We start from the raw sequence: 72,089 nt of genomic DNA, 5'->3' as shown, positions 1-72,089 counted from the left end.
CATCGTCTCATCCTAGTCATTTAACATTTTTCAGGTGAACCAGTTAGGCGAGCAGATCAGGCTCGCAGATAGAGAAATCTTTTGGTTTGCCTTGCTTATAGGGTAAGTGTATTAAGGGGATTATGTTTTTGAGAAAATGGTATTGGGGTGATGTGTAAATATGTATATATATGGTTTTGAAACATTAAATTCTAGTATTGTAAATATGGGTGTGTGACTTTATGTTTTTCGCTGCATAGGTGTGTCCATTTGTATACAGGGATACCTCAGTGCTCATTCGAGGTCTGAGATGTTATAGCAGGTATAACAGGGGTATTAGAGTAATTTATATTTTATGTGAAAAAAAAAAATGGTGCAATTTTTGGGTCATTACACTTACTCTCTTGAACATATTTCATATCATTAAAGAGTGCATTTTAAGAGCTTTCATTATGTACATCTCTTCTTGTATTAGAAGCATTCATTTATACAAAAACCGTTTTATGTACTGGTTGGGTTTAGCCCATATTTAAACTGGAGAGTCTATGCCTCGTAAAAGAGACCGATTTGGTTAAGCTTGGAAAATTGAACTGGAGAGTCTCTGACCCATAAGGGAGACCAGTTGTGCTTAGCCTGGCAATTGAGTTGGGGTATTCCTCACCCCATAAGGAGAGGCTATATGGTTGTGGCTCAGCCCTGGAATTGAGCTGGGGTTTACCTTGCCCCATGAGAAGAGGCTGTAAACAACTTCTGCTCCGCCCATTTAAGTGAGCAAGGATAATAGAATCCTTGGGCTATTGGCTCAAGGAGGGGACATTGGTTGGTTTGACCGAACCTCGATGACAATTCCTCTCTCTCTCTCTCTCTCTCTCTCTCTCTTTCTCTCTCTCTTATTTAATTTATGCACTTTAAATTCAGTTTGTGTATGCTTGTTCATTTATAGTTATAATTATTTGCATGCACACATTTAAATTTAAATGAGATATGTCACATGTGTATGTTCACATTCTTTGCCTAACAATTTTACATACACGCTTTTAATTCTAAATGGGATATGATGTGGTGTTCGTATACAAATATTTAGTTTGTTGAGAATTCCATATTTGTTCTTAAATATTTGTATACTTGATTTATTGGGGAAATTGAGACAACTTAGAATGACCCTAGGTTATGCTATATTGGTTATGATTTGAATTGAACCTAGGAAGTATTTTTAAATACTGTTTACTTTTTGAGTTCGGTCCCTGTTTTGATTATGACAAACCACAGTATTTCATCTATGTGCTAAGTGTATGAACATGTTCATTTTTATAAACAAAGATGACAGATGAGAAATGGAAGCTGAGAAACCATTCTGCACAATCCATGAAATTGCAAAGGAGCAGATCATGAAGATTTTTGTTTATTCTTTTAAGATGTATTGTAATAGTATTAAGATTTATGGTCTATAATAATTGCATCTCATGCATAATAAGGATTGAATGCCCGAACCAAAACCATATATTAACCATAGGACCCATAACCCTTCAAATTAAAATATCACATCCTTTCTAAGAGGGTTGAAAATTGTTTAAGGTCAATATTAGGGCATACCTTGGCTTTTCAAGGTGCTCGGTCAACCAACCTCTTAGCGTTATAAACACCCCAGTCGACTAACCTGGCCAGAAGTCAAAAGTTTAACTTGGATCGACTGACTGACCTATTATTGAACATATTGCCCACGATCTCCTGACTTTTAAAACTGACCTTTTCTACCATTCCCCGCCGACCAATATTTTAGTTCAAAATCACCTTAGCCGACCAGCCTTCAAAGACTGGTAGCGTGAATAATTGGGCAGGCGACTGAACCAACAAAAGTTTGGAAAATCGCCTTGGCTCCGTCGACCGACCCTTATTTTAGTCGACCGAGCCTGATTTATTTTTGAAAATGCTAGAGGGCTCAATTGACTGGCCTTGTGCTCGGTCAACCAAACCCCGAAGCTTCACATTGTTTTGTTCATCGGTCAGTTGACCGACCCTTAGGACAGTCGATCAAACCTCTCGGGTCGTCGAGTTTTTGCCACGATTAACTAGGGGTACTTTATAATTAAACTTTTCCAAAAATTTTGGTCATGTCCCTAACAGTTATATTTTTTGGAAACTTATTTATGCCCCTTCATTTTTCTTGATTAAAAAAGGAGATTAGAGATTTGATTAGCAAAAATTCTCTCTCAAATTTCTGTGCGTCCATTGTTCATACACATCATTTTCCCAGTATATTTTGTACTCTTTCTTTATTTACTTCTTCCTAAGATCATTTACAAAAAGAGAGTTGCATCTTTATACTCCTCATTTGCAAATCCATTGAAACTTTGAGAGAGCTTGATTTCTAGTGATGTGTGCTTATGTATATATTATTGTTAAAGCTTAAACTCTGACCTTGCATAATCTTTTGAAAATATTTCTTGAAAGTTAGCTTAGAGAGTTTTCACATATCATTTCATATTGATAAATATTATTGGGAAAATCTCATTCTTACTTGTGAGTCTTTTACATCTTCATTGCTAGACTCAAGAGCTACACTTTGTGCTTATTGCTAAACAATTTCTTTTGAGCTGTATCAAATATCCCCTACACTTAATATTGAAAATAATTTTTGGAAATTTTTTTTTTCAAAGCACTAGATCTTTGAAGTGTTCTTGATATACATATGTTGTTAACTCAAAGATCAATATCTTTCACATATTTCATAAACTATCTTTGGAGAGATATTTGCACATATTCTTAACTGAGCATAAATATTTATTGTTGATTTTACTGTAATCCCAAGAGGGGGGTGAATTGGATTTAAAGTTTTTCTCACCTAGGTCAAATAGCCAGCAGCAGTATTTCACAAGCCTAGGGTCAATCTAGAGCATATGTAAAATAAACTAGTAAATACAACTGGATTAAATTTGCACAAGTAAATCAACCAAGCATGCATAGTATAGTAAAGCGAGTAAAGTAAAGATAACACCAGATATGTTATTGAGGTTCGACAAATGTGCCTACATCTCCGCCTCGGCTCGCAAGCTGGAGGATTTCACTATGGCTCACTTCATGGGTGGAGCGGCACCGATTACAACTAGGTAAAATTACCAGGGCTGACCTCAACCTTTACATACAATCCTTTTGTGCTAGATTTTCACCCCTTCAGGCCATGCCTGGAATGCAGCAAACAATCAATACAAATTTCGTGTACAAAAATACGTGCTTATCTAATAAGCATATTTGTACTAGTATAACCAATATAAACTCGGTGAAGACAATATTACAACTCTCAAGATAATGATAGTGTGACAATCAAAGTATGAGAGTGTGCTGTGATAATATCTTTGAAATAGTATATATAAATGTATCAACCATAAATAGGGTTTCAAAGATTTCAAAAGTATAATCAAATATCTCAAAAAAATTTCTAGAAACTCAAGCACAAGAGATATTTAGAACACAAGCTTGTTAAAAATATTTTCTTCAAAGAAAACACAAGACAAGCTCAAGGGTCTTGCAATAAAAAAGCAAAGACTCACAAGCTTATAAAAGTTTCCCCGCAAAATAAATTTATGGATTAAATCAATGGGGAAAAACTTTTAGGCTTAACTCTTTTTAAAATCAACAATCAATCACAAACATGAGAGTATAAGCTTGCAACGGAAGTGTAGGCAATCTCAAAATACTCTCACTCAATCTGATTTTTCAATGGAATGAGTAAAAGGTGAGGTATATAGGCTTGTATGAGAATGTATAGCTTAAAGAATTTTAGAGAGAAATTTTCTTAATCAAGGCACTAATTGAATCTTAATCTTTGCAAATGAGGGTATATATAAATAGCCTCTACAAAAAAATTGATCGTTGGGACATAGAGGTAAATATTAAAATTGTTTAATAAGCTTTTAATCCAATTTACCTTTAATTAACCTCAATTACCGTGGTTAAAAAATATGGCAACCCGAGAGTTTCGATCGACTATATTTTAAGTTTGGTCGGCTATGTTGATAAGTACGGTCGACTGAGGCACTTTTGAACTATAGATATAGTCGACTAAATTAAGGCAATTTTGAAAACGTTTGAGGTTCGCTCGACTATATTTGAAATTGAGTCTACTATTTATATGGTTTGATCGATTCAATCATAAATGAACTGAACATTCAGTCGGCTAAACCGTTGGGGGTTAGACACATGCCAGTTTGGTCGACTGTGGAAGATATGTTCAACAACATTCGGTTGACTGAACCTTGGTCAAATTGTTGACCCCTGAATGGTTCAGTCGATTGAGTTGAATATACACAATTGAGTTCAGTCGATTGAGTGACTTTAGATTATTATTTTTAGGTCCTGATTTTGAGTATAGTTTATCCCTGTTTGCATGATTATAATTTGTAAGATAGAGGGGATTTGTGCAAGTGATGTGTAGGGACCTAGGGTTGATCTAAGGTCATTGAGTTTATAGTCCTACCATGCATGCAGTGCATTAATTATTATAGCCCTTTGATTATTATAGATTTGAATTAACTTAAACATAAAATAAAAATGTAAACAATTTGGTATTCATTTCCTCAGAGTCACCATATGGCACCAAGTGATATGATTCTTTTCCATTTCATGCGTAGAGCGATCCTGCACACAAACTCATGGCATAGGTTAAATATGGAGATATTTGTCATTATCAAAACATGATATGACCAATAAGGTAAACATTCTTCCCCTTTTTGATGATGACAAATACTTCATGAAAAAAGTGGGTATAGCCATGAAAGGCTCCCTCTGAGAATATGCATAAAGGAATTTTAAAGCTCAAGCATATAAGGAAAGGAAGACATGCAACATGCAATCACAATGTTTACCCAATTTTTCCTACTTCTCCCCCTTTTGGCATCACCAAAAGGGCGAAGATAGAAATGATAAAATCTTATAGGCAAGCAATGGATAGTAGTCATTCAAATGCAAGATATGGTTTTGGGAAAAATAATTTTTAGAAATTTTGGCAGCATGCCTTTTGAAAGGGGAGCATTTCCCAAAAAATTATCAGAATATCAAGGACCTGATTGATTTCATGTTTATAATAATCCACAACAATCAACTCAAATAGTCTGGTATGGATCAAAACACTTAATATAAGTATAACTGTCAACATCCAAGAGATAGAATAATCATGTAGTGCAAAATGAATAACACAAATAATCTCAGGAAGCATGAAATATAGCAAAGATGGACTTAAATTTTCAAAGCAATAGTTTTACTAAGTGAAATAGCTCCCCCTTTGTTTATGCACTCTGTCATTTTTCTAGGTGGCATCTCTACTATACAGCAGACCAAATTCACGTCTAATCTGTATAAATCTATCCTTCTAAAGATGTTTTGTGAATATGTTAGCCCATTGTTTAGTTGTGCCCACTAACTCAAGTACCACATCCCCTTTTTGCACATAATCACGAATGAAATGATGTCTAATTTCAATGTGTTTGGTTCGTTAATGTGAGATGGGATTCTTTGATATATTGATTGCACTAGTGTTATCACATTTAGTTGAAACCATGTCATAGTGCAACCCAAAGTCCATAAGTTGTTGCTTCACATAAAGCGCTTGAGCACAACAACTTCCAGCCGCAATATATTTAGCTTCAACTGTGGATATGGCAACAGAGTTCTGTTTCTTGGAGAACCAGGAAACTAGAGATTGTCCTAAGTAATGACAAGTGCCATTAAAGCTTTTTTGATCTATTTTGCTACTGACAAAGTCAGTATTCGTGTAACTAACAATCTCAAATGAGGTGTGCTTAGGGTACCACAAACCTAACTCAATAGTCCCACCAAGGTACCTAAGTCTCCTCTTAACTGCTAATAAGTGAGACTCCTTAGGTGTAGCCTGAAATCTAGCACACATACAAACAATAAACATAATGTTAGTCCTACTAGAAATAAGATTCAAGAGACTACCAATCATGCCACAATAAATTTTGACGTCAATAGGGATGCCTTGCTAATCTTTGTCAAGTTTAGTGGAAGATCTCATAGGAGTTCCTAGAATTTTACCATTTTCCATATTAAATTTCTTGAGCAAGTCCCCAATATATTTTCATTGGCATATGAAAGTCTCATGTTTGGCTTGTTTAATTTGTAGTACTAGGAAGAAACTTAGTTCACCCATCATGCTCATTTCTAATTCGTTTTGCATGCATTTGGCAAGCTCATTACATAATTCATCATTTGTGGCTCCAAAGATAATATCATCAACATATATTTGTACAAGGAGCATATGATCATTTTTAGATTTAATGAAAAGTGTAGTATTAATTTTGCCTCTGGTAAATTCATTTTCTAGAAGAAAACCATTAAGCCTTTCATACTTAGCTCTATGAGCTTGTTTCAATCCATATAAGGCTTTAGTCAATTGATATACATGATTAGGATATTTATGGTTTTCAAAACCTAGTGGTTGTTCTACATAGACTTCCTTATTTATATAACCATTCAAGAAGGCAATTTTAACATCCATTTGATACAATTTAAAGTTCTTAAAAGCAGCATATGTAAGTAATATGCGAATGGCTTCCATCCTAGCCACAGGAGCATATGTTTCCTTAAAGTCTATGTCTTTCTCCTGATTATACCCCTGGGCCACTAGCCTAGCTTTATTTCTAATCACTACACCATTTTCATCCTTTTTGTTTTTATAAACCCATTTGGCTCCAATAATAGTGTGATCGTCAGGTTTAAGAACTAGGGTCCTAACTTTACTTCTTTCAAATTGATTTAGTTCTTCCTACATAGACATTACCCAAGATTCATCCTCTATGGCTTCCTTAATATTTTTAGGTTCTTCCTAAGATAAGAATGCAAAATGACTAATCAGGTTCCTTAAGGAAGCATGCATGGCAACACCATGTGAGGGTTCACCTATGATTTGATCTAAGGGATGTTTCCTAATAAATTTCCAGTCTCTAGGAAGTTCCTGAACCTCATTTTCAATTTTATTATCTTTAGTTGATTTATCATTAATCTCTGAATCTTTATCTACATTATTTTCAATGGAGAGTTTTTCTAATCCTTTTCTAATTTCAATATCATCTTCATCATCTCTTTTTGAAAAAGGATTAGACTCATCAAAGACAACATGGATGGATTCAATAACAATTAATGTTCTTTTATTAAATACTCTGTAAGCCTTACTGTTAAGAGAATATCCTAGAAAAATTCTTTCATCAAATTTTGAGTCAAAGCATTTACAACCAAAGACATGAAAATAAGATATGTTTGGTCTATGGCCATTCCATAATTTGTAGGGAGTCTTATTAAGAGAGGGCCTGGTTAATACTCTATTCATTACAAAACAAGCAGTGCTCACTACTTCAGCCCATAAATATTTGGGTAATTTATGTTCATTAAATATTGTTCTACCCATTTCTTGCAAGGACCTATTCTTTCTTTCTACAACACCTTTTGCTGTGGGGTCCTAGGTGCATAGAAATTATGAGATATACCATCTAGGTCACAGTAGTTCTCTATGCCATCATTTTTTAATTCAGTTCCCCTATCACTTCTAATGTGCATTATTTTGTAGCCCTTTTCATTTTGAATTCTTCTACAAAGTCTAGTAAATTGATCACATGATTCATCTTTATGTGTAAGAAATAGTATCCATGTGAAACTAGAAAAATCATCTACAATTACAAATGCATACAATTTTCCTCCTAGACTCCAAACTTGATTAGGACCAAACAAGTCTAAGTGCAGCATTTCAAGTGGTCTAGTGGTGGATATGATTTTCTTTTTCTTAAAACTTGATCTCATTTGCTTACCCATTTGACATGCATCAAAAATTTTATTTTTCACAAAAGGTGTTTTTGGTAAGCCTTTAACTAAGTCCTTTTTCACAAGTTTTGACAAACGATCCATGTTAGCATGCCCTAGACATCTATGCCACAACCAACTTGCTTCATTTATAGCAAGAAAGCATGTTATATGTTGAGAAGTTAAGTTATCAAAACTGGTGGTGTAAACATTTTCATGATGATCAACAAAAAAAAGATTTTGTTATTAGACTTATTTTCAACAAAGCATATAGTACTTTCAAAGGATACCCTATAACCTTTACTGCACAATTGACTTATACTCAGAAGATTATGCTTTAAACCATCAACTAATAAAACATTATCAATAATGAGGGAAGGTTCCTTACCAAACTTACCTACTCCGATGATTCTACGCTTTGCATTGTGCTCGAATGTCATGAACACTCCTTCTTTGGGAGCAATGGAAGGGAACTTGGCCTGCCTTATCGCCAATCATATGACGTGAGCACCCGCTATCCATATACCACTTGTTCTTGGATGAGGACAACCTTAAGAATACCAGAAAAAAATTTAAGTAACTGATGCTGGTCCCCAAATTCTATTGGGTCCAAAGGGGTTAGTGTCTGGTTCACCTTTGACACTCCACACTTTCTTAATTTTCACATGTTTATTTCTAAAAGGAGAGTCAAAACGAATATGACCTATCTGTTTGCATTTGTAACATGTCATTTTCCTGACTGATTCTTTAGGTGGAATGTAGGATTTTGATTTTCGAGTAAAATATCCCAAGTAAAGATCATTTCGCCTTACATTTCAAATTCAATTAAATCCAAGACCTTCTTTACTAAGCGAATTTCTTTGGGCCACGAGAAGTTTTTCAAAATTATTTTGGCCCCTTGTAAATTTGTAGGTAATTTTGGAGCTATCCTCGAATTTTCTTTCAAGTTTAGCCATTTTTGAATTCTTTTCTTCTTGCCAAGTAGAGTGAACATATTTTCCCATTTCAAAAAGTTTTGACCAATTTTCATATTTCTTTTTTAAAATATCATTTTCCTTGGTCATCTTATTTAGCAATTTTGAGACACAAATGTATTCATACTACAATTCTTTATATGTAGGCATGCTATTAGAATCACAATCACCATCATCATCATCAGAATAATAAGAGGATAAGGAGCAGGATGATAATACCTCATCATCATGTGCCATCAAGCATAGATTAGCAACCTCAGAGTCACTACCGTTAGTGTCTGAATCACTGCTATTTTGTTTGTCCCACAATATGCCAGCTTTCATCGCTTTCTTTTTTTTCTTTGATTCTTTTTTCAGCAACGGGCAGTTTGGTTTGATATGCCTGACTTTATTAGAGTTGTAGCATATGGGTGACTTTAATTTTTCTTTTCTTTTGCTTGATTCTCCCTTTTCAGATACTGCATCTCTGAACCTTCTATATCGCCTGCTATTCTTTGTGAAGAACATACTGAATTTTCTGGTAAGCATAGCCATGTCATCTCCTGATTTTGGTTCACTACAATCATTGGACATGTTAGTAGATGTTTTCAAAGCAGTCACCTTCTTTATTCTATTTTTCTCATTTACTCTCTCATTAATTGCCAACTCGTATGTGATGAGTTGCCCTATTAGTTCATCTAGGGACATTGCTTTTATGTTTCTATCCTTAGCTATAACAGTTGCCTTTGCTTCCCACACAAGTGGCAAACTCCTAAGAATTTTCCTAATCATCTTATATGTGGGATATGTCTTGCCTAATGCATGTTGTGAGTTAATGATATAAGTGAAATGAGTGTACATGCTCTGAATAGATTCACTAGTGTTCATCCTAAATGCTTCATATTCACTAGTCAACATATCAATTCTACTATCCTTGACATCTCTAGTGCCTTCATAAGCAGCCTCTAGCTTATCCCAAATTTCCTTGACAATAAAGCATGCCATAACCCTGTTGAATTCATTTACATCAAGTCCACAATATAAAATATTCATTGCAGTTGCATTTATACTTACAACTTTCATATCATCATCAATGTATTCTTCCTCAGTCTTAGGTATTCTAACCTCATCTTCAATTTTCATGGGAACATAATTTCCTTTGGAGACAACCCTCCACACCTTCAAATCAACAGCTTGAAGGTAAATATGCATCCTTTCTTTACATAAGGAGTAATTCACACCGCTGAAAACATGAGGACGTGTGGATGAGGGTCCCTCAAGAAAAGGGGTTACAGTGTTATGAGTCATTTTGATATTTTTTGTAGAAAAATGATTAAGTCTAAGCAACTAAGTTCTAATACCAATTGTTGAATTTACTGTAATCCCAATAGGGGGGTAAATTGGATTTTTAAAGTTTTTCTTACCTAGGTCAAATAGCCAACAGCAGTATTTCACAAGCCTAGGGTCAATCTAGAGCATATATAAAATAAACTAGTAAATACAATGGAATTAAATTTGTATAAGTAAATCAACAAAGCATGCATAGCATAGTAAAGTGAGTAAAGTAAAGATAACTCCAAATATGTTATCGAGGTTTGGAAAATGTGCCTACATCCCCACCTCGGCTCGCAAGCCCGAGGATTCCATTACGACTCACTTAACAGGTGGAGCGGTAGCGCTTACAATCAGGTCAAATTAACAGGGCTGACCTCAACCTTTACATACAATCCTTTCAAGCTAGATTATCACCCCTTCAAGCCACGCCTAGAATACGACAAACAATCAATACAAATTTCATGTACAAAAAGATGTGTTTCTCCAATAAGTAGATTTGTACTAGTATAACCAATGCACTTCAAAATGATAAGATATATAATCTCAGTGAAGAAAATATTACAACTCTCAAGATAATATTAGTGTGGCAATCAAAGTGTAAGAGTGTGCTATGATAATATTTTTGAAACAATATATATAAATATATCAACCACAAATAGGGTTTCAAAGATTTCAAAAGTATATCTCAAAAATATTTCTAGAAACTCAAGCACAGGAGATATTTAGAACACAAGCTTGTCAAAAATATTTTCTTCAAAGAAAACACAACACAAGCTCAAGAGTCTTACAATAAAAATGCAAACACTCACAAGCTTACAAAAGTTTCCCCACAAAAATAAATTTATGGATTAAATGAAAGGGGAAAAACTTTTGGGCATAATTCTCTTTAAAATCAACAATCAATCACAAAAATGAGAGTATAAGCTTGCAATGGAAGTGTAAGTAATCTCAAAATACTCTCACTCAATATGATTTTGCTATGAAATGAGTAAAATGTGAGGTGTATAGGCTTGTATGAGAATGTGTAGCTCAAAGAATTTCAGAGAGAAATTTTCTTAATCAAGGCACTAATTGAATCTTTATCTTTGCAAATGAGGGTATATATATAGCCTCTACCAAAAAATTGACCGTTGGGACATAGAAGGAAATATTAAAATTGTTTAATAAGCTTTTAAACCAACACACCCGTAATTAACCTGAGTTACCACGGTTAAAAAATATGGCAATCCGAGAGTTTTGGTCGATTTTATTTTTAGTTCGGTCGGCTAAGTTGATAAGTACGGTAAACCGAGGCACTTTTGAACTACAGATATAGTCGACTAAATTAAGGAGATTTTGAAAATGTTTAAGGTTTAGTCGACTATATTTGAAATTTAGTCTGCTATTTATATGGTTTGGTCGACTCAATCATAAAAAAACTGAACATTCAGTCGGCTAAACCATTGGGGGTCAAGACACGTGCCAGTTTGGTCGACTGTGGAAGATACGTTCAAAAACGTTCGATCGACTGAACCTTGGTCAAACTGTTAACCCCTGAATGGTTTGGTCGACAAAGCTAAATATACACAGCTGGGGTCAATCGACTGAGTGAATTTAGATTATTATTTTTAGGTCCTGATTTTGAGTATAGTTTACCCCTATTTGCATGGTTATGATTTGTTAGATAAAGGGGATTTGTGCAAGTGATGTGTAGGGACCTAGGGTTGATCTAAGGTCATTGAGCTTATAGTCCTACCATGCATGAGGTGCATTTATTATTATAGCCCTTTGATTATTACAGACCCGAATTAACTTAAACATAAAATTAAAATACAAATGTAAACAATTTGGTTTTTATTTCCTCGGAGTCACCATACGCCACCAAGTGATATGATTTTTTTCTTCCATTTCATGTGTAAAGTGATCTTGCACACAAAATCAGGGCATATGTTAAATATAAAGATATTTGTTATTGTCAAATCAGGATATGACCAATAAGGCCAACATTTATCATACTAGAGTGCATTTGAGCTTCACTGTTGTACACATCTGCTTAGCTTAAAAGCATTTATTTGTACACAAATTTTTATTATCATTGTTGTATTCCCAGTGTGTGATCACCAGAAGAGGATTACACTGGCCTATAACGTGCACCGGATCACCTAGACCCAGTTAAGAAAGCGCCAGTTGGTTTAGAACCAGTTAGGAAAACTAGAACAACCTTTTGAAGGTGTGGTTGTAAAGGTTGGGGCCAGCCTTGTGAATCTGACCTGGGGTATTCCCTTGTCCAGTAAGAAAAGGGTATTGTAATCAGTGACGTTCCACCTGTAAGTGAGCAAAGTTACTAGAATCCTCTTACTTTTTTGCTTGAGGCAGGGACATAGGAAAGTTTGGCCGAACCCTGATAACATTTCTTGTGTCTGAATTTAGTTTCCAGAATTTAATTTTTGCACTTGAATGTTTATGGTTTTATTGTTGTGAATGATTGAGAAATACTGAGCCTGTTGTATCTGTTTTATTTATTAGCTCAGTTTTATATTGTTAGGTAATTTGTATTTGCTTAGACAGACCCTAGGTTGAGTTATACTAATTGTGGATTTGAATTAAACCTAAAAATAAATTTTTAGATACCCAATTCACCACCCCTCTTGGGAATGCACCAATTATAACAATTAGTATCAAAGCCTTATTGCACTAGACTTAAACGTTTTTCCAAAAGATCGTAATGACTCATATTGGTGCATCCCTATTCGGTGAAGGAAAGTCACTTACTAGGCCTCCTATATTTTGTGGTATCAATTACACCCATTGGAAAATAAGAATGAGCATATTTATAAAATGTATGGACTGGAGGGCCTGGCAGGTGATTGTTAAGGGAATTCGTATGCCTTTAAATGAAAATGATATTAACTTAATGCATGGGAATTCAATTGCCATGGATATGCTATATCGTGCTCTAAGTTCTAATATTTTTCTTGAGATCATGGCACGTAAATGTGTGAGGAAAATCTGGGAAGAGCTAGAGAGGAGATATGGAGAAACCAAAAAGAAGGTAAATCATTGATTATTAATATAAATCAATGAAGAGGTATATGATTCACCTTCTACTTCCGTTTATGATGCTCTTGATGATTCTTGTGTTGAATGTTGTGATATATCATGTGATGAATTATCTACCGCCTTTAATGACAGTGTTGATATTCATTGATTCATGTGATAATTTTTGTAATAAATCCTATAGCGAATCAATGTGCATCTGATATTGAATGCATGGCATCTTATGAGAAATTGCAAAAGAAAGTCATTAATGCTCATAAGTTTCTGGGTAGGATATCTAAGAAGAGAATTTGTTTGAAAAATGAAAGTAAAAAGATGGCTAAACAATTAGAGGTTTTGAAAGAATATCCTGCCACCTTAAAATGGAAAAAGATTGAAAAGGTCTTAAAAATTATCTGCTTAGAGAAAGAAATAGATGATTTTTCAAGAGTTACATTCAAAGTTAAAAACAAAAAGAATAATCATAACAAACCCTTAAGAGTTAAAAGAAATAAATTTTTGAAAAAGGGTTGAAAATCTTTTCGTAAGTCCCATCGCCATGCTTCGCCAAGCAGAAATAGAATATATAAGCAAAATCCTTTGTCTACACATAAAGCCTACTTATATTATAAAAGAAAAGGGCACATCTGGTTTGCATATCCATGTAAAAGTGCCAGAGGCATGGATAAAAGGATGGCATGGGTTGTCATGAAGGCCAACTTCTCAGGAACACAAAAAGAATGGATTCAAATCTAAATCACATAATTATTTAATCCATCCTTAGCTCTTAAATATAGGGGTTATGATGACTGAATGCTAGGGGAGTGGTGTGTGATTTAAAATATTTGAAATCTTAGTACATGCCTTCACTATACACTATCTGTATAACTAAGAACTTCAGAGAAATCATGCCAATACAAAAATTCAAGGAATTTATCCAATTTGAACCTAATGCAAATACATTACAATGATTGGGTAAAATATGAAATTATTGGCTATAGGATGCTTGAAGTTAAATCCACTTCCAAATGGACAAAAGCATCCTTGCTTGGTGAATAATTCTTATTGCTTAACTCATTCTTGAGTATGAAAATCTAAAGTTAAGCATACTTTGTCCACCACACAGAATTGAGTTTTAGGAAACCAATCTTACTGCATATCTCATGTTCCTAAACTCATTTTTGAACCTAAAATTCTTGATCATACTTAGTCATCACTCAGATCATAAGCACTGGTTATCATAAAATCCATATCTACAAGTGCTTATTTAAAAGGACATCCTACTACAATCAAACTAGGAGGCATCCATTAAGGGATTCATTTTTCTTCATCTAGTAAAAATATAATAATCTCTATGTGCTTAATTTATAAAAGTCAAAATTTTGGTTCATCATCTCTTCCATAGGAAATCCTTACCAAATTTATGATCATATTCGATAAGATTTCGTCTACCACTTGGTTCGTATCCTTGTTCCATATTGTGATCATATTTGAAGGATACCCTTCCGTAAGGGAAAATATGAGGTCACCAAAGAGCGATGTTCTAATAAGTTCACATTATCCTAAATGCTCTTTGTCTAAAATGAGTTGGACATATTCACTAGCACGAAAATATTTTATATTTTGTCCTACTTCAATAAAAACTCTTCGTAACTTTGTAGAGATTTAACTTTTAAGAGTATTTATCCAAACTCTCTTCACAAGCTCTTAAACTTTAAAATCAAAGCATTTAGAGCTTAGCATACAAAAAGCAGTATTCAATGGCTAAGAAGATAGCACTAGGTTTCAAACTATGTGAAAATGCAATTGTCTAAGAAACCTATGCACGATCAGTAAATCCCCAAAGCCATTTGAACTTGTGCCTCTCATGCATTGAAATTCATAAAAGAAAAGAGGCATGTATTGGCTTATACCCTGAGGAAGTATTGTTTATGACTTTTTGGTCCGTTAAGCCTAAGAACTCAAAGCCAAGCTAAAATCATTAAAAATATTATAAATTTTTCTTATTGAACTTGTTGGCCTTACAAGGCTTAACATTCTGTTTTGATGCTAACAAATAAGTGGAACTTAACATATTTGGTTAAGTAATGTCATTTTAGGACTCAACTATGAGAACGCAAGGTCAAGTGCTCACAAAGCTTGTATTCCAAAGAAATAAAATCAAATGAAGCTTAGCGCATGGATTACTTAAAGCATGAATTCAAAGATAAAGCTTGAAGATCATGAGAGCATTGATATTAAAGCTCAAAGGATCATTGAAGCTCAGCAACAAAGAGAAATCAAAGAAATGAAGAGAGTCAATAGGAGATATATTGTAAGTACTTCGAGTATTTTCAAATTATGAAATTTCATTTTGAAGCTCATTAGGAATGAAGAGACCTAGAGATTCTAATTTTTAAAATCTTGGAACATATTTTTCAAAGAAAAAAAATTAACATTCCAAGAATAGATCAGAAAAAGAGAGAAAATAACAATATTTTAAAAGCCAGAATTTTTACTTGTCGGGTGCCTGATTGCACATGGTCAGTAGGCTGCCACTTTAAAAGATTTTAAAATATACAGACAGGAGGTCGTCAAGCTATTGTCTAGGTCTTGACAGGCGCCTGACGGTGCAAAATGAGAAGCCTGACGAGGTTTCATCAGGTTAACCCTTCTGCCTCTTTTATAAAATAGGGAATTTCAGTGATAGGCACCTCACTACAAGGTGACAGCCGACTGCCACCCTATTGCCTGTGTAAATTAACTGTGTAATTCATTGACATATGGCTAACTAAAACCCCTCAGGCTACTACCACACGGCAGAATTTAAATTTTATATCGGACATATTTTTGAAAAATAGATTGCTTGGGGCTCAAACCTGTTCAAAACTTGGACACTACTCCAAGTAAACTTGGGGATCAAGTTAGACACTTTTCAAAATCTATAAATACCTTCAAGATATATTAATTCAACGACAAGAATCAAATTCAGCATTCAAACTCTCTCAGTTGTTCTCAAACTCTCAAAGGCTCTCTCACTCTCAACTTGCACGAAAACTATTAAGGCTTTGCTGATTCTCAATCTCTAGTATTGTGCTACAATTTTAAATTCTTTCATCCATTGAAAGAATCATTCGGTGATATAATCTTGGGGCTTCAATTTGAATTTCATATTTTGAATTACTTTGAAATATGTAGTTTTGAATTTGTACTAATCTATTCTTTAAGAGATTGTTCTTGTACGCAATTATCATTTTGTATTCTTGTAGTGTTTTTGACGATTACAAGATTGTTGGATCATTGGCTAAGCATGGGGGATTGCTTAGAGAGGTGCTGTTATAGCCTAATTAAAGGAGTGACCGAGTGAGGGGATATCACTTGGAGAGGCGGGCTCTAGCCTATTGAAGAAGTGTGTAACGGTATTGTTTCGCCTGGCAAAGGAACCGATTTTGTAGAATCCTTTGGCGGTTTTCCAAAGGCGAGGATGTAGGCTGGGGATAAGCCGAACCTCGTAAAAAATGTGGTCTCACTCTCTTTGTCTCTTACTCTATATTTTCAACACATATATTAACTGCGTGGATGTTTTAAATTCCTAAATCATACACACTACATGGATTAGATATTAAATAAACTTAAGCTTAATTTGTTTTTGGGATTGTGTAAACCGAAAGGGTACTCATTCGTTGATCAATACTTTGCGGAAACCTCAAAAGGAGTACGTTGATTGGTTAACACCCAAAGATAAATTAACTAAGAGTTTATTTGAATTCTGAATTTTGTGAAGAGCATGGATGTTTTGTTGAATATCAAATTGAGAAAAAAAACTTCATAAAACAGGGCTTGATTCAAACTACAAGGCTGTAAACAAACTAAACATCTTGATTGAATATTTTGTGGATTTGATTGATTGGTTTTAAAGTTTTGTATGGTTGACTGATTGTTTAATTGTGTTGTGGATTGTATTAAAAGAACTAAGTTCTTCTGTGATTGTTAAATCAAACAAAGAAGTCAAGAATAAATTAAAAAGATTTAAAAGAAATTTTAAAACCCAATTCACCCCCCTCTTTGGACTACACCTTAGTTTTCAATTGGTATTAGATAGGGGTTATAGCAAATCTTAATTAGTAGCTATATAAAGATCTTAATGGCACACTTAGGCATAGCTCCCTTTGGAGAAGGACAATCCTCAACCTAACCACCCATCTTTTGTGATTTAAATTATACATTTTGGAAGCAAAGGATGAGAATTTACCTTCAAACTGTGAATTGGAAAGCTTGGGAGGTGTTCACGGATGGTGACCTAACTCCATTCAAACTAGTAGATGGAAAATAAGTCCCTAAGGAGAAAAAGGACATGACTAACTTAGATCACAAAATGCTGCAAGTTAATTCAAGTGCTATCAATGCTTTGTATTGTGCTCTAGATATTAATGAATTCAATAGAGTCATGGCCCACAAAACAGCCAAAGAAATTTGTGTTAAGTTAGAGGTAACCTATGAAGGAACGGTAGATGTTAGAGACAATAGAATTGACATGCTAACTAGTGAATATGAAGCTTTCAAAATAAATCCGAATGAATCAATCACTAGTATGTATATTAGGTTCACCCATGTTATAAACACCCTAAATGCCTTAAGAAAAACATATTCAACATATGAAATGATTTGAAAAATTCTTAGAGGGCTACCACCTATATGGGAACCAAAAGTCACTGCAATAACCGAAGGAAGAAATTTGACAAACACTTTCCTAGATGAACTCATCGGTTTTCTCCTCACATATGAAATGTCAATGAATGAAAGGAATGGTAAAACCAAAGCCCAAGAATCTATAGCTTTCAAAGCTTCAAAATAAAACTCTAGTATTGAAGAATAGATGGATGAAGATGAACTAACCTTTATATCTAATAAACTTGCAAGAATGCTAAGAAGGAAGAATAAATTCAAAAGAAGAAATACACGAAAATCTAAATCTAAATCTAAATGAGATGAAGAAGAAGAAAAAATTAGCAAGAAAAAATCAAGAAATAAAAGTCCTACATGTTATAATTGTAACAAAGCTGGACATATAAAACTGGAATGTCCACTACTTAAGAAGGATTCCAAAAAGAAAAAGGCAATAAAAACCACTACTTGGGATAGTTTGAGTACAAGTAGTTCGGAATGTGAATCAAGTGACCAAGAGGTTGCTTATACTTGCTTTATGGCTTGGGAAGATGAGGGAAGCTCCTCATTCAAATTGGTCAATGGTTATAGTAGTGATTCATCTAATGAATCCAATGATGAGAACATGTCATCTTATGAAGAACTTCAAATTGATTTATTCAAAGTGCATAAAATGTTAGTCAAAGTAACTAAACGATATACTTCATTGAAAAATAAGAATGAAGGAGTTATGAAAGAGTTAGAATCTCTTAAACTTGCTGCAAATGAAAAAGATTCAAAAATAAAGAAAATAGAAAATAAGAATGAAGTTGTGATAAAAGAGTTAGAAGCTATAAATCTTGCTGAAAAGGAAAAAGATTTGAAAATCAAGAAATTAGAAAGCAAGAATGAAAAGATGATGAAAGAAATAGAAGATCTTCGATCCCAATCCTCTATGGAAAATGAGAAAGACAAATATATTTCTGAATTAGAGAATAAAATCAGAAAAATGTCTCAAGAATTAGAGAAATCCCAAGAGAATATTGATAGCAAGAAAGATATTGAGATAAATGATCTCAAAAGTCAAATCAAAGATAAAGAAAATATCATTTATAATGTCACAAAAGGAAAAGAAAATTTTGAGAAAATGATAGGATCACAAAGAATGATCTTAAACAGAGAAGGCATAGGATTTAATGGAATTGAAAATACAAGGAAGAAGAACCTCTATATGGGGTACTTTACAAAAGCCTCCAAGGACTATGCAAGCACTTCTTTAAAAGCTTACTCTCACACCACATGCTACCTATGTATAAAGAAGGGACATATAAAGTTTGAATGTCCATTAAAAAGAAAAGGTGTGAAAACAAAACAAGTTTGGAGAATTAAAAAAACATCACTTTCTAAACAAACCAGACCCAAGAAAGTATGGGTACCAAGATAAAATACTACAAAATTCTTCAATTTCAAATGATATCAAGTATATGGAAAATCATACAAGAATATTTAATAAAATTGATATAGAAGATAAGGATAAAATTTTTCAAGCTTATCAACGCTTATCTTAAAAAAATAAAAATAAAAATGAAAATTGTTGGCCTCAATTAATGAATGATTCATACAAGGTTTAAATTAGAAAGTATTAAATCTTGAAAAAAAAAGATAAATTTTGAAAATCCAAATGAAATCAAAAGAAAATCTGAGCTTATTGCATAAGTTTTTTATTTTAAGAAAATATTTTTGAGAATAAGAAAAAATTTGAGCAAAATCGTAGTACAATGCAAATGATAATGATATGCACTGTAATGACCTGAAGAATAATGATATTTAAATAATAAAAAGAAAGGGAAATGGAATCCAGAAATAGAAGGAGGCAGTTGACTTCATTGACGAACACTTCGTGTTCGTCAACGACGTTGCATTTTGGAAAGGATAATCCCGAGGAATTTTTCAGCTCCTGAGGAAATTTTCAGCTCCTCATCAACGAGGGTATACAGGAGCTCGTCAACGAGGATAGGATTCGTTGACGAGAAAATACCGAGAGAGGATTTTTGGAAGCTTGAAATTCATCGACAAGGGTTGAAGTCCATAGACAAACTTTTTACAGGACTCGTCGACGAGGTGACGTGGCTCGTCAACGAATCCTGTAGTATAAACAGGGTTAAACGTAATTGTCACTTCATTTTCCTGCACAAAATCCCTCTTTCTCTCCTCATACGATTTCTCCTCCTCTTTTCGATTTCTGGCTGGATTTTCGCCAGTTCAAGGATCTGAAGCCACCACGACGCTCCTAGGAAAGTTCTCTGCAAATTTTCCAGAACGGATCGTCAGTGGGGTTGAAGTAGAAACCATCCCAAATCTAGGGTAAGGCTTTCTACTTAATATTTGGATTTCTGACAGTTTTAGAAAGTGTAGTATGCGTAGAAATACTAAACTTTAGTTCTGGGGAATATTGTTTTCATGGTGTTGAACGAGGAACGCTACAAGTGCAGGAGTGTTTGACTTAGGGGCTTTTTAGGACACAGGTAAGGGGATAAACTAAGCTAGTTTTTTATAAAAATATGTATATTGTTATAGCATTTGATTTCAGGAAATAAATATATATTTATATATGATTTATATTTGGGAAAATACTGTTGAAAATGATGGTATGTTGAATATGCGAAAAACCTGTTAGTGTGGCATGAGTAGAAATTATTATGAAATACTATTTTTTGGGAATGTGTTAATGATACGGATTTTTATAATGGAAAACCAGCGTATGGGCCAAGATTTCGATATATTTTCCGGCGTATGAGCTGAGCTATGTGTATGATTTGTCGGCATACGGGTCAAGCTATGTGTATGATTTTCCAGCATATGAGCTGATTTATGTGTATGATTTGCTGGCGTATGCGCTGAGCTATGTGTATGATTTTTTACCGTACAGGTTGAGCTATGGATATGTTTGCCGGCATACGAGTCGAGCTATGGTAAAATGTGAAACACAGGCGTACGGGCCGATGATTTTTCATGATATATATATATATATGCAAAATGATATGATTGATTTAAAAATTAATGATATGAAATATCCATGTATCACAGTTTCAATATATGTTATATGGTATCAAAACCTAGTTGGCTTGGTCTAGGCTAGCATTTGCACGGTACCATTGCTATGTGTCCATGGTCATCATGATCATAATATTTGTGTTAATGCCACTGTACGGAGTGGAGTGAGATTGGATGGTCGATGTGGTTTATAAGAAGTGTGTGAGTGCCCCTGGTGTATGGACTAGGTCTGGCAGACCCATCAGACTTACATACTGTACTTTTGACTTGGCAGTAGTCAGCCAACCATTGTCAGGACCCGCCTTCGAGCCACACAACCCAGTCATATGGGGGTAATACATGACAATAGCTAGCTAACATACTAGGAATGTTTTTGTATATTTATTATATGAGATGGAATATGTTCATGGAAATGCAATATGTTCTGCCATGTTTTGATAATATATATGTTTTTCCATATTTGACAAAACAGTTACTGAATATCTTCTGTATGGTATATGTATAACACGGAATGCTCATGTTTCCACACACTGGTATTAGTTTATTTCCCTTACTGAGAGGTGTCTCACCCCAAAATTTTATAAACTTTTTAGGAGTCCTAGATAGGAGAGTAGTAGGAAAAGCTCGCTAATCTAGTGTTGTTTGTCTGCCCTCTTTGAAGGGTAAGTTTTAGTAGGGACAGTTGGATTTTATGGGAAATGTCCCTAAATTTTTTTTTTAGGATGAATATACTGAAATATAGTGGATATAGTGACTCTGGTATTTATGGTAATGTGATGGATGTTTTCGTATTTATAATATTTTGATTGTATGTTTCCTACTGCTTAGGTTTTCGTTACGTGTTTTGATGTATCCCTGGTACCCATGGGTCCAGGCGAATTATGATTTGCTGAGTTGAGTTTTGTGATTTTGTATTATAAAAAAAAAGTGGAAATTAAGCCGGTCGTCACAGTTTGATATCAGAGCCTAGGTTGCTAGGTTCTGTAGACTTTAGAATACAGCGGAAATAATACCAGAGTTTAGGAAATGATTTAAAGTTGTTCTACAGTCTGGAGGTAGGACTTCTAAGGTGGTTTCTATGTTTTTCCTGGGGTGACAGAGGAAGAGATCTACATCTACTGGCTACCAGCAGGGTCATAGATCGCGTCAGTGGAGGAGAGGAAACCATGGAAGAGGGCGGAGGTAGGAGACGAGAGGACGCAAGGTGCAAGCAGGGTAGGGTCCTCCAATTTGTCATACTTGTGGTAGGAGTCACTAGGGAGAGTTTTGAGCTGGTGGTGTGGTGTGCTATCACTACGGTAGATCGGGGCACATGGTCTGAGACTGCCCTACCCCACCAGATGCAGTTCCAGCTCCTAGACCATACCAGGGAGGCTATCAGGCACCACGTGGGGGCTAGTAAAGAAATACGACTCCAGCTAAGGTGTTTACCCTGACGCCGGGTGAGGCTGAGACGGCCGGTGACGTGGTGATAGGTATGGTTATTATGCTTTCTTTTTAAGTTATTGCATTGTTTGATTCAGGAGCTACACACTCATTCGTGGCTTTGGGATGTGTTAAATTATATGGGGCAGAAACACAATCATTAGATGTTGAATTGTTGGTATCTACACCGACTGGGTCAGCAGTGAGGTGTAGTAGGGTGCTCCGAGGTTGTCCAGTTGATATTAAAGGAAAGACTTTGTCTGCTGATCTGATAGTGCTAGACATGCATGGGTTTGATGTTATATTTGGCATAGATTGGCTGGCAGCTAATTTTGCTAGCATAGATTGCCGAGCACGAGAAGTGATATTCAGATCTCTGGGGGAAGCAAAATTCAAGTTCGTAGGGTTGCGAGTGCAATCCTCGCCTCAGCTAGTTTCAGCTATTCAGGCCAGAAGACTACTGCTGAGTGGTTGTCAGGGGTTTGTGACTGTTGTGAAGGAGAAGTTAGAGAATGAATTGAAACTTGCTAGCACGCCTGTAGTAAAGGAGTTTACAAATGTTTTCCCAGATGAGTTACTAGGCTTGCCACCCGATTGTGAGGTAGATTTCCCTATTGATCTACCTTCTGGTATAATGCCGATTTCTAAAGTACCTTATTAGATGGCGCCAGCAGAATTAGCAGAATTGAAGAATCAGTTGCAAGATTTGCTTGATAAGGGCTTCATACGACCCAGTTTATCTTCGTGGGGAGCTCTAGTTTTATTTGTGAAGAAGAAAGACGGGTCTATGAGGATATGTATAGACTATAGGGATATTAATAAAGTGACAATCAAGAACAAGTATCTTCTACCCCTTATTGCCGATTTGTTTGACCAACTCCAGGGTACATGGGTGTATTTGAAGATTGACCTCAGATCCGGCTACCATCAGCTAAAAGTGAAAGTAGAAGACATGTCGAAGATGACCTTCAGGACCAGGTACAGGTATTACGAGTTTCTTGTTATGCCATTTGGTTTAATGAATGCTTCTACGGTATTTATGGACTTGATGAAGAAAGTCTTCCACCAATACCTAGACCAGTTTGTTGTTGTTTTTATTAATGATGTACTGGTCTATTCGAGGAGCTATGAAGAGCATGAGACGCACTTGAGATAGGTTTTGCAGACGCTTGGGGAAAAGAAGTTGTACGCAAAATTTAGTAAATGTGACTTCTGACTCAAAAAAGTTGTGTTTTTGGGGCATGTTATCTCAGGAGACGAAATTTCTGTACATCTTAGTAAAATTAAGGTGGTAGTGAATTGGGTTAGACCGAGGAACATTCAGGAGATCAAGAGTTTCTTGGGGTTAGCTGGGTACTACCGTTGTTTTGTAGAGGGATTCTCAGCTTTATCAGGGCCTCTAACACGACTAACTAAGAAGAATGTCATATTTGAGTGGGACGACAATTGTGAGCATAGTTTTCAAGAACTGAAGCAAAGATTAGTCACAGCACCAGTACTGGTCATCCCGTCAGGGGGTGAGGGGTATGTCATTTACAGTGAGGCGTCCTTGAAAGGACTTGGCTGTGTATTGATGCAGCATGGTAGGGTAGTGGTGTATGCGTCTAGGCAGTTGAAAGAATATGAAAAGAACTACCCTACACATGATCTTGAATTGGCTGTAGTGGTACACAGATTGAAAATTTGGAGGCATTATCTGTACGGCGAGCAGTGTGAGATTTTCTCCGACTACAAGAGCTTAAAGTATTTCTTCACGCAGAAGGAACTGAATATGAGGCAGATAAGGTGGTCGGAGCTAATTAAGGATTTTGATTGTACCATCAGTTATCACTCAGGGAAAGTAAACGTGGTAGCTGATGCATTGAGCAGAAAATCTAGGGAACCAGTGGTAGCGGCTATGGAGATCCAGTATCCGATCATGATGGATCTGGAGAGAATCGACATAGAGTTGGTAGAGAGTGATCCTCCAGTGTGTATTGCCAGCTTAGTAGTACAGCCTACTCTGCAAGAAAGAATTAAAGTCACTTAAAAGGAAGACCCAGAAATAGTAGAGGTGATGGATAGAAAACAGAATGGTCAGGGGGAGGAATTCAGTATTGCAGATGATAGAGCTTTGTGGTTCCATTCCAGATTATGCATTCCTACTGATATAGAGATCAGAAAGACTATTTTAGAGGAGGCTCGCAGATCTTTATATACAGTTCATCCCAGTAGTATGAAGATGTATAGAGATCTGTGAAAGTCATACGGGTGGAGTGGTATGAAAAGAGAGATCCCCAAGTATGTAGCCCAGTGTTTGATGTGCTAATAGGTAAAGGCTGAGCACCAGAGGCCGACAAGGCAGTTGTAGTTGTTATTTATCCCAGAATGGAAGTGGATCATATATCTATGGACTTCGTGTCAGTACTGCCAATGGCATTACATGGCCAAAATTCCATCTAGGTGATTTTTGACCATTTGACTAAGACCGCCCACTTTATACATATCAAGATCAGCTACTCCCTCAACTGTTTAACGGAGATCTACATTTAGGAGATAGTTCGTTTTCATGGGGTGCCGGTATCGATTGTGTCAGACCAAGACCCACGTTTTACGTCACATTTTTAGAAGAGTCTGCAGGAAGAACTAGGGTCTCAATTGTCATTTAGCACGGCATTCCATCCTTAGTCAGATGGGCAGACTGAGAGGATGATACAAACATTAGAGGATATGCTCTGTGCGTTCGTATTGGGTTTTGGGGGTAGTTGGACTCAGGTCATGCCACTAGTAGAATTTGCGTATAATAACAGTTATCAAACCAGCATTGGCATGGCACCGTTTGAGGCTTTATACGGTAAAAGATGTCATTCTCCTTTATTTTGGGATGAAGTGGGTGAGTGGCAAGTAGTGGGGCCAGAGCTTGTACAGCAAGTGCGTGATAAGGTTTGGCTTATCAGAGACAGGACTAGTGTAGCTCAGAGCTGATAGAAAAGTTATGCTAATAATCGCCGCAGGAATTTGGAATTTGAAGTGGGTAATCATGTGTTTTTGCAGATAGCTCCGATGAAAAGGGTTATGCGATTTCGGAAGAAGGGTAAACTTAGTCCTAGGTTTATTAGTCCATTCAAGATTCTAGATAAACTGGGGTCGGTAGCCTACAGGCTAGCTTTACCACCTATGTTGTCCAGGATCCACGACGTATTCCATATTGCTATGTTGAGGAAATACATCCCAGATCCTTCTCGTATCATCAGTTATGATGAATTAGAGCTTAGTGATTCACTGGTGTATGAGGAGGTACCAATATAGATTCTGGATAGGAAAGTACAGGAGCTATGTAACAAGAAGATTCCTCAGGTAAAAGTTTTGTGGAGGAATCATGCAATTGAAGAGGCTTCTTGGGAATCCGAGGAGCAGATGAGGCAAAGGTATCCGCATTTATTCCAAGAAGTTTGATTGGGTAAAATGTAAGTAGTTAGGTAGTATTTCTTTTGCAGGTGCATGTAATGGTTTAATTAGTGTAGCATTTTAGTTTTTGGAGAATTTTCCTTTTTTTTTTATATGTAATCTCCTAGGACTCAAAATGTAACCACGGTATTCCTCCGCCATAAGTGAGGGTAAGTAAAAAAATAAGTAAACCCTTTTCTTGTTAAGGGATGACGAGTTACATGAAAAGTAAATTTCGAGGACGAAATATTATAAGGAGGAGAGAATGTAACGACTCGAAGAATAATGGTATTTAAATAATAAAAAGAAAGGGAAATGGAAGTCAGAAACAAAAGGAGGCAGTCGACTTTTTCGACGAACGCTTTGCGTTTTTCGATGATGTTGCATTTTGGAAAGGATAATCCTGAGGAATTTTTCAGCTCCTCGTCGACGAATATAGAGGCCTTGTCGACGAGGGTATAATAGGAGCTCGTCGACGAGGATAGGATTCATTAACGAGAAGATACCAAGAGAGGATTTTTAGAAGCCTGAAATTCATCGATGAGGGTTGAAGTTCGTTGACGAACTTTCTACAAGACTCGTCGATGAGGTGGCGTGGCTCGTCGATGAATCCCGCAGTATAAATAAGGTTAAACGTGATTTTCACTTCATTTTCCTGCACAGAATCCCTCTCTCTCTCCTCATACGGTTTCTCCTCCTCTTTTCAATTTCGGGCCGAATTTTCGCAGGTTCGAGGATCTAAAGCCACCATGACGCTCCTGGGAAAGTTCTCTACAAATCTGCTGGAGCGGATCATCGGTGGGGCTAAAGTGGAAACCATCCCAAATCCAATGTAAGGCTCTCTACTCAATATTTGGATTTCTAACAGTTTTAGAAAGCGTAGTACACGTAGAAATACTAAACTTTAGTTCTGGGGAATGTTGTCTTCAGGGTGTTGAACGAGGAACCCTACGAGTGCAGGAGTGTTTGATTTAGGGGCTTTTCAGGACACAGGTAAGGGGATAAACTAAGCCAGTATTTTATAAAAATATGAATATTGTTATAGCATTTTGTTTCAGGAAATAAATATATATATTTATATATGATTTATATTTGGGAAAATACTGTTGAAAATGATGGTATGTTGAATATACAAAAAATCTGTTAGTGTGGCATGAGTAGAAATTGTTATGAAATACTGTTTTCTATGAATGTGTTAATGATACGGATTTTTGTAATGGAAAACTGGCGTATAGGCTAAGATTTTGATATATTTTCCAACATAAGGGCCGAGCTATGTGTATGACTTGCCTGTGCACGGGCTGAGCTATGTGTATGATTTGCCAGCGTAAAGGCTGAGCTATGGATATGTTTGCCGGCATACGAGCCGAGCTACGGTAAAATGTGAAACACCGGCGTACGGACCAATGATTTTTCATGATATACGTATATATGCAAAATGATATGATTGATTTAAAAATTAATGATATGAAATATCCATGTATCACAGTTTCAATATATGTTATATGGTATCAGAACCTGGTTGACTTGGTCTAGGCTAGCACTTGCACGGTATCGTTGCTATGTATCCATGGTCATCATGATCGTGATATTTGTGTTAACGCCACTGTACGGTGTGGTGTGAGATTGGATGGTTGATGTGGTTTATAAGAAGTGTGTGAGCGCCCCTGGTGTACAGACCAGGTTTGGTAGACCCATTAGACTTACAGACTGTACTTTTACATGGTAGTGGTCGGCCAACCATTGTCAGGTCCAACCTTCGGGCCACACAACCTAGTCATGTGGGGGTAATACATGACAACAGTAAGCTAAACTACCAGGAATGTTTTTGTATTATTATTATATGAGATGAAATATGTTTATGAAAATGCAGTATATTTTGCCATGTTTTGATGATATATATGTTTTCCTAGATTTAACAAAATAGTTACTGAATATGTTCTGTAAGGTATATGTATGACACGAAATACTCATGTTTCCACACACAGGTATTAGTTTATTTCCCTTATTGAGAGGTGTCTCACCCCAAAATTTTATAAACTTTTCAGGAGCCCCAAATAGGAGAGCAGGAAAAGCCCGCTGATCTAGTGTTGTTGGTCTGCCCTCTTTGAAGGGTAAGTTTTAGTAGGGACAGTTGGATTTTGTGGGAAATGTCCCTAGATTTTGTTTTTGAGATGTATATACTGAAATAAAATGGATATAGTGACTCTGGTATTTATGGTAATAGGATGGATGTTTTCGTATTTATAATATTGTGATTGTATGTTTCCTGCTGCTTAGGCTTCCATTACGTGTTTTGATGTATCCCTGGTACCCATGGGTCCCGGCGAATTATGATTTGCTGAGTTGAGTTTTGTGATTTTGTATTATAAAAACAAATGTGAAAATGAAGCAGGTCGTCACATGCTCCCTACTTATGTGATGTGTTAATATGTTATATGCTACATGTGTATGACTTGACTTATATTGATAATTTATGGCTCACTATATTTTGAAAACTTGAGCATGAAATTATTGAGCTTGATTTTGAAGCATGAAATTTTGATATGATATCCATGAGCTATGCATAATATAATATTGGTATCCATGAATACTTTAATTGGTATCACAATTGGTATTTGAGAATGACAAGCATAATTGTATTCATGAGAATGAAGATATTGATGATATTGACATGGTAATTGATATTGGTATCCATGAGCACATACATGATATAAATTAATATTTGAAGCATAAGATGATAAACTTAAAAGTATAATTAATATCAAATCTGAATGTTAAATTTAGGGGGAGTGTTATGAATTATATTATGATTAAATCCCTATTTTCAAATTGATATAATGAATTAATGAAATTTTCAATTGATATCATGACTATTTGACTATTAAAGCACACTACACATGCCATATTGAAAAATAATGAATTGACTATGTACATATGCTTTATATGCATGTTTGATATTCATATGCTCAAAATATGATTTATTTTTTATATCCTACTCTTTTTGATTGATGTCAAAAGGGGGAGAAGTTTTGAGTAAAAATTGAGCATGGTATTCAAAAGGGGGAGAAGTATTTGATATTGAATCATCTTGAACTTGAATGAATGATGTAATGAGCATGATAGTAAAAGAGTTTTTAAAATTAGATCTTGATATTGTTAAATATGTTGAGATGATGCTTATTGTAAGGGGGGGCCTTTTTAAGGCTCACTCAAATTTTTGCTCCTTGTTTGTCATTATCAAAAAGGGGGAGATTGTTGGACTTACAAGGCTTTACATCATGTTTTGATGCTAACAAACAAGTGGAACTTAACATATTTGGTTAAGTAATGTCATTTCAGGACTCATCTATTAGAATGCAAGGTAAAGTGCTCACAAAGCTTGTATTCCAAAGAAAGAAAATCAAATGAAGCTTAGCGTATGGATTACTTAAAGCATGAATTCAAAGATAAAGCTTGAAGATCATGAGAGCACTAATATTAAAGAAAAAGCTTCGAGAATGAAAGCTCAAAAGATCATTGAAGCTCAGCAACAAAGAGAAATCAAAGAAATGAAAAGAGTCAAAAGGAGATGTAATGTAAGTACTTCGAGTATTTTCAAATTAAGAAATTTCATTTTGAAGCTCATTAGGAATGAAGAGACCTAGAGATTCTAATTTTTAAAATCTTGGGATATATTTTTCAAAGAAAAAAAATTAACATTCCAAGAATAGATAAGAAAAGAGAGAGAAAATAACAATATTTTAAAAACCAAAATTTTTACTTGACATGCGCCTGACTGCACATGGTCAGTAGGCTACCACTTTAAAAGCTTTTAAAATATATAGACAGAAGGTCATCAGGCTACTGTCTGGGCCTTGACAGGTGCCTGACGATGCAAAATGAGAAGCCTAACAAGATTTCATCAGGCTACTGTCACCCTTCTGCCTCTTTTATAAAACAGGGAATTCCAGTGATAGGCGTCTGACTACAAGGTGACAGGCGACTGCCACCCTACTGCCTGTGTAAATTAACTATGTAATTTATTGATAGACGACTGACTAAAACCCCTCAGGCTATTGCCATACGGCATAATTTAAATTTTATTACGGACATATTTTTGAAAAAAAGATTGCTTGGGGCTCAAACTTGTTCAAAACTTGGACACTACTTCAAGTAAACTTGGGGATCAAGTTAGACAGTTTTCAAAACCTATAAATACCCTCAAGATCAATTAATTCAACAACAAGAATCAAATTCAGCATTCAAACTCTCTCAATTGTTCTCAAACTCTCAAAGGCTCTCTCACTCTCAACTTGCACGAAAACTACTAAGGCTTTGTTGACTCTCAATTTTTAGTATTGTGCTACAATTTTAAATTATTTCATCCATTGAAAGAATCATTTGGTGATATACTCTTGGGGCTTCAATCTGAATTTCATATTTTGAATTACTTTGAAGTATATAGTTCTCAATTTGTACTAATATGCTCTTTAAGAGAGTGTTCTTGTACACAACTATCATTTTGTATTCTTGTAGTATATTTGACAATTCTAGGATTGTTGGATCATTAGCTAAGCATTGAGGATTGCTTAGAGAGGTGCTGCTCTAGCCTAATTGAAGGAGTTACTGAGTGAAAGGATATCACTTGGAGAGGCGGGCTCTAGCCTACTGAAGAAGTGTGTAACGGTGTTGTTCCTCTTGGCAAAGGAACTAATCTAGTGAAATCCTTTGGTGGTTTTCCAAAGATGAGGACGTAGGCTGAGGATAAGTTAAACCTCATAAAAACCGTGGTCTCACTCTCTCTTTGCCTTACTCTTTATTTTCAACACATATATTAATTGTGTGGATGTTTTAAATTCCTAATCATATACACTACGTAGATTAGATATTAAATAAACTTAAGCTTAATTTGCTTATGGGATTGCGGAAACCAAAAAGGAGTACGTTGGTTGATCCAAATTTTGTAGAAACCTCAAAAGGAGTACGTTGATTGGTTAACACCCAAAGATAAATTAAGTAAGAGTTTATTTGAATTCTAAATTTTGGGAAGAGTGTGGATGTTTTGTTGAATATAAAATTGAGAAACAAATTTCATAAATATAGGGCTTGATTCAAAATCTCATTCACTATAGGGCTATAAACAAACTAAACATCTTGATTTAATATTTTGTTGATTTAATTGATTGGTTTTAAAGTTTGGTATGGTTGACTGATTGTTTAATTATGTTGTGGAATGTATAAAAAGAACTAAGTTATTGTGTGATTTTTAAATCAAACAAAGAAGTCAAGAATAAATTAAAAATATTTAAAAGAAATTTTAAAACCCAATTCACCCTCCTCTTGGGACTACACCTTAGTTTTTAGAACTTTTAGATGAAAGAAAAGCATAAGATGGATAAGTGCATAACTCAGGGGGAGCATTTCTCTTTTCATTACCATTTAATTAAAATGCTCTTATGATCATATTTTTATGCCCATGTCTTTTTGAGATTAGCACTTCAGTCTACTATCCATTGCTTGCCTTGTGATTATATCTTTTATTGGATAGTATATATTTGAACTACTGAAATGCATGCTTGTATTGACGGCCTCCTGCATGGCGAATGCAGTGATGTGAATTGTATTCTGGTAGTGGATTTTATAGGTTTTTGCATGCCTCATAAGATTTACTTGCTAAAATAAACCAAATTTTAGGTACATGTTTTATGAGAAAATGTCTAATCTACAGATGGCATGTTACCGCAATTTCATTAAAATTTTCCCAAAATAAAACCATGTACAGAGATGATTATGATAAAATGTATGTTAAAATATTTTTGAAATGATGAGTGAAAACTAAATGAATATTAAATTTCATCATTGCATAATCATCAAATATTTAGGAGGGCTAAGCTCCATCCCAATAGAAAGAACGTGTTGCCTTTTTGGTCACATCCCTATTTTGACTATGACAAACCACAGTATCTCATCTGCGTTCTTTGAGTATTTGAATAGGTTTATTTTTCTTAGCACAGACAATAGACGATAAATGGAAGCCGGTAAAAGCACCTGAACGAGCGTATCCCAGCGTATTCCATGGAGTTGCAAAAGAGTCGCACATGAAGATCGATTTGTGTTTCAAGTTGTATTATGTTTTTATATTTATCATTTGGGTTTGAAATCTTATATGGTCTATAATAATTAATGCATTTCATGCATGATAGGACTGATACGCTTAAATGACCATAACAATCCGAATGACCTTAGGGCAGGTTGACCGACGCCAAATTTAGGGGTTAACTCACAAAGACCATCGATTATCTTTAGAACCCTAAATATTGTATAAATGTCCCTCATAGTCTTGAAAATAAATATCATATAAATAGGGAAAATTTAATAAAGGGAAAAAGATTGAAATGCCCAAGGATGGCATGTTCGATCAACCAAACTTAGTTACACTGAGATCTTCGGTCGACCGAACCCCCACCGGGTCAACATGTTGACTACTCGGTCGACCGACCAGAAACATATAGGCAAGCCTTGGTCGACCGAACCTCCTTGGGTCAACAAGTTGACCACTCGGTCGATTGACCAGAAAATGGACTCCAATGCTCTAGTCGACCGAACATCCTAGGGAGAAGCCCCAACCACTCAGTCAACCGAACTACCTAGTTCAAATTGACCCAGTTGATCAAACCGCACGGAATTGGAAAATTGCCTTTGAACCTCTTAAGTATGGTCGACCATCTTCCTAGTTCAAAATACTCCTGGTAACCCAACCACTTGGTCAACCGAACATTAAGTTCGGTCAACCAGTGCTCTCGAGTTGGCGAGAATTACTGAGGTTAAAAATGCAGCTAAATTTTATTAACCTCATTTAAATTTTTTTCAAAATGACCAATATGCCCCCAATGGCTATAATTCTTCCAATTTCTATATATAGTCTTTCATTTGCAAAATTAAGGGGTGATTAGGGTTTTAGATTAGCAAAAAATTCTCTGAAAATTTTATTGGCCAAAATCTTGCCTACTTCCATATTCTTCATACTCAAAGCCATATACTCTTCCATTGATCATTGTATTGCAAAATCCTTTTGAGAAAGAGTATCTTGAGTTATTCCACATAGTTCCTACATGCTTATACTCTCATATAAGTGTATTAATTTTTTATTTTAATGAGATTAAGCCTAGAGGTCTTCCCAATGATTTAATTCATAAATTCATTTGTGGGAAACCGTCTTAAGCTTATGAGTCTTTGTATTCTCATTGCAAAACTCAAAAGCTTGTCTTGTGTTGTAAAGAAAAATATTTTTGACAAAGCTTATTTTTCAAAAATATCTCTTGTGGTTGAACTTTTGAAAATCTTGTTTGAGATATTTAATTAAGCTATTGAAATCTTTGAAACTATATTTGTGGTTGAAATTATTATATGTATAGTGTTTCAAAGATAGATTGCCAACACATACACTCTCACACTTTGATTGTAGATTGACATAATACTGAGAGTAGATACACCTATCTGCATTGAGCTTATAGTTCTTATAATGTTTGGTGTGTATTGATTAGTACTTGTGCGTAGTGGTACATATTTACTTGTGTAAAAAGCATTTTCATGTACGTAAAATTTTATACACATTTGTTGTATTCCAAGCACGGGCTTGAAGAAAGAGACTAGCTCTAGTAAATAGTACCAGATTGGCTTAGACCTAGTTAGGAAAGTTAGGTGCACCATCCTCGAAAGGTGTAGGTTGAGGTTAGCCCCATTAATTGATCTGGTTGTAACCGGGCCGCTCCACTCGTTAAGTGAGTAATAGTGGAATCCTCAGACTTGCGAGCTAGAGGCGGGGATGTAGGCACAGTTGGCCGAACCCTGATAATATATCGTGTGTTTGTTTATATTTCTACGATTTATATTCCTACACATGTATGTTATAGTGTGAATCATGCGCATGATTTAAATTTACGCATATTATATTTATCTGCATATTTGGGATTGCCTAGACAGAACCTAGGTTATACTATTGTTTGATTCGTTAAACCTAGGATAAAATTTTAAAATACCCAATTCCCCCCCCCCCCCCTTTTGGGAATACACCAAAGCCAACAGAATGTAATGGACTCATTGCATCATGCTTTGTTTTTTGAATATTAAGGCTCTTCTAAAAACCCAGAACATTGTATCCTACCCTTAAAGCTCTATTGGCCGAACATGAATTTTCAATCTTATTTTGATGATAACAAATAAAAGATGATTTAATATGTGTTGGTTAAGTGGTGATGTTTCAAGAAAAAACAAAGTTCAAAAAGAAAAGCAATGGAAAGCTCAATGACTCAAAAAGCCACATTCATATCCAGAGTGATCCAAAAGAAGCTCAAGCAACACCAACATAAATAATGTGCATATGGAAACTTAAAGCTTAAGTCAAAAGGGACAAAAAGCAAAATAGATCATGGAAGACTTGAAGACTAGAGTTTTAGGCTTTAAGAACATTGATGTAAGTACTTCATGTCTAAATATCTTGTAAAATATGTTGAAGCTCTTTAGGGGTAATTATGGACTTAGAGACCTTATTTCAAACCCCGAAAAATGTTTTGTAAGTAATGAAAGCAAGAGAGCAAGAGGAACCTTTGAAAACTAAAATGCAAAACTAGAAAATGGTTTGTCCAGACAACCGAGGTACATTGCCAGAAGACTGAATAGTCACTTCAGAAGACTGAAGAATTCATTTAGTTTACTAAAAAATTTCTTCAAAAGACTGAAGAATAAGTTTAGTATGCTGAATAATTTCCTAAAGGAATACATAACAGGCAGTATACCCTCAGAAGACTGAGCCCTCAGTTTAGTGGTCTAATCCTGTGTCCAGACTAAACTTTTTAGTGTTTTAAGGTACTTCAGAAGATAAAACTCGACACTTTAGTCTACAGAACACTGTCAATGGCTAATTTTTTTAAATGTTTTAAAATCCAAACTATGGTTTCTTGCGCCCCAAATTTTCTAAAAGCTGGGAAAACACTCCAGGTAATCTTGGGTAACATGAAATTACTTTTCTAAACCTATAAATACATGGCTTTGAAAATCAAATTACACCAAGAAACTCAAAAATTTGTTCATAAGCTGAAAGCCATCTTGCTATCAAAGCTCTCTCTTACTCTCAACTTCTTGCGATACTGATTTGCAAAATTTCTGAAGTGCTGATCATCCTACTGCTGAGTTCTTATTACTAATTCTCATTTGGAGAAAGAACTTGGTGAATTCTTACTTGAGCTACAATTTATTTCACTTTTATATTTAAATATTGAAGCATATAGTGCTTGAAATTGTACTAATCTGCTCTTTGAGAGAGTGTTATTGTACACAGGAATTATCTCTTTTATTCTTGTAGTGTATTGATGATTCTAGGTTTTTGGATCGTTGACCAAGCATGGGGTATCGCTTGGAGAGGGATCTCTACCTTTAAATAGAGAATTGTAACGGTTTGCTCCGCCTATAAAGGAGTATTCTAGGGGAATCCTTGGGTGGTATTGGCCCAAGGCGAGGACGTAGGCAGGGGATAAGCCAAACTTCGTAAAAATCTCGGTGTCTCTTTTTCCCTACTCTTTATTTTCAGCATTTAGATACATTGTGTTGTGTGTATGCTAAGTGCAGGTAGCTGAGATCAAAACTGAGGTTAAAAGAAGACTCCTAATAAAGAAAGGCTTGAAACGAACTATACATTCATAGGGTTGCAAAAGCTAAAAGTGCTGAAGAGCTGCATACTTTATCTTGGTTTGATATCTTTGGTTGTTTACTTTAAGTTGTTGATTTGTTATTTGGTTGATTAAGTTTTTAATTACCTGTGTTGTGTTTTGGTTTGTGGATTGAATTAATAAATAAGATTTTGCTGTGTGATTGTTAAATCAACAAGAGGTTAAGAATTCATAAAAGATATTAAAAGAAATTTTTTATAACCCAATTCACCCCCCCTTTTGGGACTACACCTCAACTTTCAATTGGTATCAAGGTGTGGTTATAGAAAATCGTAATTATAAGCTATACTTAGATCTAGATGGCACACATAGGAGTAGCTCCCTTTGGAGAGGGCTAATCCTTGACTAGACCACCAATCTTTTGTGGACTCAACTATAACAAAGAATAAGGATCTACCTTCAAACCATGGATTGGAAAGCATGGAAGGTTGTCACACACGATGACTTAATTTGTAAAAAACTAGTAGATGGAAAAGAAGTACCTAAAGAAGAAAAAGACATGACTAAAATTGATCACAAGATGTTACAAGTAAACTTTAGTGCTATTAGTGCTTTATATTGTGCCCTTGACATAAATGAGTTCAATAGATTCATGGCTTGCAAAACAGCAAAAGAAATATAGGATAAACTAGAAGTAATTTATGAAGGCCCCATTAATGTAAGAGATAATAGAATTGACATGCTTACTAGTGAATATGAAGCTTTTAGAATGAACTCGAATGAATCTATCACAAGTATTTATACTAGGTTCACTCACATCATAAACTCCCTTAATGCCTTAGGAAAGAATTACTCAACTTATGAAATGATTCAAAAAAATTTTAGAGGTCTTCCACCCATTTGGAAACCTAAAGCCACGACTATTATGGAAGGAAGAAACCTTAAGAATACTTCTCTAGATGAACTTATAGGATCTCTTCTCATCTATAAGAAGGCTATGAATAAAAGAAATGTTGAAAACAAAAATAAAAAATCCATAGCCCTTAAGGCAGCAAAAGAAAGCTCTAGTGAAGAAGAGGAAGATACAGGTGACCTAGATGATGAAGAACTAGTGTTTATTACTAAGAGGTTTGGAAAATTCTTTAAAAGAAACAAACGTTTGCTAGAAAGTTTAGAGGGTCAAAATTTGAAAAAGGAGAATCTAGTAAAAAGGAAAACAAGAAAGAACCTCCTACTTGTTACAATTGTAAAAGGGTAGGACATATTAAACTCGATTGTCCACAGCTCGAAAAGGATGCCATAAAAAATAAAAAGAAGGTGATGAAAGCTACTTGGGATGACACCAACTCAAGTGAATCATAGAACGAATCAAGTGATCAAGAAGTGGCCAACATATGCCTCATGGCACACAATGATGAGGTAAATTCCTACTATTCATCCGATGAATAAAGTGATAGTTCTTGTAGTGATTCTAGTGATAGTATGCCATCATACAAAGAAATGCAAGCTAAACTTTTTGCTTTACAAAATAGATTTGTAAGAGTCACAAAAAGGAACATTGCTTTAAAAGAAAAAAATGAATCATTCAAAAATCAACTTGACACATTAAAATCAGTTGAAAAAAGAAAAAGAATCACATATTGATGAACTTATGAAGAAGATAAATGACTTATCTCAAGAGATAGTTAAATTACAAGTGAATGGTCAAAGTAAGAAAGACTTAGAAATAAAGGACCTTAGAGACAAAATTGAAGACAAAGAGAAAATCATATACAATTTTACTAAAGTAAAGGATAACTTTGAAAAGTTGCTTGGTAAACAAAAGATGTCATTAGACAAGGAAGGAATTGGATATATGGAATTAAGAACAAAAGAAAAAGGGTCTTTATATGGGATATTTTTTCAAAGAATCAAAATACTATGCAAGCACTTCCTCAAACAACATCTATCAACACACTACATGCTTTTTATGTAAGAAAAAGGGACATATTAAATTTGATTGTCCATTTAAAAGAAAGAGTGTAAAAGTAAAGAAAGTATGGAAAATGAAAGAAAACAAAAATGAATCTATAGTCTAAAAAATTTTGGATTCCTAAGAGTAACACACTGAATCCTCCTTGTAGGTTTGCCTTAGGACAAACACAACAAAAGACAAATGGTACTTGTACAACGGGTGTTCTAGGCACATGAACGGAGATAGATCCAAATTCACCACACTCATGCTAAAAGATGGTGGATACGTCACTTTTGGAGACAATGCTAAGGGCAAAATCATTGGGATTGGTAAGATAGGTAAAGAATCTTCCCTTACTATTGATGACGTGTTATTAGTAGAAGGGCTAAAGCATAAGCCAATTAAGTGACGAAGGGTTTGATGTAATCTTTAAATAAGATAAATGTGATGTTGAAAATAGAGAAAAACATAATATTCTCTTCACCGCTCAAAGAATTGATAATTTATATTGCATAAACTTCAAAAGATAAAATCTCGAAATATTACATGCTTAGTAACTATGAATGAGGCTAGTTGGTTATGACATAGAAGACTAGGACAAGCTAGTATGGACCTATTATCAAGACTAGCTAAAAAGAACTTAGTAAGAGGACTTCCTAGTACAAAGTTTGTTAAAGATAAAATATGTGATGCTTGTCAATTAGGAAAACAAACTAAGTCCAGCTTTAAGAAAAAGAAACATATCTCCTCTAGAAGGCCTTTAGAGCTTATTCACCTATACTTGTTTGAACCAACTAGGACACAAAGTCTAGGAGGAAAGCAATATGCTTTCGTCAGCATTGATGACTACATTAGGTTTACCTGGATACTCTTCTTAGCCTCAAAGGATGAAGCATGCAATATGTTAGTAAATTTATGTAAAAGACTTCAAAATGAAAAAGGTTATGGCATCATGAACATAAGAAGTGATCAAAGAAGAGAATTCAATAATAAAGGCATTGAAAAATTCTACAATGAACATGGAATTAGACGTAACTTTTTAGCACCTAGAACTCCACAACAAAATGGAGTTGTAGAAAGAAAGAATAAAACTCTTCAAGAAATGGCTAGGACTATGTTAAATGAAAACAAACTACCTAAATACTTTTGGGTTGAAGTGGTTAAGACCGCATGTTAAGCTCTAAGCATCTTCTTTGCCTCATATTCAGCTTTTTCTGAGTGAAGAAATATTTCAGGCTCTTGTGATCCGTAAAAATCTCACACTTTCCACTATATACGTAATGCCTCCAAATCTTGAGAGCATACACCACTGCAGCTAGTTCTAAATCATGGACAGGATAATTCTTTTCATATTCTTTAAGCTGTCTAGAAGCCCACGTAATGACTCTACCGTGCTGCATCAATACACACCCAAGTCCCTTCAGGGATGCATCACTGTATATCACAAACCTGTCCTCTCCTGACGAGATAGCAAATACCGAAGCTGAAACTAACCACCGCGTTAACTCTTGAAAACTCTGCTCATAGTCATCAACCCAATCAAACTTCATATTTTTCCTCATAAGTCATGTTAACGGACCAGACAACCTGGAGAAGCCATCCATGAAGTGTCGGTAATAGCCTGCCAATCCCAGAAAACTCCTAACTTCTTGAACATTTTCCAACCTTTCCTAATTCAGTACTGCTTCTATTTTACTCAGATCAACTGATACTCCCGCTTTAGAGATCACATGGCCGAAAAAGGCAACCTGCTTTAACCAAAACTCACACTTCTTGAATTTTGCATGCAATTTTCTTTCCCTTAATACCTACAACACCAGTCTCAAATGATGTTCGTGCTCCTCAAAACTTCTCAAATAGACCAGTATATCATCAATGAACACAACCACAAACTGATCTAAGTATTGATGGAATACCAGATTCAATAAATCCATTAATACCGCTGGTGCGTTAGTCAACCCAATTGGCATCACCAAGAACTCGTAATGCCCATCTCGAGTTCGAAATGGGGTCTTCAAATATCCTATGCTCTAACTTTTACCTGATGGTAACCCGACCGTAGGTCAATTTTGGAGTAAACGTGGGTCCCCTGCAGTTGATCAAATAAATCATCGATCATAGGGACAAGATATTTATTCTTGACTGTCAGTTTATTTATCTCCCTATAATCTATGCACAATCTCACGGATCCATTTTCTTTTTCACAAATAAAACTGGTGCTCCTCAGGGCGACACACTGGGCCTGATAAAACCTTTATCCAGCAACTTCAGTAACTGATCTTTCAATTCTCTCAATTCAACCAGAGCCATATGGTACGGTGCTTTAGATATTGGTGCAAATCCCAGCAACAAATCTATAGTAAACTCAATCTCACGGCCAGGTGGCAAACCAGGCAATTCTTCTAGAAAGACATCTAAGAATTCCCTCACTACTAGTATATCAGCTTGTCACAATTCTTCTTTTGGAATTTCTTTTATGTATGCAACATACCCCTGGCAACCACCCCGTAGTAATCTCTTCACCTGAATAGCCGACACCAGTTGTGGTGAGGCACGTACACATGAACCCACGAATCTGTATTCTTGCTAATTCGGGGGGTCTGAAAATCACTTCTTTCTGGTGGCAATCTATGCTAGCGTAATAAGTAGCTAGCCAATCCATGCCCAGTATCACATCAAACCCCTACATATCTAGGACCACAAGATCGGCTAATAGCACTCTCTCTTGAACACTTACCGAAAAATTCTGAAGCATCTTCCTGCATTTTACCATGGATCCCATTGGCGTACCCACAGATAATTCTACATCTAATAGCTAAGTATCTACCCTAGTTATTCAGACATACCCCGCCGATATAAAATAGTGGGTGGCACTTGTATAAAAAAAACAATTTTATATGCGAAAGTAATAATGGTACCTGTGACCACGTCTCTAGCTGTCTCAGCGTCACCCGACATCAACGCATAGACCCTCACCGGCGCAGTATTCCTCTGCTAGCCTTCGTCGGGTGCCTGGTATCCTCCGTGAAACAGCCTAGGAGCTAGTGCATAATTCAACGGCATCCAACACGATCGAGCCTTATGGTCGGGCCTCCCACAACAAAAATAGAAATTCTCCCCCAGCTGACACTCACCAGGGTGCTTCCGTCCACATCTAGGACAAATGGCGGGAAGTTGTTCACCCTGAAATCCCACGTGCTCTACCATTTGCCTCTGGCCTCTGCCAGATCTACCTCCTCTCCAAGGGCCTCAACTAGGACTCGCCTGAAAACTCGAGGGTGCGGTCCTCTTCTTCTGACTTTGCATCTTAGTCTCCCTCAGCAAACTTTCCTCTACTATAATAGCCCTGACAACCAACACTGAGAAATCCTAGATCCTCAGTCCTTCCACCTGCCTGTAAATATCTCACCTCAGGTTCCTCTCGAACATTCTTACCTTCTTCACTTCGTCTGGAACAATATAGGGGCAGAAATGCGATAGCTCAATAAATCTCACAGCATACTGTTGGATAGTCATCGACCTCTGAGACATACTCAGAAACTCCTGTACTCGAGCCACTCTGACTGAGGCATAATAGTATTTATCGAAAAACACGTCCCTAAATCGTGCCTAGGTCATCGATTCCGGTATAGCCCTCTGCTCCTCCAATAGTGTAATAGTTTTCCACCACCTCTTGACCTCCCTCGCCAGTCTATATATAGCATATAAGACCCTCTGCTCATCGGTGCAATGAAGTACTATCAGGATCTTCTCTATCTCCTGCACCCAGTTCTCAGCAACTGCTGGATCAGCTGCTCCAGAGAAGGCTGGCGGATTCATCTTCATAAATTTCTCTATGGTGCATCCCTAAGCTAGAGATGGGCCTCCCTACTCTCTAGAGCTCCGTGCTATCTCAACCATAACTTGCTGAGCTACACTACGTAGCACAGCATCTGAATCTCCACCTCCTACACCAGAAGGACCCACTTTGTCGTCCCCACTAGCATGAGCGCTACTGCCTCTTGGGTCCATCCTGCAAATATAGAGAACACCATTTCAGAATCCTATTTCTCATATAGACCTAACTTATTCAACAAAAACTTTAAAACCTCTATTAATCATCCCTCTTAATCCTAATCCCAAAATCCAATCCTGCAACCTTAACACACGACTCATCGATAGTTTACTATGGCTTTCCTGAAATCGTCACCTCAGGAAAAACACAGAAACCACCACGAAAATCCTGTATCTAAACCACTGAACAAAACCTCAAATCCTTTTTCCTACATTCTGGTATTATTTCCCGCTGTACTCTAGAGTCTACCGAACCTAGCAACCTAGGCTCTAATACTAAAACTGTAATGACTGATTACGCGCTTAAATTGCGTAATTAGGTGCTTTAATTCATGCATTGGGAATCCTATTTTGTATTTAAATGCCTAATTACTCTAAATATTTTAACATTGTGTTCTATTTATAATATTTGAGTTTTTTTAAGTAATTTATGAAATTTTGGTATTTTTTATTGTAGGGCAACTATCAGGAGCCAAAAACCGATGACACTTTTTAATCTACGCGTAACTCTCTCATCCAACCTCTGATTCAGATGATTTAGGATGCCAAAGAAAGATAAGAAAATTTTCTACAATTTTTATGTTTTGAATTTTGCGAAATAATGGATGCATCAAGATCGAAATTAGACGTGAAGTTAGCATACGCTGTTTTATGGATTATTTCGACAATTCTTCATAATTTTAGTGTAACTTTCTCATTTGAGCTCCGATTGAGACAATTCAAAAGTCTAGGGAAATATGAAAAAGAGTTCTACATCTTTTGTGTTTTAATCTGTGAGAGTTACAAGCTATAAGAGGGTCAAAAGTGGGCTTGAAAGAGGAGGGTAGTTCGTGTACCTTTGAAAAAAGAAAAAAGAAAATAAAAAATAAAAAATGAGATGTGACCCGGCCATGCAGCCGGGTCATCTTAGCAGGATGAGGCACTGGTTTCAAAGAAAGGAAAGACAAAAGAAAGGAAAGAAAAGCAAAGAAAGGAAAGACAAAAGGAAAGTAATGAAAAAGTCAAAGATGAGGGTTTCCTTGGTGGAGCCATGTGCAAGAAGAGAAGAAGGGATTTTTGTTTGGAGATTATTGAGGCGCTGGCTGGATGGAGGCCGGATATAGAGAAAGAAAAATTGATTTTTCTTGGTGAGACACACAAGAGAGGCGACACCACAGAAAGTTTCTTGGAAAAATTATTTTTTTTGGAGCTTTCTTATGGTTTTCTTTTGGGGGTGCTGCGAAGATACACACACAGCCAGCAAAGGAGAGTTGGAAGCATGCAAAAATAATATCTTTTTAGAATCGAAAGGTGGCGAACAACGGCGGTGTTCAGGGTGTTCGTGACGCGCGACAGCGGTGCGGCGAGTGTTGATCTTTTCCGTACGCTCCAAATTGAAGAAAATATGGTGAAATCTGTTATGTTGGATTTAATTTTTGGAATGAACTAAATTTTTGTTTTCTAGGAAAACGATGTAGCCAGTTTCGAACTATGCTTGCTCTTTGATGCTAATTTGAAGTAGTTTTCATTAATGTTTGTTTGAGTTATTCTGTGCCTAATGCTTTTAATTAACTGGCCATTAATTAAATGATTTTAGTATTATGATTTGCTACCGAAAGGGGGGATTATAGGATAGATCTTGGATAATTCAGCATAGGTAAATATAGATATTGAACGACTTGTATGAACCTACGTAACATTAAAAATCGAGGGTCTTACTGCGTTCTTGCGTTATTAATTTGCATACTCTTATGTTAAATAATAAAAAAGAATAGGTTCTGATTGACTATCGAAATAGGCTTTTGGAAAAATTGGCAATTTTCTAACAAACAGAGAAAACGAACTTGAATTAGCTAAATGAGTAAAGCATAGTGAGAAACTAGGTGAAATCGGTTTCCTAGAAGTTTTCACCATCATCAATTTGACATGCGGTATCCAATTTTAAATTCTCCTGAATAGTTTATTTAAAGTAGTTTTGTTTAAATTTTGCAGTCTAAAATTATTAATTTTTCTAAATAAAATCAAGGTTAGTAAAATTTCAGTACTTGATAAAATTAAGACATCAATCCCTAAGGACGATACTCTACACATCATTATATTATAAAACTACGATACTGTGCATTTGCAGTTTGCACCGGTCAAGTTTTTTAGCACCGTTGTCGGGGATTGAGTTTTTCTTATTTTTGCCAATATCGATACAAAGTAATCTTGGTTTTAATTTAGATTTTTATTTTTATATTTTTATTTATTTCTTTTCTTTTTATTTTATTATTTTTTTCTATATTTCTTGTGTGTTTTTTTGTTGGATGCGCAGTGCTAGAACACGTGACAATATTCCTTTTGATTAGGAGATTGAAAGAACGCTTAGAGCACTAAGGAAAAAGAGGGTAGTAGCCATGGAGAATAGACAAGATAATGCACAGCCACGCACCTTGAAGGATTATGTGCAACCAGTTATGAATGACAATTATTCAGGTATCAGACGCCAGCCCATTAATGCCAACAATTTTGAGCTTAGACCCGCATTAATCAGCATGGTGCAGCAGGCCCAATTCAGTGGATCGCCACTTGATTATCCCAATATCCATCTGACGATGTTTTTGGAGATTTGTGATACTGTGAAGATCAATGGTGTTACTGAAGACACCATTAGACTGAGATTATTCCCTTTCTCTTTGAGGGACAAAGCAAGAGGTTGGCTACAGTCGCTACAACTTGGGAGTATCACTAGTTGGCAGGACATGGCAAAAAAATTTCTGGCTAAATTCTTTCCACCTACAAAAATAGCTCAACTCAGGAGTGAGATTGGTTAATTCAAGCAACATGATTTTGAATCACTTTATGAAGCATGGGAAAGGTATAAAGATTTGATTCGACGCTGCCCACAACATGGATTGCTTGATTGGTTGCAAATTCAGATGTTCTATAATGGATTAAATGGGCAAACGAGGACTTTAGTTTATGTTGCATCCAAGGGAACTTTGATGTCAAAGACACCTGAGGGTGCTACTGCTCTTTTGGAAGAAATGGCTTCAAATAACTATCAATGGCCAACTGAAAGAACTATGGCTAAGAAAGTTACTGGAATTCATGAATTGGAGTCGTTTGCTGCACTTTCAGCTCAAGTCGCTTCTCTATCCCATCAGATTTCAGCTTTGACAACCTAGAGGATACCACAAGGTGCAGAATATGTGGCAGCTACAAGTAGGATAGATCCGAGCATTGGAGTGGGTCAAGAACAGGTTCAATACATCAATAATCAGAACTACAATTATCGTGGTGATCCTTTGCAACAATATTACCATCCAAGGCTTCAAAATCATAAGAATTTTTCCTATGGAAATACAAGGAATGTGCTGCAACCTCTTACAGGATTTGAGTCATCAAGGTGAGAAGAAGATGTCACTTGAGGATGCCATGATATCTTTTGTTGAGGAGACAAAAGTAAGGTTTAAAAAGAAAGATGCACGACTAGACAACATTGAGACTCATTGCAACAATATGGGAGCCACTATGAAGAACCTTGAAATGCAAATTGGGCAAATGGCCATGACTATAAATACCCAACAGAGAGGAACTTTTCCTAACAACACAGAAGTGAATCCTAAGGAACAATGCAATGTCATCACACTTAGGAGTGGAAGAGAAATTGAGAAATCACTAGCAAAGGAAACCATGTCCACACCTATACCTAAAAAGAATGGTCGAAGCAAGAATAAAGGGGAAGAAGAGGAGATTGTGGATGATACACCAAGAGAGACAGACACGCTTCCAGCAATTTCATTTCTTGACAATCCTCCTATTCTCTCTACTCCACTTCCTTATCCTCAACACTTTCAAAAGCAAAAATTAGATAAGCAATTTTCTAAAATTTTGGATATTTTTAAGAAAATTCACATAAATATTCCTTTTGCAGATGCCTTGGAACAAATGCCAAACTATGTCAAATTCCTGAAGGAGATCACTTCAAAGAAAAGAAGGTTTGAGGAGTTTGAAACAGTGAAGCTTACCGAGGAGTGTAGTGCTATTCTTCAAAAGAAATTGCCTCAAAAATTAAAAGATCCAGGGAGTTTTACTTTGCCTTGCACTATTGGAAATTCATTTTTTGATAAAGTTTTATATGATCTTGGTGCTAGCCTTAATCTTATGCCACTTTCTATTTGCAGCTTATTGGGACTTGAACAGATGAAACAAACAACCATTTCTTTGCAATTAGCAGACTGATCCATCAAGTACCCACATGGAATCATAGAAGACGTATTGGTAAAGGTGGATAAATTTATTTTTCCTGCTTATTTTGTGGTGTTAGATATGGAGGAAGACAAAGAAGTCCCACTAATTCTTGGCCGACCATTCTTGGCCACTAGAAGGGCGTTAATTGATGTTCAAAAAGGCGAGTTAACATTGAGAGTGGACAAGGAAGAGGTTATGTTCAACATCTACCAAGACATGAGATTCCCAAAAGATCCAAGCACTTGCTTTCGAGTAGATGTCATTCAGCAAGGTGTAGAAAAAGTTTTTCAAAAAGATGTACAAGCTGATCACCTAGAATGATCCTTGCAGCAGATTACAATACAGCAGCTTGTGGGGAGGCTAGAACCTATGGTATCAAAGACAGATTCTGTAATCTCTAAAGAAAAGATGTAGCAACTTATATCTCCAGATGAAGAAGTGGCATGAAAAACATATTCTTAGGCGTGAGTTTGCTCCAGGACAACAGGTTCTACTCTTCAGCTCGCGATTAAAACTCTTCCCAAGGAATATGTTCAGAGTTAATGATCAGATATTGAAGCACTATTATGGAGAACAAATGGAGAGGAATTGTGCATTTATTCCTCTTGGAGAACCTGGTTGATGAAGATTGAAACGTCTGGCTGGAGACGTTAAAACAAGCGCTTATGGGAGGCAACCCAAAGAGTTTTTCTTTTTTTTATTTCTTTTATCTTTATTATGTTATTAATTTATCTATGCACTTTTGAATAAATTAGATTTTCGATGCAAGTTTATTTGGCATGAGTACAAAGCTAAAAATTAAACTCCTCAACGGATTCACCAATAAGTCAGGGAAGTTTCTTTCTTTTCTTCAATCCTTATCATTTTTGAATAACATTGAAAAAAAAAATGGTGAATATGGATGATTAGGCCATGCATGACACTACTTATGCCCTTCATATACTTGCATGTAACCTAAGAGTACACACTTGGGTCATTTATATGTAGTTTCTATTTATATGGCTAAACTAGGACTCATTGAAAGTTGATTGGTTGTGCAATTGTGTTAATCTGGCTGTATAAACTCTTGTATCTACATGGTATCTCTTGAGGCTAAAAAAATACACGTTCACGTGACTTGTAACACTTAGGGTTCCTTGTGAACACTGAGAGAGCGCCCGTGGAGACTTTGACACCTTGTGAGGTACTGTCGAGCCATTTATTGCTCTTTTGAGTTTTAACGTCAACTCAGAGTTCATGAAACTCAACTTTCCCTATTTTTTCTGGATACTCTTTGTACACTAGTCTTGGTTTTTGAATTTCTAGCCTAGAGGTGACATCTAGTGGGGAGATAAAAACTTAGGTCTTGTAGCCTACTCAAGATGTGAAGGTCGAACCACCCCTAGAAATAGACTTATTTCATGGACTCTTGTTCGAGCTTAATGCACATGGGTGGTATGAAAACAATAAAAGAAGTGTTATGATTGTCCTAATTGACCATGAAAAGAAAGAAATTGAAAAATGAGCAGAAGAAAGAAAAAGAGAAATAGAAATAGCCCAGAAGAGGTGAAAGATTAATACCTGCTCCACACAACTACAACAAAAGTCAAGGACGCGACACATATTCTCCACATATGAAGACTCTTCACTCGCCTAATGCCTCAGATATATTCATGCCTAGTTTGTGAATAAGTTGATCTAGGGTGGTCTCGGTTGGACATGGTGAGTAGGTGAGAGGATGCTAGGGTGAAGGACCCGACACCTCCTAAATAGGCTTGATCCTTTTCAGACTAGTCCACTCCATACATTTAGCATTTGTTCCTTGCAATATGTGGGATGTTTGATCATGACACTCCTCCTCACATACGATGAGTGAACCCATCCTTTTTGAGTGTTTTTTAAGGTATACCAGTTAGGCCGAGTCAAAGCGACAGTTCTTTAGGTGTCCACGGATATCCTGGGTGTAACGAGTCACACACATTACACGTACTTCAAGATTTCGCCTATTTATACTTGAATTTATATGGCTACATTAACTCTGAATTGTGCTCGCTTGTTAATTTTACATGAGTTTACTATTCTTAATGACTATATAATGATGAGATTTGCATGAATGACTTACTTCAGAATTGCGTGAATTGGGTATGAATGAGTTTGTGTGTAATTTGGTGATATTCCTGTATGTGAAAGGGTATGGTTGTGTTACATGTATATTCATTCATTGAAATTGGTATGACACCACCCTGAATTGCATTCACGTTATTTGCTAGGGACTAGCAAAACTTTAGTTGGGGAGTGTGATTACGCACTTAAATTGCATAATTAGGTGCTTTAATTCATGCATTGGAAATCCTATTTTGTATTTAAATGCCTAATTACTCTCAATATTTTAACATTGTGTTCTATTTATAATATTTGAGTTTTATGAAGTAATTTATGAAATTTTGGTATTTTTTATTGTAGGGCAACTATCGAAAGCCAAAAACCGACGACACTTTTTAGTCTTGTGATTTGCTATCGAAAGGGGGGATTATAGGATAGATCTTGGATAATTCAGCGTAGGTAAATATAGAGATCGAAAGACTTGTATAAACCTACGTAGCATTAAAAATTGAGGGTCCTACTGCGTTCTCGCGTTATTAATTTGCATACTCTTTTGTTAAATAATAAACAAGAATAGGTTCTGATTGACTATCGAAAGAGGCTTTTGGAAAAATTGGCGATTTGCTAACAAACAGAGAAAATGAAGTTGAATTAGCTAAATGAGTAAAGCATAGTGAGAAACTAGGTGAAATCGGTTTCCTAGAAGTTTTCATCATCTTCAATTTGACACGCGGTATCCAGTTCTAAATTCTCCTGAATAGTTTATTTAAAGTAACTTTGTTTAAATTTCGCAGTCTAAAATTATTAATTTTTCTAAATAAAATCAAGGTTAGTAAAATTTCGGTACTTGGTAAAATTAAGACATCAATCCCTGAGGACGATACTATACACATCATTATATTATAAAATTACGATACTGTGCACTTGTAGTTTGCACCGGTCAATGACCTCAAAATTATATCATTTATATATACAATTATACCTATGCAGCGGAAACATAAGTCATACATCCATATACACTATACAATACCAGAATTCAGTACATACAGACTATAGCCATAAAACATTCCCCTCCAGTATCATCTAACCCAAAAATACAAAACTCTGTCACAAACTCACCCTACAACCAGGATAATCAAGAAATCTCTATCCGCGAGCCTAATCTGCTCGCCTAACTAGCTCACCTAAAAAATGTTAGAATACTAGGGTGAGTCAACGCTCAATAAGTGGAAATATGCTATTACTAGTGTGTGGCGACTAAGTTACATATATACTTCAAATAACATCTAAGTTGTAATAAAATGATAAGTCTGTAAAGCATATTTTACATTTTTCGCAGTTTAAAACATAACTGTATCATTTGAATTTTTCTACTTTTCGTACTACTAGTATCATACTATATTTATCAAATACTATAAAACTGTATACATATACATAACTGTACTTTTATCCCTAGAACTCTGTATGCCATGATTGGACCCCTCATGACAGGGTTATGCGGCCCGTAAGTGAGACTTAACCTGGTCGGCCCTCTAGAAAAGTCACTATACTCTACTTTACCTAAGCCCGGCCAAGCTGCATACTCTCCTTGGCATGGGATTGGCTTCTATCTTGTCAAACTGGCCCCCTTAACCAGCGAATTGGGGAGCTGCATACTCTCCGAGCACAGTTGATGGTACCCACACACTATCTGAGATATGTGGTTGCACTATCTCTATTAGCAACGGTATCGTGCTCTACATTTTGTATCTGTATCTATCTGTAATCTTTTCACAGGGATCTGATATATATGTGTGTATATATATATATACATACATACTCTTTTAACTGTTTTCATCATGTTTCCTAATAACTATAACACTATAATTCTGTACTATAAATACTGTAATAGTTGTAGCATCTTGATGCTATAACTGTATAATCTGTCTGTATCTTCTATCCATATAATCTGTCTATATACTCTGAGTGTTATGGCATTTAGGAAAAACATAACATTCTGTAAATACTACATATACTGATCAGAATAAACATATGTATATGTATACACATTCTGTCTGTATAAAATCCATAAATATCTAACTATATCTATACAACTTGATATATTGAAAAATTGTATAAAACTCCATATCAAATAATATCTACTCAGGCCACACATACTTTAAAATTTCGTATTCTGTATAATAACTGGTATACATGCATATATATATATATATATATATATATATAATTTCTGATAACGTAAGTAAATCTCCTAGCATAGCATATTTCCCTTACCTATTTTCTGAAAAGCCTTCACTGAACTCTAGCCCTACACCCGCAGGGTTCTCCACTCAACACCTTGAAAAGGACATCCCCAAAAACAAAACATCAGTATTTTCCTACATACAACATTTCCTATAACTGCAGGGAAAGCATATTCTAATTAAAACACCTTACCTTGAGTTTGGGATGAATTCCAAACCAATTCCACCAACGATCAGCTCCAGCAATCTTGTAGAGAACTTCACTAAGAGCATCGAGGTGGTCTCTGATTTTTGATCCGGCAAGAAATAGAGTTAGGATTGAAGAGAGAAGGAGAGGGTTGCATTTTAGAGAGAGAGAGAGAAAAAAAAAAAATTTTGCACCAGTTTTCTGCTCAAAAATTTGGGTTTTCACTATTTATAGCCTCAGATTCGTCGACGAGACACGTCATCTCGTCGACGAGTCCTTAAGGAATTTCGTTGACGAACTTCCTCCCTCGTCGACAAATTTCAGACTGCCTCAAAACCTCTCTCGATATTTTCTTATCGATGAAACCTGTCCTCGTCGACAAGCTCCTCTTATATCCTCGTCGACGAATCTCCTATGTTCATCGATGAGATGCTGAAAAATTCCTCGGGTTATTACATTGGAGATAATGAACACTTAGGAAAATTTGACTCCAAATCCAATGAAGGCATTTTCCTAGGTTATACACTTAATAGTAAAGCATATAGGGTTTTCAATAAAAGAACATTGACTGTCATTGAATCTATTCATGTTATGTTTGATGATTCTAATCCATTTTCTAATAAAGATGTTGAAGAGGATATTGATATCAGAAAATGCTTAGAGAAAATGTCTATTGAAAACAATGCAAGTGAAAATCAAGAAGTAAATGAAAAATCATCTGAAGATAATGAAAATGAAAATCAGGAGTTGCCTAGAGATTGGAAATTCATTAGAAATCATCCTATAGATCAAATCATAGGTGAACCATCCCGTGGTTTAGCCACAAGATCCTCCTTGAGAAATCTTGTGAATCATTCTACTTTCTTATCCCAAGAAGAACCTAAAAATATTAAAGAAGCCATAGAGGATGAGTCTTGGGTGATGTCCATGCAAGAAGAACTTAACCAATTTGAAAGAAGCAAAGTGTGGACTCTAGTTCCTAGGCCTAGTGATCATACCATCATTCGAACTAAATGGGTATATAGAAATAAGAAAGATGAGAATGGGGTAGTAACTAGGAATAATGCTAGACTAGTTGCCTAAGGGTACAACCAACAGGAAGGGATTGACTTAGATGAAACATATGCTCCTGTTGCTAGGTTAGAAGTCATTCGTATGCTACTTGCCTTTGCTGCTTTTAAAAATTTTATATTGTTTCTAATGGATGTTAAAAGCGCTTTTCTAAATGGCTTTATTTATGAAGAAGTACATGTAGAACAACCACTAGGTTTTGAAAATCATAAATATTTAGATCATGTTTACCAATTATCTAAGGCCTTATATGGACTGAAACAAGCGCCTAGAGCTTGGTATGAGAGACTTAGTGGTTTTCTACTAGGAAATAGGTTTACCCGTGGCAAGATTGACACTACACTTTTCATCAAATCCAAAAATGATGATACGTTGCTTGTTCAAATTTCTGTGGACGATATCATTTTTGGAGCAACTAATGATGCGTTGTGTAATGAATTTGCCAAATGCATGCAAAGTGAATTTGAAATGAGCATAATGGATGAACTTAGTTTCTTCCTAGAGCTACAAATTAAGCAAGCTAATCATGGAACTTTCATATGCCAATCTAAATATATTATGGACTTGCTAAAGAAATTTAATATGGAAGATTGCAAAATTCTTGGCATAGCTATGAACTCTTCCATTAAGCTTGATAAAGATGAGCAAGGAATCCCTGATGACGTAAAATTGTATTGTGGCATGATTGAGAGTCTCCTATATCTCACTGCTAGTAGGCCTAATATTATGTTTAGTGGGTGTATGTGTGCTAGGTTTCAGGCTGCCCCTAAGGAATCTCACCTAAAAGTTGTTAAACGAATCCTTAGGTATCTAGTTGGGACTAAAGTGAGGCTTGTGGTACCCTAAGCATACTACCTTTGAGATTGATAGTTATACTGATGCTGACTTTGCCAGTAGTAAAGTTGACAGAAAGAGTACCAGTGGCACTTGTCATTATTTAGGACAATCTCTTGTTTCTTGGTTCTCCAAGAAACAAAACTCAGTTGCCTTATCCACAACCGAAGCAGAATACATTACGGCTGAAAGTTGTTGTGCCTAAACTCTTTATATGAAACAACAACTTGTGGATTTTGGATTGCACTATGAAACAATACCAATTAAATGTGATAATACTAGTGCAATCAACATCTCTAAAAATCCTATCTCACATTCACGAACTAAACATATTGAGATTAGACATCATTTCCTTCATGATTATATGCAAAAACGAGATGTGGCTCTTGAGTTTGTATGCACCAATGAACAGTGGACGGATATATTCACTAAACCACCTGAGGATAAGTTCATACAAATTATACTTGAATTAGGCTTAATGCACAGTAAAGAATTTTCTTAGATGTTTCATAAATTGTATAAATTTAGGGGGAGCTTTCAAGTGAACTTTAACAAGTCTTAACAACAAATATTATTGTTGATTTGCCTTCTTGTTTTAGACTTTGTGAATTTTGATTATCCCTTGTGTGCACATGTCATTTATATATATAGCATGATAATATTAGATGTAGAATATTGATTATGACTTGTGATGGCCACTTCCTTTGTCCACTTCATGATGATATTGAAATTTTTATTTTATTGTTGGACCATACTGAACTGTTTGAGTAGTTGTGGATAAAATGTTAGGATATATAAACTCAAACAGGTTACATTTTATACATGATTTATTTTGAAAAATTCGATTTACAAACGACACTCAGCCAAAATTTTTTAAAATTTTTCCAAAATTCATAATGTATAATTGTAATACTTACCCATTGCCTAGAATGTTAACTCATATGGCCCTTTTTGATTTTTTCAAAAGGTGGAGATGGAAAGGGGCAAAAATAATAGATAAAATAACTTGGTTAAAAATAAATTGGGTGCATATTGATAGGGGGAGCCTTCTTAGGCTTAAACCTATATTTTTGTTGATCGTATTTGCCATCATTAAAAAGGGGGAGAATGTTGACCTTATAGGTCATGCCCGGTTTTGATTATGACAAATACTCATTATATCTAATGAGCATTTGAGGTTGTGTGTAGGAACCTAAACTGTCAGATCAAGATGCACATAGACAAAGTGAAGATTGAAGACCAAATCATTTCTTGATTGTAATATATAATTCATTTGTGAAATTGGTCTGTAATAGTAATTAAGACTTTACCTGTAATAATCATCACACACATCACTTGCATGGTCTAATAGTTAAGCTCAAACTAAAATTGAATCATAACTAAAATTGGACCTAGAAAAGACCTTAGGCCACTCACCTTTACACTTGTATGTTTTAGGTTTTAATAGGGTGATTGTGTATTGAAATAGAACCGAAATGCACAAGTTATGCACTTTCGGTCGACCGACCTATACATGTCATTTTGCCCCTGGTCGATCGAATCTGGTATGGGTCAATCGGTTGACCATAGTCTGGTTGACTAAGCCCCTAAAGTTTATTTTGACCCTAGTCGACCGAACCACTTGCAAGTCAATAGTTTGATTTCCTGGTCGACCGAGAGACTTTTGAACTACACCAATCAGGTCGACTGAGTTCCCACGAGTGGGAACCCAACAGTCTGGTTCACGGACCAGTTAGTTCATTTTCACCCTAGTCAACCGAACCGCGCTATTTGGAAAAATTGCCCTTCCTGGTCGACCGACCTTGAAGTTCAAAATTGGCCCGATCGACCGAACCATATGAACTTCGGTCGACCGAAAGTCTTCTGGTTGAATGGTGCTCTTGGGTTGCCTTGTGTTTTTTACCGTGGTTAAATATTTTTAACAGGGTTAAATTTGCTAAAACATTATTAATCTTTTCTACTTATACCAGCCTTGTCCCCAACGGTCATAATTCATGGGGTGTTTATAAATACTCCTTCATTTGGGAAAATTAGAAAGAAAGATTAGCAAAACAAATTGAAAATTCTCTCTCAAGCCAAATACTCTCTACTACTCATACTCTCACTCAAATCACTCAAACTTACCTTCTTCAAGTTCCTAAATCTTCTGTAAGTGTCATAAGTGATAGTGTTAATTGGTTTGCTCTCATATTTGTATGTGATTAAATTGATTTTCAACGAGAGCTAAACCTAAGTATTCTTAGGGGGGTTTTTCTAATAAGGTCATCCTAAGAAGACTTGCATCTAGCTTTCGAATATTGCATTTATATTGCAATATCTTAGGAAGCTTGTGTTTGTTTTTGGGTTGCAAAATGTTTTCAAAAACATACTCAAATATCTTGTGTGATTTATATTGACATATTTGTGAAAAGATATTTGTGTTTGTGATATTAATCTTTGTAGCAATATTTATTCAATTACATATCATTTGCTGAATACAAAGATTACGTATCTTTTGCAAACCAAACTTATACACTATTTACGTGATTGATATATTCTACTCTTTGGAATATTTGAAACTTTGGTGATATCTTTGTTTAAGCATCTTGATTGAGGATATCCTAAAATACAAAGATTGCTTATTGACACTCTCACGTACTCACTACTTAGATAGAAAATATATTTGAGAGTTGAAATATTAGACCACACTGAACTTACATATTAAATCACTTGTGGTGTATGTGACTGAGCGCATTTTGGTACATATCTGTCTTACACAACGGCACAATCACTGTATCGTTATTATTTGATTGTAAAATCTGAGTGTTTCCAGGCGTGGCCTGAGGGGGCGGTAATCCAACCCGATAAGGATTGTTGTAAAGGTTGATGTCAGCCCGGTGCTAATTGACCTGGTTTGTTTAGGTGCTGCTCCACCCGTTTAAGTGAGCACGTTATAGTGGTAATCCTTGTGCTTGTTAGCCAAGGCAGGGACATAGGCAATTGGCCGAACCTCGATAACATTTCTGTGTGTCACCCTTACTTTACTATTTTCTGGTGCATGTGTGTTTAAATAAATTACTTTATTCACTTTCTGGTAAACATTTACATTACTTGCACTAGATTGACCATAGGGTTGTGAATATACTGGTGTAAGGAGATTGACCTAGGGCTTAAATTTTAAAAATACCAATTCACCCGCCCCCCTCTTGGGATCACGGTAAAGCTAACAGTGTCTCTCTTTCCCTACTCTTTATTTTCAGCATCTAGATACATTGTGTTGTATATATGCTAAGTGCAGGTAGCTGAGATCAAAATTGAGATTAAAAGAAGACTCTTAATAAAGAAAGGCTTGAAACAAACTCATACATTCACAGGGTTGCAAAAGGTGAAAGTGTTGAAGAGCTGCATACTTTATCTTGGTTTGATATCTTTAGTTGTTTACTTTAAGTTGTTGATTGGTTATTTAGTTGATTAAGTTTTTCATTACTTGTGTTATGTTTTAGTTTGTGGATTGAATTAGTAAATAAGGATTTTTTGTTTGATTGTTAAATCAACAAGAGGTTAAGAATTCATAAAAGATATTAAAAGAAAGTTTTAATAACCCAATTCACCCCCCCCCCCCTTCTCTTGGGACTACACCTCAACTTTTAAGCTCTATAAATTGATATGGAATGTTCTTGGTTATAAACATTTTCTCACGCCTTAATATCTATCTTCTAATGCCTCTGTAGTCTATAGGGAGACTATACTAATCTAGTGACAAAGATAGGTTAATCAATACTCAGTATAGTTGTTCTTTTGGAAATTGCTTATACTACTTGGCATATTTAGTGAAATTAATCTTGATTAGTACAAGTAGCTTATTTCATCTAAGTTAGGATTCACGTCGAAAGGGGGAGCATCTAAAAATTAAATTTCTTGTCTTGTGTGCTCCCCCACATTCCAAGACTTAGATATGTGTTTTAATTCATTGTGGTTTGTGCCTAATTATAAGTTTTGTATTGAATATTTTAAATGAAAATATGTTGATTAGCCACAATCATATTTTGCTTTGTGCTTAAATGACCGTTGGCCTAACTGGGTTTTTCAATCTTATTTTGATGATAACAAAATGAAGGATGCTTTAACATGTTGTGTTGAGTGATTTGATTTAGGTAAAAGGGCACTCACGGTTGACAAGTTGAAGTTCAATTTCAATCTAATGGAAGCTCCTCAAAATATTGAGGTCAATGAAGAACAAATGAAGAGGTTAAAGGCCAAACTATTCTTAAAGTCAAAAGTGAATCTCGAGAGGCTGAAGAACTTAGTGTTTTAGGAAAACCATGATTAGAAAGATTGTTGTAAGTACTTCAAAGCCACATACTATCTAGATACATGTGAAGCTCTTATAAATCAAAACAAACTAAGAAACACTTTTTTTTTTTTTAAAGACTTTAAAATATGTCTTTGATTAAAAGGTCTTAAAGGAAGAAAGTTTTCAAAGTAAAAAAGGAAAATACTGAGAGCCACGCGACTGTCCTATATAGGCAGGCGACTGCCACAATTTAAAATAAATAATTTAGGAGGCAGTAGGGTTCCAGGCGACTACCTAAGCACTGACAGGCACCTGGGTGGTCAAGTCAGACAACTGCCAAGTCTTGGCAGGCGACAACCAACCTTCTGGGTTTTCAAAATTGTTTTTTGGAAAAAATTTGAAATTCAAAATTAATTCAATAATTTAATTAAATAAGGAAATTGTTCCTTGAAAAAATTTTGAATTTCAAAATTAATTCAATAATTTAATTAAATGAGGAAATTGCTTTTTGGAAATATTTTGAATTTCAAAATTAATTCAATAATTTAATTAAATGAGAAAATTGTTCTTTGGAAAAATTTTGAATTTCAAAATTATTTCAATAATTTAATTAAATGAGAAAATTGTTCTTTGTAAAAATTTTGAATTTCAAAATTAATTCAATAATTTAATGCTACCTAATTAAATTCAAAATTTTTCCTTGGAAAATTTTTGATTTTCAAAATTAATTCAATAATATAACGCTGCCTAATTAAATAAGGAAATTGTTCTTTGGAAAAATTTTGAATTTCAAAATTATTTCAAAAATTTAATGCTACCTAATTAAATGAGGAAATTGTTTTCTGGAAAAATCTATAAATACCTCATTTGGGCAATGAAAAAAAAAAAAATAGACAAGCAAGATAAGCCTAAGAGATCAAACAGTCAATACGCTGAAATTCTCCTTAAGTTCGTTTGCTCACATCATTTTGTAGGAGAAAAACTCTACGTTTTTGGTGGATTGAAAAATCAAAATCTTGGTTCCGAGTTGCACTCAATTCTTTTTAAAGAACCATCAGTGACTTCTAAAACTTTAGAGCTTCACATGTTCTATTTAGCTTTGGTGTTTAGAAGTACAATTTAGAACTCAATTTGTACAACTTGCTTTGAATTTTGAGAGTATTTTTTGTACGCAAATCTGCTTCTATCTTCTTGTACTTTGAATGATTCAAAGGTTTGTTGGATCATTGGACCAAGCATAGGTCGGTGCTTGGAGAGGTTTCTCTTCCTGAAAAAGAGGGTAAATTGTGTAAGATTTTTGTTCCACCCGGAAGGAACAAGATATAGTAAATTCCTTGGGTGGTTGACCTAAGGCGAGAACGTAGGCTGGGTATAAGCCGAACCTCATAAAAGTTGTGGTGCCACTCTCTTATCCTTACTCTCTTTTAACTTTAGCAACGATATACCCTACGTGGATGTTTAATACTTTTAATTATAAAGCAAATGCATATTAGAAATTAAGTAAACCCAAAAACTAATTTGTTCTTGGGCTTGCGGAAACCGAAAGGGAGTACGTTGGTCAATCGATCTTTTGTGGAAACCGAAAGGAAGTACGTTGATTAGTTAACATCCAAAAACTTATCAGCTGAAGTTTTAATTAAGTTCTGATATTGAAAAAGTGTTTGAATGTCATTGTAATATTCAAATTCAAAAGACAACAATAGAAGGTCTATATTCATATGCAGGGACTCTAAAGATTCAAATTGATTTTTGTTGGGTGGTTGTTGTGTTTGAATAGTAAGTTAATTGATTGTATTAGTTGATTGTGGATTAATTAGAAAATAGGAATTTGTGTGGATTGCCTCATTGACAAAAATACAAGTAATCCTTAAGAGATTGTGAAAAGGGACAAGAGTTCTGAAAAAGAATCAAAGAAATTTTAAATAACCCAATTCAACCCCCCCCCCCCCCCTTCTTGGGACTACACCTTAGGTTTCAATTGGTGTCAGAGCCCAATTATAGCAAAACCTAACAAGTAGCTATACAAATATCAAAATGGCACAAATAGGAGTAGCTCCCTTTGGTGAGGATCAATCCTCAACTTGGTCACCCATCTTTTGTCGATTAAATTACACCTTTTGGAAGCAACGAATGAGAATCTATCTTCAAACAATGGACTGGAAGGCATGGAATGTTGTCACAAAGGGAAATTTAATCCCCACTAAGCTTGTTGATGGAAAAGAAGTAACTAAAGAAAATAAAGAACTAAATGACTCAGATTACAAAATGTTGTAAATTAACTCAAGTGCAATAAACGTCTTATACTGTGCACTTGATGCAAATGAATTTAATAGAGTAATGGCGTGTAAAATAGCCAAAGAGATTTGGGATAAATTGGAAGTAACCTATGAAGGCACGGTAGATGTTAAGGAAAGTAGAATCGATATGTTAACCAGTGAATATGAAGCTTTTAGGATGAACTCCAAAGAAAGTATAACAAGCATGTACACTAGGTTCACCCATATCATAAACTCCCTAAGTGCCTTAGGAAAAACTTATTCCACCCATGAGATGATCCGTAAAATTCTAAGAGCACTTCCACCTATTTGGGAACCAAAAGCCACAGCCATTACGGAAGGAAGAAATCTTAAAACAACTTCCTTTGATGACCTCATAGGATCTCTTCTAACCTATGAAATGATGTTAAAAGAAAGAAGCACTGAAACAAAAATAAGAAATCCATAGCTCTAAAAGCTTTGAAAGAATATTCAAGTGAGGAAGATAATGAATCTAATGAATTAGAAGATGAGGACTTAGCTCTTATAACTAAAAGACTTGGAAAATTCTTAAGAAGAAACAAAAAATTCGCTAGAAAATTTAATGGATCAAAAGCTGAAAAAGGAGAAAGCAATATAAAAGAACAAAAAAACAAAAAAGATCCTCCCACTTGCTATAATTGTAAAAAGATCGGGCACATCAAACCGGAATGCCCACAACTCAAGAAGGAAAAGAAGAAAAAAGAAACCTGCAATGAAGGCAGCTTGGGATGACACTAGTTCGAGTGAATCGGAAAGTGAGCCAAGTGATCGAGAAGTAGCAAACATGTACTTCATGGCACATAACGAAGACATAAACTCTTATTATTCTCTCTCTAAAGATTCATGTAATGAATCTTGTAGTAATTCGTGTGAAAGTATGCCTTCTTGCAAAGAAATTCAAGCTGAATTACTCTTTCTACATAACAAGTTTATTAAACAAGCTTGAAACAACAAAATGAAGCACTTAGAAATCAACTTGAATCTTCAAAACTTGTTGAAGAAGAAAAAGACTTAAATATTGAAGAACTTGAGAATAAAATAGATAACTTATCTCAAGAATTAGCTATGTCTCAAGTAAATGAAGATTGTAAGAAAGTGTAAGAAATAAATGATCTTAAAAATCAAATTCAAGAGAAAGAAAAGATCATCTACAGCTTTACCAAAGGTAAGGATAACTTCGAAAAGATGGTAGGACAACAAAGAATGGAAAACAAAAAAGAAGAAATTGGCTATAATGGAGCACCAAATAAAAGAAAGAAAAACTTGTTTATGGGATATTTTGTAAATCAGTCTAGACATTATGCAAGCACTTCATCAACAAATATTTATGAGCACACCATTTGCTACGTGTGTAAAAATAAAGGACACATAATGTTTAATTGTCCACTTAGGAAAAAGTACATTAGAGTAAAAGATGAGTGGAAGATAAATGCCAAAACTAGATAAGATTTAAAGAAAGTTAAGAAGGTTTGGGTTCCAAAAGTAACAACTTAAATCCTTTCTTGTAGGTTTGCTTTAGGACCACACCGTCTAAGGATAAATGGTACTTGGACAGTGGATGTTCAAAGCATATGATGGGAGATAAATGTAAGTTCACCTCTTTTACACAAAAGGATGGAGGATTTGTTACTTTTGGTGACAATGTAAAAGGCAAGATCATCGGAATAGGTAAAATCGGTAAAGACACTTCACTTATTATAGATGATGTCTTGTTGATAGATGGTCTAAAGCATAATTTACTAAGCATTAGTCAACTTAGCGACAAAGGATCTGAAATAATATTTACGAAAGAAAAATGTGTAATTCAAGATTCTAAGGATCAAAAGATACTATTCACTACACTTAGAATGAACAATGTATATTGCATAAACCTTGATAGCTTAATCTCTCAAGGCATAACTTGCTTAGCAGCTATGAGCGAGAATAGTTGGCTTTGGCATAGGAGGTTAGGACATGCAAGAATGGATCTTATATCCAAGCTCTCTAAAAATAATTTAGTTAAAGGCTTGCCTAACACCAAATTTGTTAAAGATAAAGTGTGTGATGCTTGTCAATTAGGAAAACAAATCAAGAAAAGCTTCAAAAAGAAGAATCATATATCAACTAGTAGAACTCTCGAACTCATATACTTAGACTTGCTTTGGTCCTACTAGAACCCAAAGTTTAGGAGGAAAATAATATGCCTTTGTAATCGTTGATGATTACTCAAAATACACATGGGAGTTGTTCCTAGCTAACAAAGAAGAAGCTTGCAACTCATTAATCACTTTATGTAAGAAGCTTCAAAATGAGAAAGGGCATAATGTCTCGAATATTAGAAGTGACCAAGGAAGAGAATCTAAAATCAAAGTGTTGAAAAATTTTGTAATGAACATGGTATAAATCACATTTTTTCAGCACCTAGAACCCCACAACAAAATGAAGTTGTGGAAAGAAAAAATAGAACCCTCTAAGAAATGGCAAGGACTATGCTTAATGAAAATGATCTACCCAAATATTTTTGAGCCAAAACTGTAAATACAACTAGCTATATAATTAATAGGGTTTCCATTAGAACAAACCTAAACAAGACACCCTATGAACTGTGGAAAGGAAGAAGGCCTAACATAAATTACTTTCATGTCTTTGGATGTAAGTGTTTCATTCTAAATAACAAAGACAACTTAGGAAAATTTGATGCTAAATTGGATGAAGGCATTTTCCTTGGATACTCCACAAATAGTAAAGCTTGTAGAGTCTACAATAAAAGAACACTCACCATAGTTGAATCAATTCATGTAGACTTTGATGAATCTAACCCTTTTTTAAGAGAAGTCAAAAATGAAGAAAAAGATTATATGTTCAAAAAAAGGATGAGATAGAAATCAAGGAAGAAAAAGAAATAAACGAAGAAAAATCAAAAGATGAACTCATAGAAAATATGGAATTACCAAGAGAATGGAAGTGTAAGAAAGATCACCCTCAAGAACAAATTTTAGGTGAACCATCTAGAGGTGTGACTACTAGATCTTCACTAAAGAACCTTTGCAATCATTATGCATTCCTATCCCAAAATGAACCTAAAGATGTTGAAGAAGCCCTTAAGGATGAATCTTGGATAGTTGCAATGCAAGAAGAATTAAACCAATTCAAAAGAAGCCAAGTATGGAAATCAGTACCCCAACCGGAAAATCATTCGATCATAGGAACTAAATGGGTATTTAGAAATAAAAAGGATGAAAATTGTATAATCACTAGAAACAAAGCTAGACTTGTAGTAAAGGGGTACAATCAAGAAGAAGGAATAGACTATGATGAAACCTTTGCCCCCGTAGCTAGAATGGAAGCTATTAGAATGTTGTTAGCCTATGCTTCCTATAAAGAATTTAAGTTATACCAAATGGATGGCAAAAGTGCATTCTTGATGTATATTAATGAAGAGGTATATGTTGAACAACCCCCTGGTTTTGAGGATATTGAAAATCCTAACCATGTATTTAGACTAAGTAAGACTTTATATGGACTAAAACAGGCCCCTAGGGCTTGGTATGAAAAACTTAGTGGATTTCTAATTGAGAATGGATTTTCAAGAGGAAAAATTGATAGTACATTGTTCATTAAAAATAAGGAAGATGACATACTTTTAGTTCAAATCTATGTAGATGATATAATATTTGGTGCTACAAATGAACATCTGTGTAAAGAGTTTGCAAAATGTATGCAAGAAAAATTTGAAATGAGCATGATGGGAGAGTTAAACTCTATCCTTGGACTGCAAATTAAACAAACAAAGAATGGGACTTTTATAAGTCAATCCAAAGACATAAAAGATATGATACAAAAAGTTGGTATGGAAAACAGTAAACCCATAGGCACACCTATGAGTACCACCATCAGGCTAGACAAAGATTAAAAGGGAAAATCCATAGACACAAAGCACTATAGAGGCATGATTGGAAGTTTACTATATCTAACAACCAGTAGACCCAATATAATGTTTAGTGCGTGTATGTGTGCACGTTTTCAATCAGCACCTAAGGAATCACACCAACTAGTTGTTAAAAGAATCCTAAGATACTTAATAAGCACAATGGACTTAGGACTATGGTACCCTAAAGACACCGGTTTTGAAATGATCAGCTATTCAGATGCAGACTATGCCGGTTGTGAGATAGATAGAAAAAGAACAAGTGGCACATGCCACTTCTTAGGACGATCTTTAGTTTCTTCATTTTCTAAGAAACAAAATTCCGTGGCTTTGTCAACTACTGAGGCTGAATATGTGGCAGCTAGTAGTTGTTGTGCACAAATTCTTTACATGAAACAACAATTAAGAGATTTCACTTTAAAATACACAATTGTACCAATTAAGTGTGATAATATGAGTAACATATCTAAAAATCATATTTCACACTAAAAAACAAAACACATTGACATAAGCCACCACTTTCTAAGAGATCATGTTCAAAAAGAAGACATCATTCTAGAAGTCATCAATACAAATGACCAATTGGCTGATATCTTTACTAAACCACTCTCAGAAGATAGATTTATAACTATTAAACGAGAGCTTGGTCTACTACATAGTAGAGAAGCAAACTAAAAGGACAAGGTTTGATCTAAGTTTGTTTTGGGCATGTTCTTTGATGTGTTGTATAATACAACACTTAACTTGGATTGCTTTTCATGCCTGCTTAAGAAAAAAAAAAAATAGGCTCATGATATGTGATATGCAGCATGCTACATGTGGATGTTTGAAAAATTGGCATTCTGAAATTGGTATTTTGATAATCTAAGTTATTAATTGTGAAACATGTTTTTTTAAAAAGATCTTGACCATGTATGCTTATGATCACGTGAATAAATGAAAAATCAGCATCTATGAGAAGTGCATGATAAAACTTCATCATGAATATCTAAGATGTATATTTGTATCCATGAATATATCACTTGATTTTTAAACAATACAACATAATTATGAGCATTGGTAATATTGTCAAGATCTTGGTATTTGAATGATGCATTATGCATGACAAATGTTTTTTTTTTATGTTTTTTTTTTCACAAATATGAATATTGAGCACCATATGCATGATTAAAAATTCCAAGATGTCATAACACATATGAAATAAGAATGTCCAATATGAAATATGATATTGAATGTTGGCATGATTGAGAAGTGTGTGATCATATGTTCATTTAAATATTTACCCTTTTTGATTGATGTCAAAAGGGGGAGTAGTATTTGGAGTAAAGCAAAAATTTTGGCTTGATTAAGAGCATGATATTGAATGTTGAGTATGATAGTATTTGAGCATGTTGGGCATGATAGCATGATAGATAGTATTTGGAGCAAAGCAAAAATTTTGGCTTGATTGAGAGCATGATATTAAATGTTGAGCATGTTGAATGTGATAGTATTTGAGCATGTTGAGCATGATAGCATGATAGTGAAAAATCATATTTAAGCATGATATCATATGATATTAAATGATAAGAATGAAAATTTGAGCAATGAGCATGATTGGTCTTGAATCTACAAATTGTTAAAATAATGCTTATTGTAAGGGGGAGTAGAATAATGCTAGTTGTAAGGGGGGGATTTTTTTTTTATGCTTATTCATATTTTTTGCTCCTCATTTGTCATCATCAAAAAGAGGGAGATTGTTGGCCTAACTGGGCTTTTTAATCTTGTTTTGATGATAACAAAATGAAGGATGCTTTAACATATTCTGTTGAGTAATTTGATTTAGGTAAAAGGGCACTTACGGTTGATAAGCTTAAGTTCAATCTCAATCTAGTGAAAGCTCCTCAGAATATTGAGGTCAATGAAGAACAAATGAAGAGGTTAAAGGCCAAATAATTCTTAAAGTCAAAAGTGAATCTCGAGAGGCTGAAAGAGGCTAAAGAACTTAGTGTTTTAGGAAAACCATGATTAGAAGGATTGTTGTAAGTACTTCAAAGCCACATACAATCTATATACATGTGAAGCTCTTATAAATCAAAACAAACTTAGAAACATTTTTTTTTTTCTGAAAGATCTTAAAATATGTTTTTGATTAAAATGTCTCAAAGGAAGAAAATTTTCAAAGTAAAAAAGGAACATACTGAGAGCCAAGCGATTGCCCTATACAGGCAGGCAACAGCTACAATTTAAAAGAAATAATTTAGGAGGCAGTAGGGTTCCAGGCGACTGCCTGAGCACTAACAGGCGTCTGGGTTGTCAAATCAGATGACTACCAACCTTCTGGGTTTTCAAAATTGTTCTTTAGAAAAATTTCGAATTTCAAAATTAATTCAATAATTTAATTAAATGAGGAAATTGATCCTTGGAAAAATTTTGAATTTCAAAATTAATTCAATAATTTAATTAAATGAGGAAAATGCTCTTTGAAAAAATTTTGAATTTCAAAATTAATTCAATAATTTAATTAAATGAGGAAATTGCTTTTTGGAAAAATTTTGAATTTCAAAATTAGTTCAATAATTTAATTAAATGAGGAAATTGTTCTTTGGAAAAATTTTGAATTTCAAAATTAATTCAATAATATAACGCTACCTAATTAAATAAGGAAATTGTTCTTTGGAAAAATTTTGAATTTCAAAATTAATTCAATAATTTAATGCTACCTAATTAAATGAGAAAATTATTTTTTGAAAAATTTTGAATTTCAAAATTAATTCAATAATTTAATGCTACCTAATTAAATTAAGAAATTGTTCTTTGGAAAAATCTATAAATACCTCCTTTGGGCAATAAAAAAAAAATAAACAAGCAAGATAAGCCTAAGAGATCAAACAGTCAATACGCTAAAATTCTTCCTGCGCTGAAATTCTCCTTAAGGTCCTTTGCTCACATCATTTTGCAGGAGAAAAACTCTACGTTTTTGGTGGATTGAAAAATCAAAAGCTTGGTTCTGAGTTGCACTCAATTCTTTCTAAAGAACCATCGGTGACTTCTAAAACTTTAGAGCTTCTCATGTTCTTATTACCTTTGGTGTTTTGAAGTACAATTTAGAACTCAATTTGTACAACCTGCTCTGAATTTTGAGAGTATTTTTTGTATGCAAATCAACTTCTATCTCCTTATACTTTGAATGATTCAAAGGTTTGTTGGATCGTTAGACCAAGCACAGGTCAGTGCTTGGAGAGGTTTCTCTTCCTAAAAGAGAGGGTAAATTGTGTAAGGTTTTTGTACCACCCGAAACGAACAAGATATAGTAAATTCATTGGGTGGTTGACCTAAGGCAAGGACGTAGGCTAGGTATAAGTCGAACTTCGTAAAAGTGGTAGTGTCACTCTCTTATCCTTACTCTCTTTTAATTTCAGTAATACCCTACGTGGATGTTTAATACTTTTAACTATAAAGAAAACACATATTAGAAATTAAGTAAACCCAAAAACTAATTTTTTCTTGGGCTTGCAGAAACCGAAAGGGAGTACGTTGGTTAATCGATCTTTTGCGGAAACCGAAAGGAAGTACATTGATTGGTTAACATCCAAAAACTTATTAGCTGAAGGTTTAATTAAGTTCTGATATTGAAAAGGTGTTTGAATGTCATTGTAATATTCAAATTCAAAAGACAACAACAGGAGTTGTATATTCATATATAGGGACTCTAAAGATTCAAATTGATATTTGTTGGGTGGTTGTTGTGTTTGAATAGTAAGTTAATTGAATGTATTAGTTGATTGTGGATTAATTAGAAAATAGGAATTTGTGTGGATTGCCTTATTAACAAAAATACAAGCAATCCTTAAGAGATTGTGAAAAGGGACAAGAGTTTTGAAAACGAATCAAAGAAATTTTAAATAACCCAATTCACTCCTCCCCCCCCCCCCCTCTTGGGACTACACCTTAGGTTTCAGTGACTACTAGAAAAATTGTGTTTGCATGCTTTTTTAAAGTCTCTTTTTCGGCAAGCACACCCCCAGCACCTTTTGCAAATATCAAAAGGGGGGATATTATTTGTTTTGTTTTGTTTTGTGTGCTTAATTGCTGTATTTTTCACACAGTTTTAAAATTTTATATGCCTAAATGTTATAGCAAAAAGGGGGAGTGTTTTAGAGGGGGAGAATTCTTTTAAGAAAAATGAAAAATATTTTAGAAAGGGGGAGTGCTATTTTAAGCTAAGACCTCTTTTAAAATAATCAAATATTTTTTCTTAGCTTAACCCTTTTGTTGATGATAAAAAGGGGATTTTTTTTTTGGTGAGAGCAAAATTAGCCCTTTCTCCTTGAACTTTTGTTACTCAAAATGGAAAATGATAATTGTACTTAATTGCACAACTTGAAAAATTTTGAAGTCTTCATGCTTGTATGTCAACTTTATTGAATATCATTTCTTATTTATGCATATTGTTATGGGGAGCCTTGTCTAGCAAACCCAAATTTTGCACTTGTGTTTGTCATCATCAAGAAAGAGGAGATTGTTGACTTTTTGAGTCCGATCCCTGTTTTGATTATGACAAATCAAAGTATTTCATTTGTGTGCTAAGTGTATAAACAGGTTCATTTTTCTAAGCATGGATGACAGATGAGAAATGGAAGTCGAGAAGGACTTAAATGCACACACCATTTGGCGCAATCCATAAAATTGCAAAGGAGCAAAGCATGAAGATTTTTGTTTATTATTTCAAGATATATTGTAATAGTACTAAGTTTATGGTCTGTAATAATTGCATCTCATTCATGATAAGGATTAAATGATCAAACCAAAATCATAGATTGACCATAAGACCCGTAACCCTTCAAATTAATATATCACATTCTTTCCCATAGGGTTGAAAATAGTATAAGGTCAATATTCGAGCATACCTTGACTTTTCAAGGTGCTCGTCGACTGACTTATTGGCGTTCTAAATGCCTCAGTCGACCGACCTGGCCAGAAGTCAAAAGTTTGACTTGGATCAGCCAACCGACCAATTATTGAACATATTGCCCACGATCGCCCGACTTTTAAAACTGACCTTTTCTACTGTCCCTAGTCAACCGATATTTTAGTTCAAAATCACCTTGACTGACCGGCCTTCAAAGACCAGCAGACCGAACAAATGGGCAGGCGACCAAACCTATGAAGGTTTGGAAAATCGCCTTGGCTGAGCTGACTAACCCTCATCTCAATTGACCTAGCATGATTTATTTTTGAAAATGCTAGAGGACTCAGCCAACCAGCCTTGTGCTTGGTCAACCAAACCTTGAAGGTTCGCACTGTTTTATTTGTTGGTTAGTCAACCGACCCTTAGGACAGTTGTTCGAACCTCTTGGGTCATCGAGTTTTTACCGTGATTAATCAGGGTTAATTCGTAATTAAACTTTTCCAAAAATTTCGGTCGTGTCCCTAATGGTTCTATTTTTTGGGAAACTTATTTATACCCGTCCATTTTTCTTGATTAAAAAAGGAGATTAAAGATTTGATTAGCAAAAATTATCTCTCAAATTTTTGTGCTTCCCTTGCTTATACACATTATTTTCCAAGCAGATTTTATACTCTCTCTTTAATTACTTCTTGTTAAGATTATTTAAAAAAAAAAAAGAGTTGCATCTTTATACTCATCATTTGCAAATCCATTGCAACTTTGAGAGAGCTTGATTTCTGGTGTTGTGTGCTCACGTATATATTATTGTTAAAGCTTAAACTCTGACCTTGCATAATCTTTTGAAAATATTTCTTGAGAGTTAGCTTAAAGAGTTTTCCCATATCATTTCATATTGATGAATATCAATGGGAAAATCTCGTTCTTGCTTGCGAATCTTTAGCACCTTCATTGCAAGACTCAAGAGCTATACTTTGTGCTTATTGCTAAACAATTTCTTTTGAGCTATATCAAATATCTCTTGCACTTAATCTTGAAAATAATTTTAGGAGATAACTTTTTTTAAAGCACTAGATCTTTGAAGTGTTCTTGATATACATATTTTGTTAACTCAAAGATCAATATCTCTCACATATTTCATAAACTATCTTTGGAGAGATATTTGCACATATTCTCTACTGAGCATAAATATTTATCATACTAGAGTGCATTTGTAACGACCTGCTATAATTTAAATTTGATTTATTTTTTTTCCACATATACTATTATTAACATATAAGCTGAAATTACACTGCTCTAATACCTTCTATTTTAGGTTTAATTATCCACCTCAGCAGCGAGAAGCTATAGTCATATTTCCACAACCATGCACAAATATCTTACAATACCAGAGAGCTAGATTATCCCCAAGTTATACCTATATAACTGAATAAGGCTATACAAAAATATTTTCTACCCCAAAAGACTCACCCTTCTAACAGGGCGGTACTATAGTCCCTCTAGCTGTGAGCCTGATCTGCTCACCTAGCTAGATCACCTGAAAAATGTTAATATAATGGGATGATTCGACGCTCAGTAAGACGAAATATGCTATTATTAGGGTGTGGCAAACAAGTTACATTTCAATAAAAATCTGATTCTATAAAATCATGAATAACTGAATCTGGGAATACAAGTACAAATAATATATAATACCACCTCATTCACGTTGCTTAACATAACTGTCTTTATAAGTTTTCTATTCATAATACTTTTAATATACATAGGTACATCCTTTGATTTTGTAAACTGTATATACATATAAATACTGAAAAACTTCTCTGTGGATAACTGTATGTCATGATTTAACCCCTCATGATAGGGTTGTGCGGCTCGTAGGCAGGATCTATCACTGGCTAGCCTACCAAGATAAACCACTATACTCCATCAGTTAGATCGACCCTCCTCAACCCATATCTGATGGGGATCATGTCCACAACATAGGCACGATCGACTTATCTACCACGTATTATCTGAATAGGTGGTTGTACTCTGAACCGTATATAGCTACGGTCTGTGCTCTATAATTGTATATGTAATAGTCCATCAGGGTCTGATACTATATAGTACATTTCTGTATATAACTATATGCTTTACCATGATTCTGTAATAGCTGTGTTAACCATGACACTGAAATAAACTATATTTCTATAACAACTATATTTTTTAAATTTACTGTAAATCTGTATGTCATGGTACTATAAACTATATAATCATGGTATTCAGAAATTGTTGTAAAACATATTTCCTATCTATATATTCTGTAAAACATAATCCTGGAAATATATTCTGTAAAACATGTTTCTGTACTATATTTATATTCTCAACCCACACAGTAATTTAAAACATAATAAACATAGTTGATAAACTGTATAAATTTCTACTGTGAATAATAATCTGGTAAAAACGTATACTTTATACTGAAGATGTACTAGAATTGCCTAGCATAGCATATTTCCCTTACCTAATTTCTACTAAAAACCCTCTGCTGAGATGGGTCCTACACCCGCAGGGTTCTCCACTCAACACCCTGAAAACCATATATCTCATAACAAAATATCACTATTTCTACGTCTACTACATTTCCTACAATTGCTGGAAAGCCTAATTTTGAATAAAAGGCCTTACCTTGAATCTGGGATGAAATTCAACTTCATCCCACCAATGATCCGCTCTAACAAACTTGGATAGAACTTTTCCAAGAGCGTCATGGTGGCCTCTGATCGTCGATCTGGCGGCTAACGGGGCCGAAATCGAAGAGAGAGAAGGGAGAGACCGTAGAGAGAGGAGAAAGAGAGCGTCTGTGAATTTTTCTGCGTAAAAATATGAGGTTTACACTATTTATAACATGAGCCTCGTCGACAAACCACGTCATCTCGTCGACGAGGTCAAGAAGGAGGTTCGTCGATGAACAGCATCTCCTCGTCAATGAAATTTAGAACTTGAAACATAGTCTCTCGGTATCTTCTCGTTGACGATATATGCTCTCGTCGACGAGACCCTCTTGTACCCTCGTCAATGAACGCCCTGTGTTCGTCGACGAGGACCTGATATATTTTCTTGGGTTATTACATTCTCCCTTTCTTATAAAAAATTTGTCCTCGAAATTTACTTATCCATATGATTTACCATCCCTAAAGAAAAGTGGTCTACTCATTTTATTACTTGCCCTCACTTATGGCGGAGGAATACCGTGGTTACATGAGTAGTTCTGGGAGATTACAATAATAAAAGAAAATTCCCCCCAAAACCAAAATGCTGCCTATCCTATACTCTACATTACAATTACATTACGCTTAAAGAAATACATCTTTACTGTAATTTACATATCTCTACTATAAATCACTAAATAGGTGAGGATATTTTTGTCTAATCTCATCCTCAAGCTCCCAAGAAGTTTCTTCTATCGCATGATTCCGCCATAGAACTTTCACTAGTGGTATCTTCTTACTGCGTAATTCCTATTCTTTTTTATCCAAAATATGTACTGGAGGTTCTTTGTAAGATAGAGCATCACTGAGTTCCAATTCATCGTAACTAATGATATGAGAAGGATCTGGGATGTATTTTCTTAACATAGAAACATGAAACATGCCATGAATCCTGAATAGAGATGGCAGTAAATCTAGCTGATAGGCAATTGACCCAATCTTCTCGAGTATCTCAAATAGGCTAATGGACCTAGGGCTAAGCTTACCCTTCTTCCCAAATCTCATGATCCTCTTCAGTGGTGCTATCTTCAAAAATACATGGTCGCCAACTTCAAATTTTAATTCCCAACGGCGATTGTCTGCGTGGCTTTTCTGCTGACTCTGTGCTACATTGATTCTATCTCGAATGAGTCGAACTTTATCGTATGCCCACTGCACTATTTCTAGCCCCAAAACTCACCTCTCACCCAGCTCACTCCAGTATAAAGGGGAACGACACCTCCTACCATAGAGTGCTTCATAAGGAGCCATGCCAATGTTAGCTCGATAGAGGTTGTTATAGGCAAATTCCACTAATGGCATATACTGAGTCCAGCTACCCCCAAAATCCAATACACATGCTCGGAACATATCCTTAAGTACCTAAATCGTTCTCTCTGTCTGGCCATCTATCTAAGGATGGAAAGTGGTGCTGAATGCAAGTTGAGTCCCCAATGCCTCCTACAAGCTCCTCTAGAACTGGGATGTAAAACGTGGATCACGGTCCGAGACTATGGATACCAGTACTCCATAGGGTCGAACAATCTCCGGTATGTAAATCTCTACTAACATGTTCATAGGGTAGCTAACTCTAATGGGCAAGAAATGAGTTGTCTTTGTCAATCTATCAATAATTACCTAAATGGCATTCTGACCATGCGGCACGGGCGATAACCCAGTAACAAAATCCATGGATACGTGGTCCCACTTCCACTCAGGAGTGAAAAGTAGTTGCAACTGTCCAGCCGGCCTCTGATGCTCATCCTTAACCTACGAGCACGTCAAGCACTGCTGCACAAATTCTGCTCTATTCCTCTTCATGCCACTCCACCAGAAATACTCCCGCAGATCCAAATACATTTTCGTACTGCCAGAATGAACAGTGTACAAGGATCTGTACACTTCTTCTAGAATCATCCTCCTAATGCTATCATCCATAGGCACACACAATCTGATGCAAAATCTCAGAGCCTCATCGTCAGAAATGCTGAATTCCTCTCCCTGACCATCCTGTATTCTAGCTACCACCTCTACTAATTCTAGATCATTCCCTTGAGTAGCTTTAATCCTTTCATACAATGTAGGTTGTACAA

The 72,089-nt window shown here is 35.3% G+C and overlaps 1 non-coding gene across 1 annotated transcript; it reads right to left on the bottom strand.

Moving 5' to 3' along the window:
* Window positions 1–44,041: 44,041 nt before the first annotated feature.
* Window positions 44,042–44,148, bottom strand: LOC131167201 (small nucleolar RNA R71). The gene has a single exon (XR_009140056.1). It is a non-coding gene; the product is annotated as a small nucleolar RNA R71 (small nucleolar RNA).
* Between the last annotated feature and the right edge of the window lie 27,941 nt (window positions 44,149–72,089).

The sequence above is a fragment of the Malania oleifera genome, chromosome 10 (genome assembly GCF_029873635.1).
Source record: "Malania oleifera isolate guangnan ecotype guangnan chromosome 10, ASM2987363v1, whole genome shotgun sequence".
Lineage (NCBI taxonomy): Eukaryota > Viridiplantae > Streptophyta > Magnoliopsida > Santalales > Ximeniaceae > Malania > Malania oleifera.
This window is presented reverse-complemented; position numbering and strand designations above follow the sequence as displayed.